At 28.5% G+C, this 60,108-nt stretch overlaps 3 protein-coding genes and 1 non-coding gene across 4 annotated transcripts; 1 reads left to right on the forward strand and 3 right to left on the reverse strand.

Annotated features, from left to right (window-relative positions):
• Positions 1–323: 323 nt before the first annotated feature.
• Positions 324–22,323, reverse strand: LOC113384712 (ornithine decarboxylase 1-like). The gene is made up of 11 exons (XM_026622473.1): positions 22,225–22,323; positions 21,981–22,083; positions 13,801–14,167; positions 11,559–11,650; positions 9,716–9,873; positions 6,898–7,021; positions 6,140–6,313; positions 4,984–5,115; positions 1,283–1,402; positions 949–1,160; positions 324–538 (listed from the first exon to the last, which is right to left on the reverse strand). The coding sequence occupies exons 3-11, from the start codon at positions 14,000–14,002 to the stop codon at positions 373–375; spliced, it is 1,380 nt and encodes a 459-aa protein (XP_026478258.1). The 5' UTR covers positions 14,003–14,167; positions 21,981–22,083; positions 22,225–22,323; the 3' UTR covers positions 324–372.
• A 9,002-nt stretch (positions 22,324–31,325) lies between these two features.
• LOC113384941 (negative elongation factor D) lies at positions 31,326–35,937 on the reverse strand. Its single transcript, XM_026622720.1, has 13 exons — positions 35,763–35,937; positions 35,585–35,700; positions 35,397–35,506; positions 35,209–35,318; positions 35,039–35,146; positions 34,817–34,966; positions 34,618–34,748; positions 34,188–34,375; positions 33,543–33,783; positions 32,934–33,144; positions 32,358–32,498; positions 31,518–31,647; positions 31,326–31,441 (listed from the first exon to the last, which is right to left on the reverse strand). Exons 1-13 carry the CDS (start codon positions 35,817–35,819, stop codon positions 31,410–31,412), a joined length of 1,725 nt encoding a protein of 574 aa, XP_026478505.1. The 5' UTR covers positions 35,820–35,937; the 3' UTR covers positions 31,326–31,409.
• Positions 35,938–36,984: 1,047 nt separating this feature from the next.
• On the reverse strand, positions 36,985–41,872 carry LOC113385662. The gene is made up of 6 exons (XM_026623509.1): positions 41,783–41,872; positions 41,470–41,709; positions 38,084–38,294; positions 37,711–37,871; positions 37,313–37,501; positions 36,985–37,083 (listed from the first exon to the last, which is right to left on the reverse strand). The coding sequence occupies exons 1-6, from the start codon at positions 41,870–41,872 to the stop codon at positions 36,985–36,987; spliced, it is 990 nt and encodes a 329-aa protein (XP_026479294.1).
• On the forward strand, positions 40,945–41,017 carry Trnak-cuu. Its single transcript has one exon. It is a non-coding gene; the product is annotated as a tRNA-Lys (tRNA).
• Positions 41,873–60,108: the final 18,236 nt, after the last annotated feature.

A 60,108-nucleotide genomic window follows, 5' to 3' on the forward strand; every position in this document is an offset into this window, starting at 1 on the left:
GTCGAAACATTTAAGTTCAATTATCATCACACTCGCAAAAAATAAATCACAGCAAATACTAATACATTGATGCATAGATAAATAAACATACATCAAAGTGTATCAGCGATATAACAAATATAACTAGTGACGCATGGCATAGTGCCTTAAATTTCGACATCAACTCTGTAGATTAAATATCCTGCTATGATTTTGTTTGTTTTGAAAAATGTGAAGATTAATAATACCTCAGCCAAACGCCAAGATAAAAATAAATTAACTCCCCGAAATGCTTCTGATACATAAAGAATTGTATAATTCGTACCAATTGAAAAACTATATTACCATCAATGCTTTTATTAAACTTTTTAAAAATTATTAATAGTTCAGTGATCAAACTTGCACTTGAATGTTAAGTGCAATGTCTCTTGTGATAGTATCCAAAGACCTTGGTTGAGAGACCATAGCTGGCTTAGCTTCATAAGCATTCATCGAATGGAGTACTGTGCCATGTTGAAAATGATCTTCAGTCATAGGTAGTAAATCTTTTAACAATTTCCTGAAACATACAGATAATATTATTATATAATTCTTCAGATGATTATTGAAATTGGATTACAGATGAGTTAATGCACAGTTCCCTGTTCTATTTGACACATCTTTACCATTTTCTAGATGAATCTCAGTATTTTTCATATATTTATAACATTATAAAACTGTTGTGCTACATAAAAAAATCAATATCTCTGGCATTATTAACTTTATATGACTGCTGCCATATTAAAATATTAAAAAATTAAAAGAAAGTATTTATACATTATTGGCATATCTGATAATGCAGAAAAAGATCAGTTTTGACAGTGTCCGTATGCATAATATTATTGATCAATTAGTTATTTAAAAAATACTTCAAATAATATTATAGAAGAGATATTTTAGCAAAGTATCACTAATACAAACTAGAAGTACCAGGTTTCGTGGCTGGCGACTATATAAACTTTTGGAATGGGAAAACCATTAAAAGGACTAGCCACTGGTAAGGTGTAAGCCCCCATGTCCCCGAAACCGACCCAATCTCCGATATTCAGATCAGGCAAAAGGATGTCATCCGCAATTTGGTCTAAACCGTCGCATGTTGGTCCCCAGAGAGATGAAGGTAGTAACTTGTCTGAATAATTCTCCTAATAAAACACAATCTTATTAAACAAGATGATTAAAGAATTATATATAATCAGGTGCTAAAGATATAAAGTATGTTCTTGAGATAAAGGGAGTGTGAGTTTATTAGCTCTTTAAATATTACCTTGAATGGTATAGCAGTAACATGTTGGTGGTCATACAGTAGGCAGTTGAAGGAACCGTAGATACCATCATTCAAATAATACATTGTATGTTTCAATGATCCGTCTTTTGGGTCAAAAATCTGAAAGTAAAAATAAAACTGGTTAATTTTGAGTGAAATTTATTTGCTGCAATTTGACTCAAATAAATCGAACCCCTAAAAAATTCTTAATCGTAACCAATTCTTGGTGAATATTGATTAGGAATAGTGTTCCCAAGTTTTACGATTTATCAAGAAATTGTTTTGCATTATCATTAACATCCCGTAGGGTAAGTTATAGTAATGGGCCAAAAATCGAAAATAAAATTTTTTGCATATCTTCACGTTTTAGAGGTTTCTGAACATTTTGGCATACCTCAGAAAAAATGGATGTGTGTGTGCGTGTGTGTATGTGTGGATACAATTTTTCGTCCACGTTTTCTGGAGTACCGCTCAACCGACTTGAATGATTGAAAAACTAATCGATTCCTACTGATGGGGATTAGTGCTGATTAGTTTTTGGGAAAGGTCGATCCAGCCGTTTCCGAGATAAGAAACAAAGTGTGTACAAAATGGAAACTCGGTTTTTGCGAAAATAGGGCATCCGATTGGAATGATTCTAAGAGCATTTCATTCGTAATGATAGGGTGAGAATGCTGAAAAATTTAAAATGATTTTAAAATAAATACTATTTAAGAATGCATGCATAACTATTTAAATCAGAATTACTGACTAAGAACTTCATTATTTGATTAAATGTTGTATTTTATACATATAATTTTGGATCTATGTTTTTTCAGATTTCAAACTTATTATAAAATTTTGTTTAATTTCCTTCATAGTTATTTAAAAATAATTAGCACTTATGTATTCCAAGTACTTAAAAAGTAATTTTCATAATTTTTGTTAATTTTCGTAAAATTTAAAATAAAAGTTCAAAATTATGAATTTGAGAGGCTACTTTAACCCGTCATTTTCATATGAGCATACTGGTTGTACATAACATTTTCAGATATTTGATAGGTAGTTGTAATTTTATTATCAAATAAGAGCGAAAATTCAATGTCACCTATACTTTTCGAAAACCCGGGACAATGCGGGACAAAAATCCAAATCCGAGACAAATATTGCTTATAGAATAACCCGGGACACAAAGTGGAAATCCGGGACTGTCCTGGTCAAACCGGAACGTATAGTCACGTTAATAAAAACCACACCTAAAAGTTGCCACAGTTCGAGCATGAGAATGTTCAATGTCTATCTCAATTCCGCAATATCATGAATGGTCAGGAAAAACAATAATCAAATTAATAAATAGTGAATTCATTTTTAATGTTCAAAAAGTAAAAATGCTAACATTAAAATGTTCCATGTATATGGGAATAATTGCTTGGATGTCGGGGTTAAACTGTGTTGATAAATGTGGTTCTAATCAAATGGCTCTATTAAAATTATCTAATTGAAGAAATTAATTTATTTATTCACGAGTTTTTTATTTCATTTATTTTCATTGCATATCATTGCTAATTTTAATGAGATGCTAAAACTGATCATTGCATTCGTTTTCATCTTATCTAAGTAATCATATTTATGTACATAGTGTACATTAAAAGCATCAAAGTATCAAATTTATCTTGTTACCAAGAGACAAATTTGTATGGAAGGCAGGCGAATAAGTTACAATAACCTTTCGCTATCTCTAGTGACGCATCTAATTTTACACAAAAAGCTTGACGGGTCAAAAACTGATACGACCAGATACGTCTAATTTATTATTTAAAGAATTGAACACACATGCCATTTAACTGCAATATGTGATAAATAAACATGTGTCCATTTATATGATTTTGACACCACACAGATTTTTTTCAACTTTCCGAAGAAGAGGTTTGTTTTGTCGTTTTCTTAACATTTCAAGTCATTCTGAAACGTTTGGCATCAGAATAGGAAAAAGTGTGTATTTATGTGTGTAAAATTTGACCTTTCGTCGACGATTTCTCAAAAAGAGATGTACCCATTTCAAAAATTCAAAACCCATTTGAAAAAGCTTAATAAGGGCTCGCGTTGATTAGCATCGAATAAGCAAGTTCACAAAAATTTTTGTCAACATTTTCGTAAAGAATCCTGATTGTAAAGATCCCATCGTAAAGAAACCCATTTGAAAAAGCTTAATAAGGGCTCGCGTTGATTAGCATCGAATAAGCAAGTTCACAAAAATTTTCGTCAACATTTTCGTAAAGAATCCTGATTGAATGAATTACCGATTTTGAAAGTTTAAAAAGCATTTGAAAGGTATCAGTTGTGAATCTAAGTAATTAATTTTTGGGAAAATCGGCCAATGATAAAGTTCATGATATTTAATTATAAAAATTAATTAAATATTGGAATAATGACCACATATACAACGCGTATGTGATAAGCACGTGTTTGTGAATAGCTACATAATAGTGATACATATTAAAAGTGGTTGAAAAATTTGCAAAAATTGATAGATTGCACAATTTAAAAAAAAAATTGACATAAAAAAACATAACGCAGCAAGTTTTTTTTACATCATAATGGAAATATCGTCTTTAAAAGTTAGCTTTTATTATTAGAATAAAATATTTCATTATTAACGTTTGTATGAAATCTTAAAATAGTAATAATTTGTTCTTAATAAAGATATACTATTCTTCACTAATATTTATAAAAATTCATTCAACATCATTCTCAATTCTAGTTAAACTAGTAGGTCGCATGGCATCGTGCCTCAAGGCAAATTGCTGGAACTTCCCGTACCGTAATTAAAAATCTTGGAATGGAACCCAAAAAAAATATACAAAATGTGTACACATTATTAAAATCTCTATAAAATATCTGATAATTTGAGGTACATATGTCCAAAAAACATTTTTGAGCGCCAAATGGCATTTTATTAACTTATTTTTATTGAGAGTCCCTAAACGCTGAACCTACCTTCCTAAAAATTTAATCAAATGTTCATCTTGTCAATACAAGTAAAATGTTTTTTGAACTATTAAAATCGGACGCTCCGTTCTCTTGAAAACGGAGTTACCGTTTTTGGCACTTTTTGCTCCGTATATTAGGAACGGCTAGACTTGCCTTCGCCAAAAATCAATCGGTGTTTTATTTATCTATTTATTTATTCATAATATAATTCCCAAAATCGTCGACGAAAATTTGTATCCGCAGACACACACACACACAAACACATTTTTCATATATCAATTTTTTCTAAGGTATGCCAAAATGTAAAATGTTCAAAAATCTTTGAAACGTAAAGATATATACAAATTTCCATTTTCGAATTTTTTTGCGATTACTATAACTTACCCTACGGGAAGTTAAAAAAAATTAATTTTTAAAATCAGTTCATATAAGTTGAAATTGTTTCCGAAATCAACGTATTTGACTCTCGGTAAACATAATCAATTTAAGATCTTTATTACGAAATTTTTTTTTTTCTTTATCAGTTACAAAGACAAATGAACGACAATCGATCATATCTTGAGAGATTCTTCTATACAAGCAACTAACCCCTAAACTAATCATCCAATAATGAGAAATGTAACGACAGTTCAACAAAAATTCAAAATAGTTCATAATAAGCATAGAATATTATTGGAAAATATTCTTTTATTGGACTAAATTTATCTAAAATTGCAGCCATAAATACTTACTTCGCGCTTGGAATGTACATTGCATGTGAGCGTATATGCCGATGCAACAAAATAACGGCCTGGTTCAGCAATTATGGTGACATCAGGATCAGGAAAAAAGTCATTCAGGGCGCAGTTAACGACCTCTGCAATCTGAAAATTAAAAATACTTTAATAGTTGTTCAGCAATGTTGCAAACTAAACTGCTGATTAATATTTATTAATTTGGCTGAAAATAAATCTAATAATTAGAAGTCACTTAGAATTATTTTATCATAAGAAATTATCATGAGATGGTCGAATTTTTTTTTTTATTGCACGATTGGTTTGATGATTCAGAAATTTATTTGAATTTTTGTAAATGCTATCTTATCATAAATGGATTAACGTCATTCTGAAATATTGGGGTCAGTGTTTGGCTAATGATAAGGAAATGTAAATGCTCCATTATCAATAAGTAAAGAAGAGTGGAGTGATACTTTTCGGACATTGTTATAAAGACAACATAAAAACAATAAATTATTGAAATCGTTATAGATTAAAACATTTAATTATAAAGACTAAACAGTATTCAATGCATTGTATGAAAAGGCAAAGTTCAGAATGAATCAAATTTATATTTGATTAATCTATCATAATGAAGCAATAAAATTTTAACACATTCATTAAAATACGTTAGATGATAATCCGTTTACATAACAAACGGAAAACAAAATTAAACATAAACTTCTCCTTCGGGAAGTTAATAAAAAAATAATATCGAATTGAATCAAATTTTTGCTATTATATATCTTATATTATTTCAATATTTCAATTTTTTTATTATTTAGTAATTCTAACACCTGTCCTAAAACGGGCAGTAAAATTGTAGGATTAAACAGAATGACTTTCTAAATACTAAATCTTCTGACCATTGTACTTTTCAATATCTATGATATTTTAATAATGAATTATAATTAAAAAATAAAGTTTATGTGATTTATTAATTCTATTTCCATTTAAATAAAATATCATTTTTGTATTTTAAAATTGTACCATTTGCAATAGTTTTGCAACATGCAACCGAATGTAACGATGGAGACTCAAAATAGTTTTATTTTTCCAAAAATTATTTAAATCATTGACTTATTTTCTCCCGTTTGAATAAGTTATAATAATAAATGTTACTAAAACTTACGGCATTGATAGAAGTGCCTGAGTTACCAGGGTAACCACCACCAATGTCCAGCAGATCGAAATGATATCCCAAATTTTTTGCATAATCAAAAAGGGTTCTTGCTGCTGAAATAGCACGCCTAAACACAGGAGGCTCTCCACAGCCTGAACCTACGTGGAAACTTACGCCGATAACCTGAGAAAAATAAATTATGATCTATGAAAAATTATGAACTATGATACAATGTTTTACTGAAAAAATATAAGAAGCCTTTCATATTCAGCCTCCTGGTCCTGGGCAAAACACTCATTATTAATATAATATCATTATGTTTCTATATAAGACTATAAAGTTACTTTACCAATAAAGGAGCAAAAATTATTTTACCACTCTATAAATTATACATAATATATATTTATTGAGTCATATTAAAAACGATTTCTAAACGTGTATACAAATACTTTTTGTAAATAATCTTATTTACTTAATAATTTCAATACAGCTACCTACACCTGCGCAAATAAATAGTACTGTAATAACGGTCATAGAAATAATTTTATTTTAGCAGATGATGCAAATCAAAATAAACTACTAATATCGTTCAAAAAATAAATGTATTTTTTTTAATAATCATTTATTGAAAAGGGACGGAGGGGCAGATGGAGACTACATTCACACCCTTAATATAATATCACTAACGGAAATTTTAATGTAAATTGATTAATTAGATTGGAACTATAAATTTAAGAAAATTTCTGGAAATGTGAATATAATCTTACCTCCAAACCAAGTTCTTTAGCACAGGCTATAAGCCGCGGGGCTTCATTGAATGCATCGCAGCCAAATTTCATTCCGAGCTGGCATTGGGCAATTTCAGAATCACAACGAATGCGAATAATCAATCTAAAAAAATAACAAAACACACATTAAAAATATTAAGATACCAAAATGTCTTTCCTTTGTAAAAAAACATTGGCTTCAACATTCGCCAATGTGAATATATCGGCAACATTCAACCAAGTTTCATTTCAACAGAATCAGTCTTCATATGTATGTACTAGTAATAGTAAACAACATCTATCATTTCATTCAATAAGTCCGTAGGATAACTAACAAGAAGAACCCAATTTTCTGGCAAAATTATTTTTTTTATTCAATATAGTTTTATTCGAAGATGATATACCAATTGTAGCAAACTTCGAACTTTTCGAAACCATTTTTGTGGTCCAATTTGTACTTTGCCACAAAAGACGGCTATCATCTCATCATTTGGCAAAAATTTCTTCAGAGTAAGCGTCTTTTTGAAATCTGAGAACAGGATATGGTCGCTGGGAAACAGATCTAGAGAATATAGTGAGTGGGGAAGCAAATCTGAGCCCAAATCATGTTTTTTTGCCACTATTGTGACGGATTTGTGACTTGGTGCGTTGTCCTGGTGAAGCAGCACAGTTTTCTTTTTCAAAAGGAGCCGTTTTTTCGATTTTTATTTTCAAATGTTCCAATAACATTATACAATAATGTCACTGTTGATGGTCTGGCCTTTCTCAAGATAGTTGATGAAGATTATTACTTGCGAATCCTAAAAAACTGACGCCATAATCTTGCCACCTGTTTGTTTGCATTTTTTGTCGTCATTGTGTCTAGTCCACTCGGCTAACTGTCTATTTGACTCCGGAGTGTAGTGGTGAAGCCAGGTCATATCATGGTGACATATTGATGCAAAAACTCAGTTTTATTTCGAATAAATAACTCTAAATACTCTCACGAACCATCACCTCATTATGCTTTTGGTCAAATGTGAGTTCGCGCAGCACTCATTTAGCACAGAGATTTGTCTTATTCAAATATTCATGAACGATATGTCCAACACATTCTATTGATATCTTTAGCGTGTCAACTATCTCAGGCAATTTTACATTTCGGTTTTCCAAAACGTTTTGGTAGACTTTTTTTATATTTTTCAGTGTAACCATCTCAATTTGCCTTCGAGAGCGTTCAGCATCGTCAGTGCCTGCATGGCCATGATTAAAATCAGAAAACCACATCTCCACAGTCGAGATAACACTTACTTTGGCAGCAATGGTATTTTTACCCATCAAAAAGCAATAATAAAACAATGCACCGAATTGCCTTGAATTCATGGTTTCGACAAACTCAAAAGTAGCGTCACTTGAACCTCTATAACTTGTAAACTGATCGTCGGATTGTCATGAAATTTTGATAGATATCTTCTTAAAAATGTTGCTTCCTACAAATCATATGGATGATTACATAGCGACATCATCTACGTGCTATACTTAAAGACTTATTGAGTGAAGTAATATAATATACACGAATACATCAATATTATATCAATATATTTTCGGTTATAATTTTTAAAGAATGTACAATTAGATTTTTAGTGAGTATATAACTAAACTAGTGGGGTGTATGGCATCGTGCCTTAAGGCAAATTGCTGGAACTTTCCGTACCGTAACGAAATGTTCGAGAAATACTGAATGTTTTCAAATAGATTATTATTAACATTGTAACATTGTCTAATATCTATAAGAATTATATAAACTAAATTGCAAAGTTGAAATTATTTGTTTAAAGTATATTAGAACTATAGTCAGAATTAAAAATAAAATCTGAATTATTTTTAATATAAAAAAAAATTTTTTGAAAAAAAAAATTTAAAAAAAAGTTGAATTTTTTTTTCCAAAATCAATTATTTTGTTGAGACAAGCAAAAAGTTCTTTGAATTATTTAAATCGGACGCTTAGTTCTCTCAAAAACTGCCATTTTTTGCACATTTAGCTCCGTATCTTCGAAATGACTGGGCCTGCCTACTAATTGAATGTTTTTTAGATCATTCAAATCGTATACTCCGTTCTCTCAAAAACTCGATTTCTATTTTCTGCACTCTTTGCTCCGTATCTCCGTAACGACTAGACCTGCCTTTTCCAAAAACTAATCAGCTCTTTTCCCTATTAATATGAACCGAATGTTTTTGGAACCATTCAAATCGGTTGATCCGTGCGTCCGAAAGCGTGACTGGAAATTTGTATCCATACATACATACACACATAAACATCCATTTTTTCTGAGGTATGCCAAAATGTTCAGAAACCTTCAAAACGTCGAGAAATGCAAAAATTTTCAATTTCGATTTTCGGCCCATTACAATAACTTACCCTACGAGAAGTTAAAAATAATAGAATTTTGTATTTTCCATAAAATATAAATATAACAATAAAATTGTGAGTCCATGAAGTGCAGTCATTTCTTAACCGATCCGGCTTCGGAGATTTTATATCAAAGTCCAGTCATTTAAGCCTAATTTAGGTAAGAATCTCGGAATTCGAGATACATGTCTCAAAACCTACATATGGTATTGACACCCTACAATATGAAGGGTTTTGGGACAACTTTGGGTTGTCAATTTATTTATTTACAGACTTACAGCTGGATATCTCGAATTCCGAGGTGAACGTATTTTCGTCCTTCAAGAATTTATTTTTTACTTATATGATTTTATAATTGAAAATTTCTTCCCGAAAATAGAGACAGTCGGATTATCTTATAATATAGATTATTATCATTACTGTCCTCACCTGGCATTTGGGTAAAATCTCTTGATCTTATGAAGTTCGTATTCGTTGTCAAAGGTCATCTTCGCCACCCCCGTCGAGGCAGCATGCCTGATGTGACTCGCCGGCTTGGAAGGGTTTGCAAACACGATGTCCTCTGGTTTGACACCCATTGGCAGCACCTGGGATCGCCCGATTCGAATTAGAAGTAGTTCTCGATAGATTTAGATCGTCAGCATCTGACATGGGATTTTGACAAGTGATACGCAATGTATGATGATACCGCGAACTATACGAGCGCGTGCTCCTGCAAACTTGCCTTCTTTCAGTAATGATGTGATGATGAGATGAAAAAGTCTACATTGATGTGAGGTTTCGGAAAGTATCTTATATAATCGCTTTTTTTAAATGATATACTAACATTGTGTAGCAGATACAAAAGAAATCTATAACGAATTGTCTAATATTTTCAATAATTCGGTCATTTGAGAATGCAACATATTACAGTACAAAATGTGACTACGTTTAGCAGGCATTATTTTATAAACCAATACACAATGCATGAATGAGGAACCATATTATATAAACAACAATGGATATTACAATTTTATAATCTTCACAGTGAATTATCGACATAAGCTAATAACGAAATTCAACAACATAAAATAATCTACAGATAAATAGTAATAAAATAAAATTATTAATCCAAGCCGTTTGGCAGTTTCAATTCTATTCTTTATATCAATTATTATTCAAGGCATAATATTAAAAAGAAACAAATCTAACAGCGCGTTCATCAATAGTTGAAAAATTCTTAAATAAGTCAATGAAATAAATTATGGACGACTTTTAATGAGTAGTTTCTTTGAGAAATATTTTTTGCAGCCCAATCGTAGAATTAAAAAAGATTAAATAGATTTTTTTTATTCCATTAAACGTTTCGACACTTGATGCTTGTCATCATTCAATAATCGAACCAGAAAAAACAGAAAAATTTCTAACGTTAAAATATTTTTTGCAGCCCAATAATCGTCGAATTAAAAAAGATTAAATAGAATTTTTTTTATTCCATTAAACGTTTCGACACTTGATATGTGTTATCATCATTCAATAATCGAACCAGGAAAAACAGAAAAATTAGTTATGAAAAATTTATTGAACACTAAAATTGTGTAAAAGAATATTATGCTAATATATTAATAAACGAGGAATTAAAGGAGCGCATATTGCCCTCCTATACTGTATGTGTTCAATCGCATTATGGAAACTCAGAGTTTATTATATTCTTTTACACAATTTTAGTGTTCAATAAATTTTATTTAACTAATTTTTTCTGTTGTTTTTTCCAGGTTTGATTACTGAATGATGACACACAGCAAGCGTCGAAACTTTTAATGGAATAAAAAAAAATCTATTTAATATTATTTAATTTTTTAATAAATATTTCAAATATGTATCAACGTGGACAAAACTATCATCATATATACATATATAAATATATATATATATATATATATATTATATATATATATATATATATATGCATATAGTTATTAAAATTATCTCTAATCTATACAACTAAAAGTAATTAATTTAATTAGCTGATAAGACAATTGCACAAAAAATAGTATGTAGGAAAATGCATCTAAATATTTTATTCTTTCCTATATTGGTTATATCCTTATTAGCACAAAATGACTTTTCTTGGCTAAAACAATAAAGCCAACCAAGAATTTTACACACCATGGTTACGAGATTTTACTTTAATGTTTGTAAAATGATCGTCTATTAGCGAAATGTATGAACAAAACTATGAAAAAAAATTAACGTTCGAATATTAATTATATTAAGTATTTCTAATTATTACCTTATTAATTTCAACCTTGGACGCACAATCGAACCCGGTTCCGAGTGCGGCCAGTACGTCCAATACAATCGGACTGTCATTGCATTTCACGGCTGAAAATGTTATTTGTATTAGTTATATCACAATAAGAAAAATGTATTGACATGAAGAGGCAATTAAACAATGTGCATACATTATATAATAAAACTACAAGTTGATTTATTATATAATAAACTTGCATTATATCTTTTCAATACCAATAAAATACTAGTGAGCTAATTCTTGGATACACTCTTTTCGATCGAATTGTTATTATTAGTGTAATACATAGCTGTTCCTGGTGACATGTTTTACCCCATATGTCACTAAAGACAAAATATTAGGTTCCTCAAAATCAAAGGTATTAAAGCATTTAAAATGGTTGCGAATAAAATATATGTAAAGTCAAACTAATATTCCTTTGACATTTGTGCTATTTGGAGTTTAGTTTTCAGTCGTTGACTGCATCAAAAATTTAGAACTAGCATATTATTAAGTTTCTAGTAAGTTATAATAATCGCAAAAAAGCTCGAAAATGAACATTTTTGCATATCTTCACGTTTCAAAGGTTTCTGAACATTTTGGCATATCTTAGAAAAAATGGATGTATGTGTCACACATACATCCATTTTTTCTAAGATCCATGCGCCCGAAATCGTAGACGAAAAATTCCAAACAACCCATACACACACACATAATGTGTGTGTATGGGCTGTTTGGAATTTTTCGTCCACGATTTCGGGCGCATGGATCAATCGATTTGAAAGATTTAAACAATATTTTACTTGTATTGACAAAATGAAAATTTGAATAAATTATTAAGAAGGCAGGTCTAATGATTTTGGAGATACAGAGGAAAATGCAAAAAATAAGATATTTGACGGTCTAAAATGATCATTAGACATATGAACATTAAAGATATTTTATGGAGATTTAAAACATGAGTATTAATTTTGTTATAATTTTTTTGGATCCGTTACAAGATTTTTAATTTTTAAAGTTTAGGCTAGACCTGCCTTCGCCAAAAACTAATCAGCACGTCTCCTAATCAATACGAATCGAATGTTTTTTGAATTATTCAAATCGGTTGATCGGTGTTCCCGAAATTGTCGACAAAAATCTATATCCGCACAAACAAAAACAAACACAAACACAAACACACATACATACACATACACATAGAGAAAGGGCGAATGGGACTTCGCCCATTTAAAAGATGAGTATAAAATCAAGTTAAGAATTATAACATTCTAGATCCTCCCCCCACGAAGTAATGCCTAACGGCGGTTTCCGTGGAGACCAGAGCCAAAGGGCAAAGCGGAGGTTTTATTCGGTATTATACTAGGGCGGTATTGAGTCCGACATACCCATACAAAACACCAGTCTGGGATGCATAAAGGCATTTCCTTCGCTATACAAAAAAAAACGCACAATACATCCGTTTTTTCTAAGGTATGCCAAAATATTCAGAAACCTTTGAAACGTAAAGATATATAAAAATTTTCATTTTCGATTTTTTTGCGATGACTATAACTTGCCCTACGAGAAGTTATAATTGCCTCTTTGAAAATATTTAAAACAATTGTTATTAATCATTGATCAATATTTACCTATTGATTATTAATTTTTTTTGCTCGAACATTTAATTGCCGTACGGGAAGATTCAGTAATTTGTCTTAAGGGGCGTCTATTAATCACGTGTGGTTTTTAGGGGGAGGGGGGTTTGACAAAAAATCACGAAATATCACGTGGGGGAGGGAGGGGTATAGTAAGATATCACGTGTATTTATTTTTTAACTGATTTCTTTAAAAAAAAATCAAACATTTAAAAGAAAAAGAAAAAAATGTACAGTTTAACTAAAAATACGCGTAATGTTTGGTGGGGAAGGCGGGGTGATTTTTAATATCATCATGTATCACCAAGGGGGAGGGGGGTGGTCCAAAAATCCTTTAAAACTCGCTCACGTGATTAATGGACGCCTCCTTAAAGCCCGATGCCATGCACCACTAGTTTTGATATAATTTTGACAGTTTAGTGACTACAAACACATTGAAACCAGCACAAAAAACCTTATTTATAAAAAGAAAATAAATATCGAGATTATCTAATCTTTAACATAGAAATCAATACGCACTGGCAAATCAATTATAACATACATAGTATCATTAAAATCCTTTCAATTCTTGTGAGAGGATAAACTTATCTCTAGAATTCGAAACTCACCATAAAATGGTCGCACTCTCGGCATATGCTCCTTCCACAATTGATACTTCTTAACGATATCCCCGATATCACACACATAAAATGCATCTTCTTCATCAGCTACCGTGCTAGCTGCCGCAATCTCTCTGGCCACGCTCCAGGTGTCCACCGACGCCTGGTTCAGGACGTGGACGCGGTCAGTTTTCTCTTCAATTAGCTTCATGGCGCCCGAAACTTAGCGCCGATTTTCTCTTTTCTCAATGTTCAACAAATTTCGCGATGTTACTATGAGTAGTAACTCTCTTCCTTATATGGGAGCGTGAGTTGGTTCTCTTCTTCAATAAGAATCTCGCAGTTTTGGATGGACAGTGATAAATTTTGGAATACCCTGAAAGAGGAAAACGATACAGATTAGTTATATCAGATGGAAATTGTTTATATAATACTTGAAAATGATAATTTATAAATTAAGTCGATTATTTTTCTTTGTGTCAAGGAATCCACAAACTAATTACCGTTACATAAATCCATGCACTGAAAGATGCAAAACAAATACTAGAAAAACTTTTGCAAATGAAAGTATTAGGCCACTTAATATCTTAATCAATATAAATATGAAGTTAAGATAAGCCAATTCAAAATTCATCATTTTTAGACCTTTATAATTTAGCAACTTACAATATATCTTATATCAAATTCTATTTTTTTAATTTCATTTTTATTCTGCAATCTATAAAAATAATTACATTTAGCAGAGAATGCTGGCAAGTTGTTTACAATTAATTGTCTAGAAATTAGTAGATACCCCCTGTGGCGTACCTACTAGAGCTAATATAAAAAAAACTAAAGACAAATGGGGAGAAAAAAAACTATAAATGAACTATATTAAATCCGGAACTATAATAAATGAACTATATTAAAATTAGGTATTTTTCTTTTGGTCCTGGTCGGCTGGCCTTCCTGGTATAAATGACTTGCAAGTTGGTTAGAATGAACGTCAATTCTGTTCTTATTATTAATAGCAACCAATGATATATGTTCTTGAATTGTAGGTATGCCCGTGTTGGGGATCCATGTTGGCGTGTAGTGAGAAGCGTTTAATATTTGCCACAGGAATTTGTTTTGTGCAGTGTGCTCGTTGTATTATGTTAAAATTGCTCTTTTTAGCAGTACCCCAAAGTTGTATTCCGTAGGTACACACGGGTATAATCACCGCCTTATACATATAAGTAATTTGTTGTAAGTTGATAATTCCGTTAAGGAGCCAATAATAATTTTTGAAGATTAGATCTATTTGTTGTCTTTTATTCTTTATGTGTATTTATACCATATGCTAACTTTATATATAAAATTCTATTATTTTCCAATCTATTCCATGATTTTCAAATATATTAACTTGTATACATTTCTATTAGCATTTTAATATTTTATTCTTAAGTATTACTATTACTTTGTGTAAACAGTACAGTACGTCTATTCTAGTACCTTATTCATGCGATTTTACCATTCGCCCAAAATGCCGCCAAAATTCTCAATATAGATTAAATTTAGAAATGAACTATACACTACAACATTACAAAGAACAATCATAAATTGAACTATTTTCTTTTGAATTTAAATTCATTTGTCAACATTAGAAACTTAGCCTAAATTGTTTAGAAAGTAGCATACTTTTTCAAGAAGTAATACAAATACAAATATGTTAACGAAACAATATGAAAATAATGAATGACAGAAAAATTCTGAGTTTCTAATAAAATGATTGAAAAAACTAATCATTGATGCTAATATGTAATTCAACAATAATTAACTGCGCAGATATGGTACCGTATCTGAAGTGTAATTTTTGCTTTTGGTCATGTTTTGCAAAATTATAATAAAACATAATAAAGCATTACGAAATATAAAAATCAGATTTATATTGAATCAAATCAAAATGAATGAACATATTACTCGAAAATGAATCATTTTCATTCATTACAATTCATTTGTATCCGTGCCAGAAAAATAATAAATGACGCGCAACCATTCTAGAGTTGAATAATTTGCAAGTCATTTTCGTGACGAGATAAATATTCCACACATGCAAAAATGCGACATTTTTTTCCGCAAAAATCCACAAAAGTAAGAAGTATCGAACATTTGAAATTAAATTAAAACCACTGCCCTTTCATTATATAGATAATTCTTATGTTGCTAAAAGTTCACATAAAGAAATAAGTAATACTAGTTGGTATTGGTATTTAGCCTTGAGGCAAGTTACACGAACTTCCCGATATGTGTAAATAATCGACTTGATCAATAATAAACAAATTAATTTATGAGTGATTAGAAGTATTCCGAGTGGATTTATTATACATAATTGAAAACGAACGAACACGTTAACTCGGAGTATTTTCTAAAAGCAAATTTTCACAAATCAATAATTTTTATAATTGAATCATTTTCCGTAGGACTTTAACGGTTTAGTATGTTCGACTAAGTAATCTTTCGTTATACCAAGTAAATCATCTAATTTTAATTTTAACAAACGTCAACAAAACTACTCATTTTCTCAAACTTTGATGAATTTTTAAAACTAAACTACTTATCGTAAGGCCGTAATATTTTAGTAAGTTCTATAAGACCATGATATACTACGCCAAAGAAAGTTTCATAAAAATCGGCTTAATTTTTTTTAATTAACAGTTAATTACAAGAAAACGGCTCGGTAGATTTTCACCTAAAACTAATCAGTATTATTCCCAACTAATATCTTTCGAACAGTTTTTGATTTTTTTAAATTAATTCGGTAGAATGAGCTTAAATGTGGACGAAAACCGTTATTTGTGTCTTAAAATCATCATTATGAAGTTCTGAAATATCTTTTAAGGCGTGTTTTAAACTAAAAATGGATTTTTTACCGGCGAGAGAAATACCACATGTGTCATGAAAGTGTGTATGTATTAGAATTTTTTTATCGCTGACTAAATAACCTTGCTAGGTGAACTTAATACAATAAAACATAATTTGTTCTATTGACAGAAGCAAAAAATATAAATAGAACGAATTACCATAAAATTCATTGATTTTGTTCCATATATTTCGACGTCAAGACACTCAATACTGTGCATTGTTCTGTCGAAATATGTAACGTTATTAAAAGCTGGATTCTTCAATACCACATCGGCCTTCATTAGGGTATTGAAGTCAATGTCGCAGTCTTGACGCGTACGTCAATAAAATTTCATAATACGTAAGTAAAATTTGTAATAAAATTTATTGGTTTTATATTGCCAACTAATGGGAAATTAGCAACAATTGGAAAGAATGAAAAAAGAATAGTAAGATAACGGTCAAAATCTAGTCTTTAAAATACATATGATTTTGTATATAAATATATTTAGGAAAAATACAAAAATTCAAAATATGTGGCTCTAGAAAATGTTGACAAAATACTACACTGTAAAACTCTATTAATCAGGCCCTAACATTGAACAGTAGGTATGCACAGTTTTGTGTCGTCCGAATCGAGCCCATGACGATTATATTCGTCAATCACAGTGTTAGTTACACTTGTAAGATATCGGATGAAAAATATTTGGTAATTGAAAATTTTATTACTAAATTTTACTCCATTGGTTAATATAAGTATATATTGCAGACGTACTAAACTAAATTCAATCCTGAATAAAATATAAGTATTTTATTATCTTCCCGTAGGGTAAGTTATAGTATTTGGCCAAAAATCTAAAATGAAAATTTTTGCATATTTTTACGTTTCAGAGTTTTCTGAACATTTTGGCATGCCTCAGAAACAATGAATGTGTATGTGTGGAGACAATTTTTCGTCGACGATTTCAGATGTATGGATGAACCGATTTGAAAAATTCAAAAAACAATCGATTCCTACTGATAGGGAGATGTGCTGATTAGTTTTTGGCAAAGGCAGGTTCAGCCGTTACGGAGATACGGAGCAAAGAGTGCAGAAAATAGAAACCGAGTTTTGAGAGAACGGAGTATCCGATTTGAGTGATCTAAATAACATTCTACTTGTGTTGGCAAAACAATTGTTTTTGGATTATTTTTTTGCATTTTTTTATATATCGAAAATAATTTACATTTCAATTTTAATTCTGGATGAAATTCTAAAGCTCACTTATATACTTTAAACAAATAATTTTAACGTTGTAATTCAGTTTATATAATTCTCATAAATATTAGAAAATGTTGCAGTATTTATAATAATCTTAATTATATTTGAAAACATTTAATATTCCTCGATCATATCGTTACGGTACGGGAAGTTCCAGCAATTTGCCTTAAGGCACAATGCCATACACCACTAGTTTAAAGCATTAATTAGAACAAAATGTGTTAAATAATGTACAAATATGTACTATATGTACTAAATGTACTGAAAGATTCTTTAAAATTTTAATATAGTTCAATTGGAAATAGTATCTCAATTCTTATTAAAGAAGTATAACAGGAAGTATTTTAAAATGTTGTATTTAAATCATACGATTGTTCAAAATTTAATTCTTTATTCATTTATTTTTTATATTATTTCAACATTTTTGGTTTATTTTCGAAAATAAGTAAAGTAAGCCCCTACGAGAGGGAGCTCGACCCATGAAAACGGGGGCCTTAGAGTGTATGTTTTGAGAATCATTTATTTAGAATAGAAGAAAAAATGTATTTAAATCGTTATCTCGCAATGCTCAAATTAAAAATACAAATTTTGAACGATTTGTAACTGTTGAAATTAAAGTGATTTTGGGGGAAAAAAGTTACATTCGCCGAACTGCTCTTTGATGGTAAGCTGTCATATGTCTCGATTAAATTTATGTCCAGATATACTAGATATTTTATTGACAAAATGCGAATGACAGGAATATAATCATATTTTTGTTATTATAAAACATCTAAACAAGTAGCTAACGGTTTATCAAAATGATAACAATCATTATCGACTATCAATGTAGTCAGATTAAATATTTATTTCACTGATTAATTAAGCCACGCGCTGGAGCAATTTTATCGTATCTAATAGAACATTGATAATAATAAATCGAACATATATAATTAATCAGGAAAATTCATATTGCGTTATACAGAAATAATTGACAGTTACAAATATAATTCTTGATGTAAATAATTAACATGTAGAAATGTAGAAATATAAAAATGCAAATAGAGGTCATGGAAAATAAAATGTATAAGTCATTCACCCAAAATTACGCACGAGTATTATGAAAAATAATTACATTAAATATAATTTTTTTAATATTCTGTAATCATTATCAGGAATATTGTTATTTAATAAAAATTGTTTGTAACAGAAAAACCTGATAGTGGATAGTATCGAGTTAGTAATAGGAACTAACTGTTTTTTATTGTTTTTCTCTCTTTATTAGTTATTATTAGTTATGATGTTCTTTTGCACAAGCTTACAACGTTGTTCGTGTTTATTAATTTTTTTTTTGTTTTTGGTTTGATTACTGAATGATGACACACATGAAGTGTAGAAGCGTTTAATAGAATAAAGAATTTCTCTATTTTAACATTTTTTTTGTTCGACGATTGGGCTATAAAATAAAATATGTATGAACGCCGACAAAACTATTAACACACACACACACACATATATATATATATATATATATATATATACATATATATATATATATGTGTGTGTGTGTGTGTGTTTATTAATAAACACATAAGAAATTATCAAGGAATCAAGACGATTTTTACAATTAGATAAAAATTATCATAATTGATAAAATCTAATCATAGCCTAGTTACCAAACGAGGAAGTGCCAAAAAAACCATAAATTGTATTATCAGTCCAATGTCTAGAATTTGGTGTACAATCAGAAAATTATTTGCTTTGACGAGATAAATGGAGTTACCAAGAACATGATTTATTATCAATGAGAATAATTTGTCGTTAGTCACACGATATATGATATACGTAATTTATCGCAACAACTAATTTGAAGTATATTTGCTATAGAAGTACATTTATTAAATAAGTAAATAAACATGACGTAATATTGATAATGTAATATTTTCTATGATAAATGGTAAAATGTATTACTAGTCGCTGGAGAATAGACATTGCAGGTACTCTACACTTTAAACAAATATTCTATAATAATATAATATTTTGTATGCTAATTTATGTAAGACTGATTGCAATTCCCCATTGGACTTTAACATTTTCAATATCTGCTTAGTTAGTTGATAAACTAGTGGGTTGCATGGCATCGTGCCTTAAGGCAAATTGCTGGAACTTCTCGTACCGTAATTATAAATCTAGGTACAGAACCCAAAAATAATTACACATTATGATAATCTCTATAAAATATCTGATAATTTGATGATCCAAATGATATTTTTTTTAACTTATTTTTATTGGTAGACCATAACCGCTGAACCTGCCTTCCCAAAAATTTAATCAGTTCTTCATCTTGTCAATACAAGTAAAATGTTTTTTGAATGATTAAAATCGGACGCTCCGTTCTCTTAAAAACTGAGTTACCGTTTTTGGCACTTTTTGCCCCATATTTTCAGAACGGTTGGACCTGCCTTTGCCAAAAACTAATCAGAACGTCTCCTTATCAATACGAATCGAATGTTTTTTGAATTATTCAAATCGGTTGATCCGTGTTCCCGAAATGGTCGACAAAAATTTGTATCCGCACACACACACACATACATCCATTTTTTCTAAGGTATGCCAAAATGTTCAGAACTCTTTCAAACGTAAAGATATATAAAAAATTTCATTTTCGATTTTTTTGCGATTGCTATAACTTGCCCTATGGGAAGTTAAAAAGTATTAGAGTTGGACAACCCTTGATATAAATCATTTGTTTTTTGTAGTTCAATTGGGGCATTAATATAAGCTCAAGAAAATCTTAATGGAAATTTGATGAGAAACATTTAATGACTGAAATAGGGATAAAAAATTATTTAATCACCAAAATGACTATTTCGAAATAGGAGTTTGTGGTGGAAAAGTGAAAATTTAGAGCTGTATGTGCCTTTTATGCACAAATTTAAAAATTTAATATAAATGTATTGTTTAATATTTAGTTCTAATAGTTGTAAGTTTAATATCTAGTTATAATAATCGATATAGAAAATTTTATTAATAATTTATAATAATTTTTATATATTATATTTTCATTAATGGTTTGAAGCTTGAAGAATATGCACAAATGTTGTAATTAGAAAGAATCTTATTAGCCTTTAAAATGAATTTTATAAATATTTTTAAGTGCTTATATAATGGTTATGCATTTCTAGATATTTTATGTGCAATTTTTTATTTTATTCACCTCTTAAAAAGAAGCTCATATTAAATATTATTCTGTTATTATTATATCTATTTATTATACTTTTATTAAAAATTGTGTTATTAATATTTATTTTTTATTATCTTATTGTAATTAATAATCATATTATATAACCGGCAAGATTTTTATTTAGCTTCAAGTCTAATTTTCCACAATTCTAGATTCTTAAAAAAAAAAACAAAAATGTTTTTTGGTTTCATGGAGTTTTTTTTCAAATTACTCAATGTTATTAAATATTATTATCTTATTGGAATCAATAATCATATTATATATCCGGTCAGTTTTTCTTTTTTAAATTCAGTTTCCAGTAAGTCTAATTTCTCACTATTATAAATTTATAAAAAAAAAGCTAATGTTTTTTAGTTATGGATTTTTTATTACTCATTTTTTCAGTATTTAAATTATAAGTGGAGAGTAATATGTGGGTGTTGAACATGATACATAAAGATAATGATCATATTACAGATATAAATTCTAATTATTAAAAAAAAACAAAATATATATATATATATATATATATATATATATATATAAAAGTGTTAAAATCGGAGGAAGTAGAATAAGATACTAATAACTATAACTATTAAGGTAATTACCTTTGCAAAAAATTAAAATATAACAATCAAATTCCAAAAGCAAAATAAATGTGTTAAAGGCGTTTATAAAATTTGCAATTTGTGTTAATTCTAAAATAAATGACTACTTTTGAAAAAAATTCATTAGGAAAGTTTTTTTTACTACTTTACGCAAGAGGAACCATCGAGAGGCAGTGTCTGCGATGTGGGCATTTTATATAAGGATCTCAAAATCTTAATATTATTTTGGATAAAAATAATAATTAAAATTAAATACCTGTATTAGTGGGATTCTTGCAGAATTATGTGACCCGGCATAAAACCACAAATAACTAAATGAGACAACTCACGGCTCACTCATTGTAGGAATGAGTATCCACCTAAACAAAAAACAAATTTAAATCTTAAAAACACGTTAAAAAGGTAATTGATGAAAAAAATTAAAGCACTTCATTTTAAACGAAAAAGGTTTTAATTTAAAATTTATTATTATAATTTCATGTTACAATAAAATTACGCACTCAAATTTAAGCGACTGTATCCAGGCACATCCAATAGAGAAATGAACTCGAAACGAGGAACGTGCGAGTCACATTGCCAGCAGCTGACTGGTAGGGCGAACATCAGATTCGTTAATAACGGGCACTTGAAGATCTGAAAATGGAAAATTATTAGTTTTATTATTAATTATTATTTTATTATATTATTAATTATAGTTTATTCAATTCTAATAAGTGATTTATAAATAATTAATTTACCATTCTAAATTTATTTTTAATGTTAGTTCACCTACATTTTCAAGATTATTCTTGTTAATTTATTAGTTATTAGTAATTTTTAGATAAATTATATTAATTAATTAGCTCATTCAACTTTAATAAGTTAATTTTATATTTTTATTTTAACATTCTGAAATTTTTATTTTTACTATTTTATTAATGTTTATTGATTAATTAATATTTATATTAATTAATTAGTTTTCATTCAAATGCAATAAGTGAGTTATATATATTTAACACAATATTCATAAATTCTTGTTTTTATTTTTATTATTAGTTAACATTGTTAGTTTATTCATTTCCAATTATTGAGATTTATTTTTATTTTAACTTTCTAAATTTTTTATTTTTGTTGTTTATCCAATTGTAAAAATTTTCATTTTTAGTTAATCTGCAATTTCAAGATTATTTCTATAAATCAATTGCAATAAGTGAGTTATATATTAGCTCAATATTCACAAATTTTTATTTTTATTATTAGTTAACATTGTTAGTTCATTCAATTCCTATTATTGAGATATATTTTTAATTTAATGCTCTAACATTTTTATTTTCATTGTTAGTTCATCTGCAATTTCAAGATTAGTTCGATTAATTAATTCATTCATCCAATTCCAATAAGTGAGTTATAAATTTTTAATGCAACATTCTAAATTTTTTATTTTCACTGTTAGTTCACCTGCAATTTCAAGATTATTTATATAAATTAATTATTAGTTTATCTAATTATAATAGGTGAATTAAACATTATTGATTTAACATTTTCAAACTTTATTTTTATTGTTGGTTTCAACTGGAACACTTTCAAATAAAAATAATTAAGTACATTAAAATTAAACTAGTTGTGTATGGTATCGTGCCTTATGGCAAATTGCTGAAACTTCCCGTACCGTGACAAAATTTTTCAGGAATATTAAATATTTTTATATAAATTATTATAAATACTGTAACATTGTCTAACATTTATAAGAGTATAAACTGAATTACAAAGTTAAAATTATTTATTTAAAGTATGTAAGTGAGCTTTAGAACTTTAGCCAGGATTAAAATTAAAACCTGAATTATTTTCGATATGCAAAAAAGCAATTATTTTGTCAAAACAAGCAGAAAGTTTTTTGAATCATTCAAATTAGATGCTTAGTTCTTAGTTTGTACATTTAGCTCGGTATCTGCGAAACGGCTGGACCTGCTTTTGCCAAAAACTAATCACCACTTCTCCCCGTCATTACAAATTGAATGCTTTTTGGACCATTCAAATCGGATGCTCCGTTCTCTCAAAAACTCGATTTGTATTTTCTGCAATCTTTGTTTCTTATCTCTGTAACGGCTGGACCTGCCTTTGCCAAAAACTAATCAGCACATCTCTCTATTAATATGAATCGAATGTTTTTTGAACCATTCAAATCGGTTGACCCGTGAGCCCTAGAATTGCGGACACACAAAACACACACACACATCAATTTTTTCTGAGGTATGCCAAAATGTTCAGAAACCTTCAAAACGTAGAGAAATGCAGAAATTTTCATTTTCAATTTTCGACCCTACGGGAAGTTAATTAATTAAATAGATTAAAATTAAAAAAAACAAATTTATGAATAAAAATAAGATAACCATTAAATCGAGGAAAGAAAACCTAACTTATCACTAATCTTACCATAATGTGAAAATTCAAGTATGATCCGTATAGGTACTCTTCATTCTACTTGACATAGTTAGTAGACCCAGAAATTGTTATTCACAACATTAGAATTGAAAGAAAAGATGCTAATCCGCTTAAATGTATGTGCGTATACAATTTTGAAAATAAAAATTTTACAAATTTTCGTCGACGATTTCGAGAACACGGATCAACTAATTTGATTGATTCAAAAAACATTCGATTCCTATTGATATCCAGCCGTTCCAAAGATACGGGGCAAAAAGAGCCAAAAATGATAATGAGAGAACGGAGCATCTGATTTGAATGATTTTAATTAAAATTTTAATTATTTTATAATAAATAATAAATTTCCAAAGGATCAATTTTTTTTTAATTTGAAATTTTGAAATTCTTCTAAAAGATTCTTGTTTAAAGTTCTAATAAAATTTGAATCTTTTTCAAAAATTTTAATTTTTAGTACGGGAAGTTCCAGCAATTTGCCTTAAGACATGATGCCATGCACCACTGTTTTATTTCACACGAGACGGCGACCCGTTAGAATTGTGTACAGTATTTTTACGTCACGCCAGATTAGAGGTTGACTGTCTAATAACCAATGGTATCCCAGACTAAATAGTTCAAAAGTTAATATTTTGACAATGATGCTAAAAGTTTCGCGATACATGAATACAAAAAAGCCATGACCCAAAACCGATATCACCGAGATCATTTGGAACATTTTTATTTTAAATAATAATCCGAGCAATTATAACAATACGATTAAAACAAGGTATAATTTTCCATCAGCACTTTTATACATTTTAAGATAAAATGCTAATTCATGTTTGCCATTAAGATAACGTTTGTAATAAATATAAATGATATATAGGATAATTATTTAAAGCAAAAATTTTAAATTTAAGATATTTAAGTTTTATTGCAGTGGAAAGTAATTTCGTAATTTAAATTATAATGATAATGAAATAAGTTTAGTCGAATTTATAAAATCACCTAATTAACATTGAATAACATTGACTTGATCACACATTTCTCTGTGTGAAATAAATGCAAGTCAACAAACAATTAGCGTTTTTATATTAATTGATTTATAATAAATATTATATACATTTTGTATGATGATACAGCATTATCAATGAGTGCTGAGTATTTTATATCAAAAGACTTGAAAAAAAATCACGATTTTTTTTTCTTGATGTTGTATAATAGTGTCGCAATCCGTATATTTTTTTTAAATTTTATTAGCCTCGCTTACTCGAGCATTTAGCCATCTACATTATTCTACAATCCGTATATTAAAATATCACTTTTCATTACCAATTGAATACAAAAAAATCAAACCAAAAATTAATACTAAAAAAAAATAATATTAATACATCTTACCATCGTAAATTAATATAATTTTATGTTCTATACGTAATAGTAAAATAGGATATAATCATACCCTGACGCCCACTTAATGAATTGGCATCCAATTTAGATATTCTCAGAACTACCTGGTACAAATATATAAAAAGCAAAAAAAATTATGTCCTAACTTGGAGTTTGATTCTGACAAATACATATCGCAAAAATGTTCTTCGATTAATATTGAGCTTGATTGTCCAACTCTGGAAATAATAAAAATCAAATGTACCAATTGATTGAAACTGCAGATAAAAATGCAAAAAAAAATGACTAGGCTCTCTAGGCGTGCTATTTCAATTACCTTAAACTATACTCATAAAAATCATCAATAGAACAAACAAAAACTAAATACCTTTGTAATATGGACGGATTGTAATTATAAAAAAATTATAAACTATTTAGATTGTTTAACTGATGTAACTAATTATAAAATATAAAACATATCTCGAAATCAAATTGTTTTTATATAAATACTGCTTATAGATGCACAATTTCAAACCGCCGCCAATTGCGAGTATATAGTAGTAGATAGAAAATGAATTTGTACAAAATTTGTGCAAAAACATTTTTATTCATACTATTTAACTGATTATTTAAATTAGAAGATGTACAGATAAAGGCGTAGATATTTCTGGAATAATAATATTCTAGAATATGAAAGTATACACGTAACTTGATATAAGCACTAGTCGTATCATATTTGCAGTTAAAAATAAATGAAAAATTATTTTGAATAGAATTTTTAACTTCCCGTATGGTAAGTTATAGTAATCTAAAAAAATCGAAAATGAAGATTTTTATAAATTTTTACGTTTCAGAGATTTCTGAATATTTTGGCATACCTTAGAAAAAATGCATGTATGTGTGTGTATGTGCGCGGATACAAATTTTCTTCGACGATTTTTCGAACGCGGATCAACTGATTTGAATAATGAAAGAAACATTCGATTCCTACTCATAAGGAGACGTGCTGATTAGTTTTTGGCAAAGGCAAGTCCAGCCGTTTCGGAGACAAACCGTGCCAAAAATGGTACTACAGTTTTAGAGATAACAGAGCGTCCGATTTAAATAATTCAAAAAACTTATTGAAAGAACGTATTGAAGAAATGAACAACTGGCAAAATTTTTAAAAAGGCAGGTCCAGCGTGTATTGAGATCCAAAACAAAGTAAAAAATAATGCTATTTCGTCAAAAATGAATATTAGATATATGTATATCAATATGCAAATTTTGTGTACATTTATATGAGTTCCGTACCAATGTTTACACGTTAGACAAATACGCGGCGCTTACGCGCTTTGATATTTCGACTACAAATCAGCTACGCAGCGCGATTGCTTACAATTTAAAAAAAATCAAAATACGAAAAAAAACAAAATATATAAAAAATCAAACTTTTCAAAAATTTTAAAATTTCTCAAAAATCTAATTTTTTCAAAGTTTTGCTAATTTATTTTTTGGTACGGGAAGTTCCAGCAACTTGCCTAAAGGCAGGATGGCATGCGCCACTAGTTTTTCTATTGTATAAAAAATACAAGAATATATCCTACGATTATATCACACGATACATTTTTTTATTGTAATAATTTAAATTCCGTCTTTTTATAAAAAAATGATCATTTTTTCTTTACATCTGCATTTTGACAATCACAATAATTTTATATTCCTATTTATTTTGCGCACGACCCTTATAATGGTACTAACTCGATAACAGGTAAGCGTGGACTCGTAGGACCTCCTGCTCGAAACCGAGAGATTCGAGGAAACGCGACCTTTTTTCTTTTTCATTTTTGACTTCGTGCAAGTCAATTGGATTTTGAATTTATTACCTTTGACAAAACCAGTTTCAAACCGGTTTAAAGTGGTTGTCAAATTAAGGGTTAATAATTAAATCGCAAAGATAATTTTAATGCGTGAAGTTATGATGTATTTATATTTTATTCTTACTTTTGTGTGATTTTTTACTTATTATATTTCTTTGTAATTTGTTTAAACGTGGAAAATGTTTTCATACTTAACAAATCTTATATTTTCAAAATACATTTGAAGTGCAAGTCTTTAACCACCTTCAATAATTGTGGCATTTAGATAAGAGTTCGCAAAAAGTTGTAATTCCGTCGGTAACCGTTAGTATAAAAAGAATTTTATCATCAAGTGCAATAAAAATTTTCAGAGTTTTTTACATCTTCCAGTTCCAAGTTTGATTCCATCAATACCCTCATCAAATAGTTTAGTACGAACAAGTAGTAATATCGGTTTTCACTTCAAAATATTGATCTGAAATAAGTTTAGTTCAAAATTGAAAATATATCATCAAAAATTTGCTGCATATCTCATCAATATTGGGTTAAAAAATATACTACGGAATTGCTTTCTAATAAACAACAAGCTCGAACAACCCATCTCACTCACATCAAAACAGCTTATAGAATATGTTCAAAAGAAAAAAAAGAGCAAACAAAAGTATGACCTTCATTCTTTGACCAACTGAAGTTAATGTTAACCATATAAAAGCCATATTTCACTTGAAATTGATCCCTTGAAAAGGATCGTCACATAACTATTCGTGAATTTATAGACAACTGAAAATGTCTTAAAGATGTTAAGAACGCGAACGGACTCTTATTTGAAACCAATATCAAATTTTCTCTTATTAATAATGTTCAACTAACACAAAACATCAACTGCATCGCATCACAAAAAAGATTGTTAAAAAGGTGATGGGCATTTCAAGCTGTTTTCCAGAAACTGAATACGATGAATTCAGATGTGTATTGTAAGAAATAAAAAAATCGCACTAGAATTGGTACTTGGAATAGAAATTGTATTCTGCCATGATAATCATTAATGACTTGTAGGTTGTAGGAAGTTATTGATGTTTAGCTGGGAAGTGATGTTGCAGAGCCATGGCCTGGCGCATGTTGGCAAAGGACAACCGACCAACATGAAAAATATATAAAATAAATAAATTTTATTTTTTGAAAAAATTAAGTATAATTTCACGCGACTGCAATACTTTTTTGTAAACAAATACTTTGTGTCATAATTCTAGAAACAGTAATAGAATATAACTCTGATTTTGTTGATCAACAAAATCGCAAAATTCTCAAACTAGATGACATGTTCAAAACATTTATCGAAAAGATCATAGGGTCAACAATGCTAAATTAACATTTTCATGGAAACATGTGTATTGCTTTCGATACTTTTAGTCGAATTGATATCTTTCGGTATACAGTAATTTGGCCTACTTTCTATTCAATAACGAATTTCAGCAAATATTTATTAAAACTACGACTTTTTTTAACACAATATATACACAAACATATACCTACATATGCATAAACATGATACCGTTGATGCATGTTTCGTCATTAATACGTCATTCTATAAAGTTGTTATTACGATGTTTATATACATATACTATACATCCAAATATTATATGGACATAATGTCCATATATAAATAATAATATATAATATAAATAATAAAGTCCTCACCTTCATTTAGTGGAAAAGTACTACAACCAGTTAATATTGAGTAAAGAAACAATTATGATCTAAACATAAAGCAACTAATCAAATACTATAGTTAGTATAACATGGTTCTAATCAAAATAAAACCAAGTGTCATAAATAAACCTATAAAAAAATAAGCAAAAAATATCTAAATATAAATAAGCAAAATATTCCAAATAATCGAAAATAACGAACATTTTTCTAAAGATTCGCGGACCATCTATACTGCGACTTTTTCAGAAATATTAGAAATCTATAAATATATAAAAGACTTTTGAAAAATTAGATATTCGTTTGTTAATTACAGATTTTTTGAGCAATTTGTACATATAACTCATCAAATGTTGCAACTGGTATTTTATCAATAATTTTATAATTTTCTACCATAGGATAGATTTCGACTGACTAATATTCAAAATTCGAAAACCGTTTTATAAAAATAATAATAATAATAAATAGTGAAAAGATTTCACTGACTTAAGCAATTTTACTAACAAATATATTGTAATAAAAAAACTCTAAGAAAAAATTCATATGATTATTAGATGGTACACGGTCATCTTGTTCAGTAGTCTTAAAAATGCTATTTTGTATTTGATCAAAGTTCCTTGAAGTTTCGAGTACTATGAAGCTAAATAGAATTTATTTGAATTTATATTAATAGTAACTTCTTCATTATGGTTTATTAATGTTAAATGACAGCAAGCAGAATAAGTACATAAAAATTTTATTACTAGAAGCTTGAAATAAGTTGGTGATATCTTTTCATAACCAGTTTTGAATTTTGTTCTTGATTAACAAATAATTAATTGGTTCATAGAAGTACAAATCAAAGATAACTTTGTGCCAATTACGGAAGAAAGCAAAACATGTTTATATTTATGTTTATTAGTAAAAAAAAAAAAAATGCTTCCCGATACTAGTAGATATCGCAAAATATTAATCCATTACATGTTGTTGACCATTTACGGTTTTAGCCGGTCTTAATAAAGAAACAAAACTGAAAAATAGATTAACCAGGAGTAAATTGCATTCTGAATTTTGAGATATGTCTAAATAATCGGTACAAATTGTGATTTAGCAACTTTTAAAATTGTGACGATAAAACTTTCAAGTTTTTGAAACGTAACTGCACGGAACACAATTCCAAGCTTTGATTAAAAATTAAACCACAAATCCGTAATATTTTTGTATGTTCAATAAAATCATGAACTAATAATATCATCATAATTTTCTTTTTATCAAAATCACCAAAAAATATCAACAATTAATTAAAAAGTACGACGTTCCGATCTTTACTACAAACTATAATATCAGCAGTAAGCACAATTCTAAGTGATGTCCATCGAACTGATTTTAAATTTTAATATTGGCTGAGGATTTTTTGGGTGGACGAAAGATTTACATTTCTGCACATTCTAGAAAAAGGGCTCATCCGATCGTGCCGCAAAATAATCAACGAGAGTCCCTATCGTGTTACCAAAGGTTCAAAATAGGGACGACGATTAGATATTTATTTATAAATATGAACAACAAACACTTTTTGCACTAATTAATTAAATAATATTGATTTTACAAACGTTTCGAGACCAGGTTTGTCCCATCATCAGTGTATTATATTAATACATTGATATTATATTAATACACTGATGATGAGACAAACCTAGTCTCGAAACGTTTGCAAAATCAATATTATTTTATAAATTAGTGCAAAATAGAGTGCTTTTGTTCATATTACTAAATTAATATATATATATATATATATATATATATATATATATATTTACATACATAAATGATAGAACAAAAACTATTGAAATATTTATAAAAAAAATTGTTATTACCTGACAATATTTGGCCTTTCGTTGACACTTTTACTTTAGTCCACACTGCAAAATATGGGTTGATTTTCAATTTAGTAAAATACCTTTGCTCAAATTTGCTTTGCTTGCATAAGATGCATAAGATGAGACATATCTTCCAAGTGCAAGGCCATGCTTCTTTAACAAATTATGTGCAAAAATCTGAATACTATAACCTGCCACAACATTAACCAGACGTCATTTGAAAATGCTGCGCAATCGCCTGGTCGACCAAAAAAATAATATTGAAAGATATAAAATAATATAAAAAAAGTAAATTGAAAAATATAAAATTGCTTAAAATATGATATATTAAAATATTATATTTTACATGTTTTATACATCAGATGCTAAATATTATATTCATATTTAAAAAGGACTCATCATAGATCTTCCAACAGCAGTTCATATAAACATACCAACAAATGGTATCGATTTCAATATTTGAAAAATATGACTATTTTTCGTATTAATTTATATCTATCACACAACCATAAATTTTGCTTTGCAATGAACTGTAACAAATAATATTGTCATCAATATAGTTACTTGTACAATATAATGGTAATAAATAATTCTTGATAATTTTACCTATGAATTCTGATACTGGATCATTTTCACCATCTCCCCTCATAGATCCCGTAATATCATCACATTCAACCATTGGTAAAAATAATTGTACAAATTCTGGAGTATAAGGTGGAGCTATTGTTTCTAGAACCTAGTTAAAGATTATTTTGTGATTAAAACGGTGATGTTTCTAATAATAATAATAATTATAAAACTTTCATATTGTTTGTGTTAAAATTACTCTGCTTGATAAATTGTTAGAATTTATTAGAAATGAAGGAACAAGTTTTAAATTAGTGGTCCAGGAATCGGTGGTTCTACAGAAGAATCCGAAAAAAACTTATATTGCCATGTGAACAATTTTACGACAGACTCCCTTAGTGCTTCATAAATTGTTAACCGATCTTACAAACTAAATAAATTCTTAGATAACTAAGATATATGTATTTAAATTCATGGAAACTCACTCTTTCTGTACATATAACATTGTAATCTTGTGTTACAAAAAAAAATCTATTAACTAATGAAATCTTTTTAAAATCTTAATGAATGTAATTTTTTTGCTATTGTTAATTGGGGTTTGATTAATATTTTATTGAAAGTATTACACATAACATGTAATTTACTATTTCTTTAAGTAAATAATAAGTACATTGATTACTGATATTGAAATGTAACATTGTATTTTTTATTTATATTTTTTATAGCTTTTCTGAAAACATTCTCTTTTAGTTGCAAATATGCAGAGTGAATAAGGATAAGATTATAATTTGAGTAGAACAACCTTAACAATTGAAACAAAAAAGTGCTTAACAAAAGCAAAAATAATAATTTACATAAATTTATTTATCACTGACTTACCTCCATAACAAAATATCTTATCAAAGATATATCTGTATCACCTTTCTGCCAACACTGTTTTACATATTTCACCACAGAAACTACACAGCCTCGGGATAAGAGATTAACCATACGATCTAATAACATTTTACGCATTTCCAGCTAAAAATGGGTTTTGATGAAAAATATTGAATGACAAAATATACTGTTAGTACTAATAATAAAATAAAGGACATAACCTTTATTGATTATTAATATTTAGACAAAACTTGATAAAAACATTATACTAGACTGATTTTACTGAAAGTTAAATTGTGCTAAATAATGTAAATAAAAAGTAAAATCATAGAGTTGATGTAAAATCATAGAGTTTTAAGGTTTTGAAATCTCTTACAATAGAATGCATTGTTTAAACTAATCATTAATTCATTGTACTTAATGAAACAAATTTTTTGCAAACAACATAAAATTCACTGTATTTGAAAATTTATTTATAAAAATTAAAAAAATTAAATTAAATGTTTAATCATTAAATTAAAAAAAAAATGGCTCACATTTTTATGTAAAAAAAATTTAATGAACAAATGTAAATCATACCTGGACTAAAATTTCCAATTCATCTTGTTTCGATTCAAAAAGTCTAATCAGTAAATTCAATACTATTGGGTGAAGTAAAGGATGACAATTTACAACCTCGTCGAGAAGTGCTAAATGCAAAGGACAGTGTTCCGTACTTAATTTGAAATAACTGGGTTCTGTAACAGTGCATTCTACCCATCTAACTATACCAACTGAAACAACTGGAAAACTGCAATAAAAAATACAAAATATATTAAATACATATTTTTAAATCTTAATGTGTTAAATATGAATAAAATTGAGAGTTGTAACAATTTGTAGGAAATGACAGTAATAATGTTTACATTGTTGTTCTAAAATTCTATAATAAAATTTTAAAATGTTTCAGATAAATTCATATCACTGATACTTATAATATTATTCAAATTACTAAAACTTTTTGAACACTCTGACTTAATTTACAAAAATATTATACACAAAATACCCACTACAAAATAAAATTTCAGCACTAATGTTGAAAAGTTAATAAACTGAAACAGCTGACATGGGAATGAATAAAAAATATAATTAGATTAAACTAAACAAAATTTAACACAAAATTCTATTAATCATTTATTTCATACTTACCAAATACATTGGTACAATGTTCCCAGATCAGCGACTAATTCTGTTGATCCTTTACTGACATTACAAATAGCGTGAACCTTTTCAATCGCTTGTGATGTTGGCTTTAAATCATCACGGTTAACAGATTTAGTACGAGGGTTTTCAACTACACTTGCAGCATACGCAAGTAAATATATATACTTAGATTTGTGCTCTGGATTTAATTTTACTCCTGATTTAAATAATGAATCTACTAATAATTCTGTAAACCAAAAATATAATTGAATTAGCTTCCTTACAAATTATTACATTAATAATTCACATTTTATCTAATGAGAATCCTGCATATTTTTGTTATAAGATAAAATAAATACATTTTTATGCAAATTGAATTTTAAAATAAATCTTACACAAAGTACATTGACAATTGATATCAATGTGTGATTTTTTTTCACAAATTATAATAGAATTATATTAAGATTGATTAATTACATAGGATTTATTCCAATTTATTCATATTGCTTTTTTTAATTATTTTTATTGAAACAGCAATTTATTTATTTTATTTGACATAATTTATATATACTGTATCTCGGTCAGACAAATATGATGGTATGAGTAAATAAGTATATTTGAAAATATGTAATTAAGTGTCAATAAGCTTACCTAAAAATTGAGGATTTCGTATCAAGTCAATTGGTGGTGGTTCATGTGATGAGTAATTTCTATACAATACTGATATATCAGCAGGATTTAATGCATTTCGAGAAAGCATGGATGAGAGCGCTTGACACGCATGTGGATGGCTAGCTGCACCATTGAGAGCCATTGATATTGGTGTTACATCATGGCGACTGAAAACAAAATATTTAATTTGGTGAAATATCTAAATATAACAACTTACTCCAAGTGCAATTCAAATTCATGCAAACGAAACAAAGAGGCATGTTTCTAGAAAAATCACTTGTCACCATTTGTAATATAATATATGTATAAACAATCTTGAATTTGATGATTAAATTTAACCAATAATTTTACCAGATCATCAACTTAACATATGATTAAATAATCTATTTAAAATAAAAAGTATACATACTTTTGTTGAGCCCTTTTAGTGATCTCCTGGGATAGTCTCTTCATACAGGCTCCTCCTTTTTGTTCCCTTGCTAACACATGTATTAAAACTTGACTGTATACATAAGTATGTTGTCCATGACAAACCATTTTCTATAATTTTTACACTTAATTAACTCTTAATAAAAACTAAAGTCATCTATATAAAATAAAGAACTCACAGCACACTCCTCAACACTATTTTGCCAATCTTCAGTATTTGTAAGGAAACCTGATATTGCTGTTTTCAATACCCGTGAGAATACTTCTATTTGTTGTGCGGCAGTGCTAATACTGGTTATTTCACCTTGAAATCCAGCATCAGAAATAAGCTACAGAAGAAAAAATTATTATAATTGTTTTGGCTAAGATATATAAATTTTATTATTATAAGTGAAACTTGCTTTGATTGTAAAATTAAGCATCAAACAATCAGGATATTCTTCTGCTAAACGATAAATTAAAGAACGCCATACAGGATGTTCTATCATTTCTGTTAACCAGGCAGGTGTCTGAAAATAATAGGGTACTAAATTAATAAAGACATGTTAACATATATAAATAAAAGACATACCTCTCCCTCCTCTGTAAATATAGTATCAGCTCTCTTGGGATCAAATGTTTTCAATATCATATCCTTCAAATGATTTTCAACCATGCCTTGTACATCTGTTACTTTTACACCTGAAGTTATTATATTTTATTAGATTATTCATGAATAGAAAAAATAACTAAGATGTTAATGGTATATAAGCTTCAAACCTCCTAAAATTAGCCACTCGGCCAAAAGATTTGCAGTTTGACCTACAGCAATGTAATTTTGTGAAAGCTGTTGAATAACTTGTTCAGGATTCCCGCCTGCTTGAAAATATCTAAATAACAATAAAAGAAAGAAAGGTTTGATGAAAATAATATTTCCTTTTCATTATTCATTCATCTCTAATTGGTACCTTTTTAGTTGTGCAAATATGCCAGGTTCCATAATGTAATCTGATGTAGTGAATTTTTCTACACATTCTTTCAAAACCTCAATAGGATTTTCGAGCGGCTCCTCAGTCGAATCCATCTAGAATACAATATTATTCTTGTAACATATTCATAAATTACCTAATGATATTTTTACAATACCTGATCTTCGTCCATTCTATTTTCATTTCCCCAGCCTTTGTCATATACTTCTTCCATTTTGAAATTTTATTTACTACTTTTAACTATCCAATAATAATATATTCAGTTAAATAAAAACATTATCTGTTTTGTTTTCTTTATATTTGACATGTTTCAAACTTTTCAGGTTAGTTTCGGAAAAAATGCCTCTTTAAACCATAGACATACAAAAACAAGCGCAAAGAGTGGAATAGATAAATGAGCATAGATTATATAGAGAACTTCACGCCATGACAGCTGACAGTTGAACGACGCCAATATAAATGACACAACACACAACAACGCAAGTGAAGTTCGCAAATAACGGTTGCAAACCTGCAGTTCCACTAGAATGTCGAATCTTGCAACCCTTGCGCTAAGGGATGAAATTTGCACAAGATAAAATCCCTAGATAATATAATAATAAAATCATATTCTTCAATCAATATAATACTCTTCTTTTATCTATGAGTAAAATATTAAAATCTCTCTCTTCTGCTTCCGCCTTGATCGAAGAAACTTAATCAAGAAATTTGCTCTATTAAAAATTAAATATTATATTAATACTTTGTACATTTTTAGAGATATTAATAAACTCATAGTATTATAGTGTTATTACTATTTCATTGTGAATTATAATGGTTGCATAGACTTAACCACAGGGCCAGCCTAAAATATCGACAAAAAAAACCTGTAGAGCACGCATCATATTTCTTAAAACTTTATTTTTAATATAGAAACACTTATTATAAACCTATAAAATCTTAAGGGGTTTTTTTAACTATCAATTTTATAGCCAAAATAAATAAATTAAAAAAATAATGCAATAAAAATTAAATTACATATCAATCATACATATCATAATAAATTAATTAAGATAAATTTTAAGTAAATGAATTAATTACATATATCAAATGCAGACGATGCCTTATTGTAAATATCTCTTATTTTTATTTAAATTTTATCCCATTAATATGATAATGCAATTATTTTACTGGCAATGATTATATATAATTCATTTATGAATTCATATATGAATTCAATATAAACCTTGCATAGTAAAAGTCTATAAATGATTTAAAAAATATAAACAATTTCTTATTATATTTAAAATAACATCAAATTTTTGTAAGCATTTGATTATTCCATACTTATAATTATATGAACTAAATGCAGTCAAGATATTATATAAAGATACCAATTCCTAATTATCTTTGATAAGAAACAGCAACTTCATTAATTTTGCATTAGGTTTTATTCCATTTAACATTCTGGGCAATGATTCGAAGTCGGCTCGTTCTATCTACAATAAATAAATAATTAAGCAAACAAATTAATATTTTTTACAACTAAGTATGAGATAAAAATCAATAAAATCGAATCTCATATTGATATGTTGATTTCTGAGAAAAGATGCGACTTTAGCTTGATACGTGTACAGGATTAATATTTCTTTATAGGTAGGTAGGCCATTTTATCTAATCATTTTAGCCATTCATGTTTACTTCTGGAATTTGGTTTAAATATTATACCTCATCTCTTGGATCTACATCTTCATTATCCAATATTCCAATAATTCTTTCACATACTGCGCAAACACCAGCCCATAATCTGAACGTAATTATATCTTCATACTTCCAATCTAATAATTCTTTAACAAAACTTGATTTTTCTTCATCATAAACAGAACCTAAAGCGACTGCTATTGCTTCTGGCATGTCCTAAAAATGAAGTAAGAAGAAATATTAAAATTGCAAGCTGAAAATATTTTTTTAAACTTTATAATAGCAATGATCTTAAGTTTATTTTCATATTGGAAATTTATTGGGTTGCCACTGTATAATGATAAATAGAATGGACATACAATTATTACAAATAAAACAATTATTTAATTTAAATCCAAAAAGGTTTAACACCATGTTTTATTAACTTTTCCTAGCATCAGTCTTGGTTTAATGATAACACCATTCTGCTCTGCTGTTTCGAAAGTTTGCTCTTGTTTATTATATAAAACAAACACTTTGTTATACATCTGCAGTCGGCTTTCACATACTACAACAAATTTCGATAAATATTCCATTGGTGTCATCTCTGAAATCAAAATAATAAAGTAATTTTAATTAAAATAAATTAAAATTATTTCTCGCAAAAAATAAATTCAATGTTGTACTATCTTTGGGCAGATGCTGCACAAAGTAGAACTAAAATAGAACTATTTATTAAAATTTCTAGAGCAATAATAACATATTTTAATATTATTACTAATAATAACATATTTTAAATTATTATTATTACTCAACTGCCTAGTAATCTGCGGTCCATTGGCAATTCAAATCTCGATACTGCTCGCGAATATGTTCGGGGCAGGGTTAACCAACCTGTTGATTCTTCTTGAGGTCGTTGATTCATTCCTAATTCCAGTTGGGTACATAAAATAGCCTTTGATCTTAAAACTGAAGAATCTTTTCTTAGAGAATGTACAGCCTTTAATGTCTCTTCTAGTGCGTTGCGACGCTTGAAGTAATTAAAGTATAATATATGAAGTAAAATATTATTAATAATTACTGAGAAATAGTAAATGGAAATTTTGCCTGAAGGCAGGCTAATAATAGTAGTACATATTTAAGTAATAGGATATTATACAAAATTTGCAAAACATACTATATATTTTTAGCTTTCCGTAGGGTAATTTATAGTAATGGGCCGAAAATCGGAAGTGAAAATTTTTACATATCTTCATTTTTTAGATTTTTCCAAACATTTTGGCATTCCTTGGAAAAAATGCGTGCGTGTGTGTGCGCGCGCTTGTGTGTGTATGGGTGTTTATAGTATGTATGAATGCATGGATGCAATTTTTTGTCGACGTTCTCGGGAGCACCAGTCAACCGATTTGAATTATTTAAAAACCTTTGCTTTATTGACGAAACGATTAATGTTGGGGAAAGCAACAAAAAAATTAACTCGTACATTTCAGGATAGGATTGAAAATTACTATATAATTAAAAAAAAAAACTATAAAATAATGTAAAGTTATATCCCACTTAACGTGTACGCTTTCGTAAACACTCGGTTATTCAATTGCACGAATGAACGAACACACGCTTATGACATACAAGGTGTATGTAAAGGTAAAAACTTGTTAAATCTAAATTCTTATTGATTAAATTGACTATTCACACACATTGAGAAGTTCATGTCACTTGCCCTAAGACAATTTGTTAACACCCCGTAAGTTAAAACAATCGCAAATAAATCGAAAATGATTTTTTTTATATATTTTTACCTTTCTGAGGTATCTGAACCTTAGAGAAAATGGATGTATGTGTGTGCGTATACAAATTTTCGTCGACGATTTCGGAGACATGGTTCAACCGATTTCAATTATTCAAAAAACATTCGATTCCTATTGATAAGGAGACGTGCTGATTAGTTTTTGGCACAGTCAGGTCTAGCCACTTCGAAGATACGGGTAATACCTATATTCTTATCTACGGGTAATACCATGGGGCGCAAACTTCTTCAATACCCGTTTCCTTATCTATGGGTAATACAAGCCAAAAACGGTAAATCAGTTTTTAAGAAAACGGAGCGTCCGATTTAATAATTCAAAAAACATTTCACTTGTATTGACAAGATGAAGAACTGATTAAATTTTTGGGAAGGCAGGTCCAGCGGTTATGGACTCTCAATAAAATAAAAATTAAAAAAAATGACATTTGGCGGTTAAAAATGATTGTTAGACATATGCACATCAAATTATCAGATATTTTATGGAGATTTTATTAACGTGTATCAATTTTGTTTACATTTCTATGGGTTCCGTGACATCGTTAGTCCGTTAGACGGCGACGCGGCGCTTACACGCTTCGACATTGCGTCTCTATGCAGCTAAAGCAGTGCGATTGTTTTGAAAACTAGCTGTAAGTGGAATTCTGTCTTAAGGCAATTAAGGCATCGTGCCTTAAGGCAAATTGCTGGAACTTCCCGTACCAAAAATTATTATTTTTTTAAAAACGATTAACATTTTTGAAAAAAATTTACTATAAATTGGACAAAAAATTACTTTTTTTTTTAATTTTTTTTTTTTTTAATTTTTTTTTTTTGAAAAAAAATTTATTTTCTTTATTTTGACATATTGTGGAAGATCTGAACTATTTTTCAAAGCAATCGTACTGCTTTAACTGCATAGGGACAAAATATAAAGCGCGTAAGCGCCGCGTCGCTGTCTAACGCATAAGCATTGGTACGGAACCCATAGGAATGTTAACAAAATGTATACTTATTGTTAAAATCTCTATAAAATATCTGATAATTTGATGTGCATATGTCTAATGATCATTTTTGACCGCCAAATGGCTCGTTTTTTTACTTTTTCCTCCATATCTCCGAAACCGCTAGACCTATCTTCATGAAAATTTTATCGATTCTTCATCTTGTCAATACAAGTAAAATGTTTTTTGAATTATTAAAATCGGACGCTCCGTTCTCTTAAAAACTGAGTTACCGTTTTCGGAACTTTTTGCCCCGTATCTTCGGAACGGCTAGACCTGCCTTCGCCAAAAACTAATCAGCACGTCTCCTTATCAATACAAATCGAATGTTTTTTGAATTATTCAAATCGGTTGATCCGTGTTCCCGAAATCGTCGACGAAAATTTGTATCCGCACATACATACACACACGTACATACATACATACATACATACATACATACATACATACATACATACACACACACACACACACACACATACATCCATTATTTCTAAGGTATGCCAAAATGTTCAGAAACCTCTGAAACGTAAAGATATATAAAAATTTTCATTTTCGATTTTTTTGCGATTACTATAACTTGCCCTACGGGAAGTTAAAAAGTTCAAAATTTCAAAAATATTTCAAAATAAGAAAAGACATTTTTTTCCAAATACGACATTTTTTTCAAAAATTTAAAATTTCTCAAAAATCTAATTTTTTCAAAGTGTAAAAAAAAATAATCTTTAAAAAAAAATATTTTTTGGTACGGGAAGTTCCAGTAATTTGCCTTAAGGCACGATGATAAAAACAAGTAAGTACCGTACATATAATCATTACGATACACATGTAAATTACAAAACACAATGTCTTGAAGCTGCTTGATATACACCTTTAAAGCAAATCACTCGCAAGCCCGGCTAGCTCAGTCGGTAGAGCATGAGACTCTTAATCTCAGGGTCGTGGGTTCGAGCCCCACGTTGGGCGCAATATTTTTATACAATTTTATTGATTTATTTTATATAATAGAATCTTTCTTTTTATTTTTAAGCTATTAAAAAAATAGCAATGAAAATCGCCACAAAGTAATTACTTATTATAAGGTGTAAAAACATTTTTCTTTGGCAATTTGCAAAAACTTGCGATATGTGTAATAATTAATTAGTTAAGACAGTTAATTAATTAGTTAATTAGTTAGACAATAGTTATTAAGAATTGAGATATAGGGGAATTCAAAAATAAAACTATTCAACATGGATCCTTATTGAGTTATTCCGTACTGCTTTTAAATGGTTTGCATACATATGGATTTTCAGCAATGAATTTTTTCTTTTATAGGAAGTTAATATTATGAAAATTGTAATGAAATTCAATGATATTGCAAACTAACTAAACTAGACTACTAATACTAATTAATTCATAATATTTAGTTATCTTACATAATCACAAAACTCAGCTTCGACAGTTTCTCTATCCAGTTGTCTGGCTAATCTGGATAATTGGCTTCCATCTAGATTACACCAAGAAGGCCAAACATCATTATAGACACCGGCTGCCGATGCTCCTACATAGGATTCGCACCTGGATAAACCAGGTGCTGAAATCTCGCCGCTTTTTGGAGCAGGAGGAGTGTTTTCACCGCTACTTGGAATTCGCGAATCTGAACCCATAGCAGCCACCTACGGTAATAGAATAGTTATTTTGATATTTGTTTTGTATTTTTATAGATTGTCGTTAAAATTTATATGTAACCTGTGTTTCAGGTTCTTGTGATTCTTGATAAACGGCAGTAGTAATGCGTTTCTTTTTCTTTCCACGTCTTCGATATACTTCTATGTCCATATCTTCTTCCTGTACAGGGGTAAGTGTATCCTGGTGCGTTAGAATCGGAACTGGTGCTGGAGGCGGTGTTACTGGTGGCTAGAGGATAAAATAATTGTAAACTTGATTATGTAATAATATAATTGAATTTATATTCAATTTATTATATTTATTTTACTTATTTTATTTATTATACAGAACATCTTTTTGCTTTTGAGAAATGCTCGTAAAGACGAGGTTCCAAGTAGAACTGAATAATTTATTTGACAACCATCAATTTAAATCGAAGTTGGAAGTTGAGCAATCTATACTTTGTATCAATTTTATTTTTATTTTAAATTATTATAATTATTATTATTTACACATTTACTTGCTTCTTTTATAAAATACTTTTCTTCCCTGTGTTTTGATTTTCAATACTCACTTTTAACCTATAGATTGTATTTGTAACCTGATAAACTGTGATTATTAATATAATAATAAAAAATAATAATAATTTTAAAATATGTTGGTATCGAATAAATTTACCGGTGCTTTATTTTCGATCGATTTTTGTGAAGTCTTTGCTGCTGTTTGCTTCGATTTAGACGTACAAGATTTTGTACTATCAAGGGTTTCTGAATGATCTGCTTCTGATACATTAGGTATTGGCGTCCAATATATAGATTCCTGCAAAAGAAAAAACTCGATTAAAAAAATACTAATTTTTAGTTAAAAATATTCTTGATCATTGCAATAGTTTATAAATAAATCGCTGAGACGAGCAAAAGGCTGCAAATATTATTTATTTTTTGAGAAAGCTCTTAAAAAATTGGGTAAGATACAATAATTATAAATGAAACATTATATTAAAAAGATGAATAAGGATTATTTATATAACCAATGGCAATTTGATGAGTACATAATTTTGTATACGACTTATCTAGTTTCAGAAAATCAACGAGCGAATTGAGCAATTTATTTATTAGTTAAATTTATTAATTAAATTTTGTGGCATATTTATATTTACTGCTAACCTGACTATGGCTTTTCCTAAGATCCACAACAAGTTTTGGTTTAGTATGAGGTGATGGATCAGGTGTGACACACCTTCTAGGTATTCTTGAAGCATTTGTTCTAATAGAAGTAGCTACAGTTGCTGCAGGTGTCGTTACACCAGAATCAATCCTAGGATCTCTGTATGGTAAATTGGAATAAAATATTGGCATAATTAAATTTACCGATATTTTTATGAGATGAAGTATTACTAGATGTAATACTAAGTTTTAAAAATACTTCATTTAATGCTAATATTGAAAATCAAGATTTAGAAACTTCATTATAATGTATTATTATTATATGTTATAAAACAAATTTTATCCTAAAATTTAAAGCGTGATTCAGTATAACATATACTGAAAATTAATTCCAGGAGAAAATATTTAAATTAACAAACCAAAATATAACTAAAGGTTTCTCATTGTTTTGGTAGTTGATCAAGCCCAAAAACGTGATCTATTTATTAATAATATCTATTTATTAATAATATCTATTTATTAATAATAATCACTTTTATTAGGAATAAATATATATAGAATCGCTAAAATCGATTCATGATTTCGAAACTTATTTTTAATTTCAATTTAATCAATAAAATCGAAGAAATTATTCGGACATTATTATATGTACAATATTAGTTAATTTAACACAAATGAAAATTGAGATAATTAAGATATTCTTTTAAATTCTTAAGTTATTAATATTTTTTTATGAATTATGGAGAAGTTGCTTCACCAATATTTAATCAACACCATTTTCTGTCTAAACAAATGACATTGTCCCAGTATTTTTTTTAAATCATACTTGTTATGAGCAAACATATTGAATCTAAAGCTGTAAATTTAAGAAAAACGGGTTGACAAATTTTAACGCCAAGCCAGTGAATGTTATTAATAATTAAAGTATTTTTAAATTATTCACAAATGTAGATAATTGAACAGTTATTGACAAAAAAAACTATCTAACCGCTGATTACTTATCAATACGTTTTCCAATTGATACCACCTTCAAAACGACAGTTAAGTTTTCAAAATACTTAGTATAAATTAGTTTATCTTAAAAAAAAAGATCAATCAAATTTATGTATATTATAGCCAGTGGTGTTGTGCTAATATTTTTTTTGCCGGAACGCTAAAACTTAAAATCCGGTTCAAAAAATTTGATAAATTTCGATAAGAACTCACAAATATAATATATTGACTTATTATATAATTAACTCTATTATATACAGCTAGTCTATACATTAAATTGTACAAGTATGAGGGAATCATTGAGTACATAATTTATATTCTTCAATGACATTAATTATATTTATTCTGGTATTATTTGTATTCATTAGTACCTACATGTATTTATTATGATATAAACGTACTCAAGATTTATTACAATACTTTATAAGACTTATCCTAATAATATGATAGATAACCTATTACCTATCATACTATATTATATTATTGTATATCATAGATAGATATCTATTATCTATCATAACGTGAGATACCTATACCGTCATTAACTTATTATATACCCTACATACCTTTTACTTCTTATAAATACTACTGTCTAATTTATATATTCACCTATATTATATAGGTTTACCTTACGCCCTATGTATTATCTCTACCTATTATATATATTATCTATTGTCTATACCGGGAATTGAACCCGGGACCTCCGCGTGGAATTCGCGCACCTTAGCCACTACCCTATCGGGTACCCCCATTAATAATATAATATGGGACGCACTGTTGTTTCCGCGGGTCATTTTCTAATTAATTAGATAATTAATACTGAGGTGGCGCGACGACACGCGAAAAAAGACGGTTGATTGTAGCGTTACGGTGGTGTAGTGGTTAGGGTCGTCGCGTTCCACGCGGCGGACCCGGGTTCGATTCTCGGTAGGGTTAATGTAGCGTGTAAAAAAAATATAGGTAATAGGATATATAGTAGATATAGGTTAGGTGTATTCGGTATACAATGTAGGGATTTGAGAGTATGTGATGAAATATAGCGCATGGTATAGATGTAAGGCATGTAGTATAGATGCAACGTATAGGCATACGTAAGGCTATAGAAATACACGAATAGAAACCTATGATGTAGGTGTTAGCGTATAAAAAATGCGAATTTATATAAGATTTAATTTATAAATATTATTTTTTCTATAAGAAATTTTATCTCGGTATTAAATATCTAAAATATCCGTTAAGGCGTCGATTACACCTTACTGCTGCCTTTGCCGTTATCACTTCATAAAAAATTAATTACTGCACTTTTAAACGATTGTGTGCACTATGCGACAATAGAGACATAGAACTATAAATTTTATTAAATGTTTGAGTAACTTGTGCGAGCTGAATTTCTTAAGGGGGTATTCTACTGTAGAATTTTGAAAAAATCGAAAAAATTTTTTTTTCATATTTTCAAAGTTTAGTTATTCAGAAATATGTCATTAAAAGTATTTTTCAAAATCACTATTATTTCCTGAGTTATATCCGTTTAAGTGACGTGGCCTCGGTTTGGGTCCGACCGAGTCTCACAACTTTGAACGCGTTTTTCTCGGAACTACTTTTTTCGAGCTGGCGGTAAGGATATCTCGAGTTCTAATGAACCGATTTACTTCAAATTTGGAGAGGATCTTCTTTATACATCGCTTTATCGCATGGACCTTTCCCAAAACTATAATTTTTCATTTAGTATTTTTAGAAAATTCGGAATTGTTAAAAAAAAACATGAAAAAAAATTTTTTTTTTCAAACTGTCGCCATTCAAACAAAAAATCCAGATTCATACGATAGCGGCATCTATAATAATCCATCTATTTTTTATGTTTCGGATCACCAGGAGGGTTGGAACCATGCACCCCAGGACGCCCTCTTTTTTTTTGAGCCCCCACTTTGACTGCTCATAACTTTGTGAATTCTATTTTTTTTAATAATTTTTTTATGTAATAATAAAATATCAATAAACAAATCATAAAAAATCGATAGTAAAAATATTATTTGTTTCCTTTATACAGCGCTTCAAAAACCGGCCAAAATTCATGCTTCTACAGTAGAATACCCCCTTAAGGTGTTCTTAGTCTCGCAACTTACTGAATTCTAAAAATTCTAAATTTAAAAATATAATATAAAAATTATTATACCGCTGTTTGGGAAGTATGGCAATTTATAAATATACAGACTAATATATACAGAATTTGGAATTTTTCTATAATCCGTAATATTGAGAAAGTTTGCATTAGAACTAAAAAGGGATGCTTATTTACCTAAGCTATGGAAATATATATGGAAAAATTATATGATTTGCACATGCATCCTGTGCTTACTTAAACTAAACAATGATCATAATATGTTTAACAAATTTTTAACAGTATTTACAAATTATATTCAAATCACCCAAAGCAAGTGGGCTAAAGTCGTGTAATTTTTTAATTTGCCTCACCCCTCTGAATTTAAAAATGGATTTTTCTGTGGGGCGTGCGCCCCACGTTGGGAATTACTAGTCTAGGAGTACAATTTTTTAATCTACTACCAGGTTAAAATAATCGAGTGATCATCAATTCCACAGAACCTTCATCAGATTTTCAAAAGATCAAAGTTTCTATGAATATGCATACAAATCTCAAATTGTAGGCCGAAATTGAGACGATAAGTCTATTGAAATATCAGGGTAACTCTTTTGCTATAAATTGTCAACTAATTTACCACTAAATGTCAATAAAGTTACAAATAAATGTCAATAAAACATTGGTTATATGTCAATAAAACAATGATTAAAAAAAATTACCAATAGATCTGGGATTGTAAAAATTTACAAGCGATCGAACGGCTTATATTTTTGCCTTAGATGGCAAAAAATTCATCGAATTATTAAAATATTTTTTTTTTTAATTTAATTAAAAGCAAAAGAGTTCTTATGCTTTTGTATTTATAGAATTGCTTTTTTCGCTACAATCAATTTCCATTATATGAATGTCTTAAATTATTTATTTTATTCGACTAACGCCCGCTATGTCCGAAACAAGTCCAACTTATATCCGCAATATTAGGGTGTCAGACACCTTTCGGTCTTAAAGTAACATATGTGAAATTTGAAATACACTACTGCATTGTAATTGATATTTTAGTTCATACACCTCAATTTGTTACTAAATTAAAAACGACTTTGATAAAACCAGTGGTGTTGTGCTAATATTTTTTGCCGAAACGCTAAAATTTAAAAACCGGTTCTAAAACAAGTTTTCATGTTTTTTCCGGTTCCGTTCGAAAAGGAAAGAAACAAAAATTATTACAAAACCCATTTTGTGTACATGTATGTATGTTTATTACAATAATAACATTTAATAAAAATTAGTTGAATAATAACGTATAAAATTTACTTTTTAAATCATTTTCTGTATGTAGCGATTTTTTTATATTTTTTCTTGCCGGAACGCGTTCCGCCCCAAAAATGATTTGCTGGAACGACGTTTATTACAATAATAAGAACATTTAATAAAAATTAATATTAAATTAAATTAATAAAATATACTTATTAAATCATTTTCTGTATATAGCGATTTTTTTATATCTTTTTTTGCCGGAACGCGTTCCGCCCCAAAAATGATTTGTCGAAACGACGTTCCGTCGCGTTCCGGCTCGACAACACCACTGATTATAGCTTTAATCTAATAAAAAACTAATAAGGTCAAAACATAATTTTATCAATTTAATATTTTATTTAAAATTTTTAAGCAGTTCTGTATCAAATGATTAAAAAAATTAAATTAGTTAAAGAAAAATTTGATTATAAAATATTGAATACTTGAAAATATAGTTGTTACTCGTCTTAAGTAGGTAAATAATATTTTCTCAACTTATACTAGTAAATTGAAAATGCAAATTGAATTATTCCATTGAAAATTATTTTCTACCTTATTGTTACGCCTTCTGGTGATTCTTCAGCGAAGTTCTGTGCACCACCACCATTCTTGGGATATGTGTTATATTGATCCAGAGGAATTTCGCAACTTATTCCTTTTCCTTCTATGAACTAATAATAATAATAATAATAATAATAGATATACAAGAATTTTAATAAAATTTTAAAATGATGTTTTTCAAAGAGTTGATCATTTATTGTGAAAAAACTTAATTGTTTTTGAACCGACTCTGTCCGCCTCAATAAAAAGAAAGCATTGCATAATATAATGTAGAGTGCTTCTATAGCAGTGTTGTATTTATAAAACAGCTATATTTGATTTCAAGGATTCAAAAATAGACACAGCCCTAGAAGCTCACTTTCTCCTCCTTATCCATATACAAATACGTATCTATAATTAGTTCCCAGTTTAAATATATAATAGTGCGATTGTTTACCTACCCATCCAGTTTTCACATTTTTAAGTATATTTTTGACAGAGTCATTGGCAGGATGATTACAGAAAACTGAACATCCATATGAAAAAGGATTAAAAATATTGGAATACGGACGTAGATTAAAAGTTGCTGGTGTAGCAATAGCAGTTAGCTCCAGTTTTTCCTAAAATATAAAAAAAATATTATTAGTAAAGAAATATTTATGATTTGTTAATATGTTTAAAAAAGTGTTACAAAAATTTTGTATGGAATTTAGTAATACAAATTATTAATATTCAAACAGTGTAATTTATATAAAAAAGTAACAAAAATAAAGTATGGTAGCAAAAATTTTATATGAAATTTAGTAATATAAATTATTATAACATTCAAACAGTAATTTAAGAATGGCATTTTCAATTCCAGAAAAATTTACATAAATTAAACCGATCTAAAACAGGATAAAAAATACCTTTGCATACAAATAATTATGATGATAGCAAAACAGTCCAATTATATTAATATTATAAATTTATACTAATTATTTATGTAGTATATTTAATTATTTAAACCATTACTTTATTTATGTTTTTAATATTAGTATGAGAAATTAGTAAGAATTTTTACTTACTTTTAATTCTAAACTATTATTGCATATAGTATTCTATTTTGTTTTAAGTTCCAATAAAAAATAGAGAGATCTAACAATAAGACTATTTCCAAAACGTATAGATCTTCTAATGCATTTTAAAAGAAATTCATGTTTCTTTGTCACGCCCTATTATTGAACATATGCGAATGAAATGCACTTGCAAAAATTGGTTTAATTTTTTAGGCTTTTATTTTTTTATTATAAATCATCTATCAAGTATTTTACCATTTCACAGTACAGATCTTCTCCTGATCCGCACACATGGAACTAATAAATAGATCGCATTTGATATTTTTTAAAAGAGGTTTTTTTTCAAAGTCTGAATTTTGAAAAATTTAAAATCATAGTCTAAAAAATAACTTAACTAGTCTCAATTTTAGAAAAACAATTGTGTCATCATTTTCTTAGAAATTGTCGGTTACGGTTTCAAAAATAAAATGAACAAAAATAATAAAAATTAATAATAATGACCAAAAAAGAGCACAATTTGACCAAAGCTTTAGGCGGTACTGAAAAGCTCGTATTTTTCGGATTGACGTTGAGTTCTGGGACACCCCGATTTATATATCCCATATATATACATATGTGTCTCAGTATACATATGTATATTAATAAATTGCCCTTTTAAACAATATCTCAATAATAAGTCACGTTGCTCATAAAAACACTTCTAAAATGGCAATTGCTTGCATACCTGTCTATTTCTATAGCGATGTGTTGTTCTTTTTGAATTTGCTAATAGTCCTGTGCTGCTTATTGCCATTTTTACCCTAATAAATATTAAAAAAATATTAAACAAAAGCACAAAGTTAAAGTTACATTAGTATAGGGTTACCAAGTAATTCAATACAAACAACGCTTAACACTGGGTTGGCATAGAAACTGTTACATGAATAAGCATAATTATTAGTCTAAATATTTTGTAAGACGATATGGCTTGACATATTTTCATTAAAATTGAGATTAAATGTTTTGTTTATTTTGTAACTAAATTCAATCGATTCTAGATAAGAGGGCTGAAAAAATATAAGGATTTGCGGAACATCTAGGAACTTGCAATAAATTTTCAATGTGTGTGGTGAAAAATTTACCCATAAGATCCCTTTTCTTAGAATTTACCCATAAGATTCCGCAAAATGAAGCAAATTTGACTATTTGAGTCAAATAGTCAAGCACGCGATTACAATCTTAATATCATATATACTATTAAAATTTCTGAACTTGGTGAATAACAAATACTTTAGAAAATTACAAAAATAATTTAAATACCTGTACCACAGTGACTTTCTTTCCAAGGACCTAGAAAAGCTGATTTTAACGAATCTATCATTCTGTATATTTGCCTTGACGAATACACATCTCACAAATAAATTTTTCAATCAATTTTAACAGTCTGATATAGTCTACTAGCAATAAAGTATATCTGATCCTTCGAGGTAATTACTGTCTTTGTTTAGTGTAATTACTAACTTTTTTAATGAACACTGCGCCGGTACTCTGCAATACCCAACCTAGAAAAATCTTCATGAATTATTTTCTTATAAGCCAATTAGCTTGATTTCTTCCACATTGGAAGAAACTACTACTCCAAGCACTTTCAGTAGAAATCGATGAATAAAAATGTAGTAATGAAACAAAAAATATGAAAATCTTCTCTGGAACGTCATAGAGAAGTATTTTTTGCCATCTCAGTTCAACTTGAGGTCTAACTTTTTGACCAATAATAAAATATTATTTTACAAGCGACTACTGCTAAGGTGACCATACGTCCCGGTTTGGCCGGGACAACCCCGGATTTCCTTGTGTCCCGGTTTTTTTTTAAAACCATTATTTGTACCGGATTTAAATCTTTTGTCCAAGTTCTTTGAAAATTAACAGGTAAATTAACAAAAATTATGAAAACAAACGAACAAGTGCTAGTTTTTTCAAATTATTTAAAATCGAATAGAATATAATACAAGGCTCAAAAAAGCGACAAACATATAGATCGATATAAGATATAATATCAGATAAAAAAGTATTACATATAATCGAATAATTAATTTCTTACTAAAAGTCCGCAATTCATATAAAAAAAGATTTATATAAAAAAAACTGTTATGATATACCCCCTGTTATCCTGGATTAGCATAACTAAAAATTGCCGTCCCGGTTTGGCACGTAACGCGCGGTCTATTTTTTGCAATTTTAATTAATTTTTATAATAAAACACTTCTCATAGGCCTATAATATTGTACAAGGTCCGATTTGACTATCAACTCTATCACCAAGCAAAGTTTCATCAAATCCCAGAAGAGTAAACCTGAGGGTTTCTTTGTTAGAAAAATATGGTCACCTTACTACTGCAGTCATAGATACTTTGGACATATAAAGATTAGAAAGTTCAATATCCAGATTATTCTGCATACATAAAATAAAATCCTAAGTAAATTATTATTTTAAGACATAATTCATTTTTATCAATTAAATTCGATTCCCGTTACCTTTGACTATCTTATATCAAGCAGCAGCAACAACCATTTAACCATCTTGGAAAACAAGATCGAAATTATATTTCCAATTGATAATAGCTCTTCTTTCTGGAATGCCTGCACCTAATGAAATGATATATTATTAGTATTAGGTTAATTCTAATAATAAATTAGAATGTACAGGTAGATTATACAAATTAGGTGGAGAAAATATATACTTACATCAAATGTATAATCCACAGTATTACTGCTAACAGCTAATAGAATAAATGAGTAACAATATTACATTAAAATATTTAACATCTTTATGTCTGAAAATGGAATTTAAATGATACATCGTTAATCAATTAAAACTCTTGTTTTAAGCATGATATCTTTTAATAAACTTTCTACAATATTTCCACATATTAATAAAACATATTGTGATGATAGTAAATGAGAACAAAAAGTATATCTAATCTCATTAACACATATAATATAATGAAAATATCATCTTTAGTCTGTCAAGTGCTGGTGTTTTATGAAAATAAATAAATTGCTTAACAATCTTGGGTAAATCTGGCCATATTTGATTAATTGTATTTATTAAATATCTTATATGTACACATATTAAGAAAATAACCAATGTTTTTCTTTATTATTAGTTCATATAAACTTGTTTGCTATTAGTAAAACATTGATGTACTGTATATAATTGTAACATATTAAAAATTGGTTAACTAAAATAATTTATTTCTATGCGTACGCTAATTATCTGTGGAACTTTTTATATATATTTATATAAATACAAATACTGATTCACACCGAGAAACTACAGACAGTTAAACTTACAAGTAGAAATCAAATACTGACGAATACAGAAAAATCACTTCAGCGTCTTTCAAATTGCACTTACACACTCCCTAAAGACAACGTTTTAATATCAACAACCTTAACATTATTTTTATTTGCTGTTCTATGCTATATTGTCTCATTTAATTTGCTGGTAAACCCACACATACACAATTTAAATATTGATTTTTCTTCTAAAATTTGGTGCTTAATATGTATAATTTATTTAATTTAATTTATTATATTTAGAGTAAATGTTCCATACTTCATTGCCACATAGTACGTTCAAAAAGCCCTTATACGATTCGTATACACACAACTTTAAATGTTCGCTATATATTTATATTCCAGTAATGGTTTTAATAAAATTATGCCGATCTACATTTTCTAAACATCGGCAAAATTAAATCACATTATAATGTTAACCTTTCAAAAAAAATACTGTCCAAAAAGTATCACACTTTGATCTACAAATGCAAAATGGTTGAAATCAAGTGAAGCAATGTCATTTATACATCAAAAGCCAATTTAGAGTCACTTGTGTTCACCCACTTTGTTTATAACATCGTCAATCAAGGCGGATAACAACAGTGTTTATTGTAAATAAATTATTTCTAATAAATTGACAAACCATCGGGTAACAAAACAAAAAAGTTAATACTACTTTTCAGCTTTGTGATGGTTAATGGTTATGCTCGAATAAAGCATTGACTGTGCCATCAAGAAAGTATACTTGTTTCCATTAGTATTTCGATTTATTCCAATTCCAATCATATTATCACAAATATTGAATAAATGGTACCATTGAACCATATCAAATTAATTTGGAGCAGCATATAGTACATTGTAAGAAAGTTATTTATATCTTATGTTATATTTATATACATCAAGCTGATTCTAAAGGCGTACATATCACACTGTGCTATCACACCTATTACAATAAAATAGGAAGAGACATTGGAATATGGAGATGAGTATTCATAATTACAAAATTTGATGTACATTCAACATTTAGCTTAAGAATATTATTTAGAATTATTATTGATTGCCTTCATATGAAATGATACCTTAAAGTATATCAATTTAATGATAATGACTGATCTGCCATAGGGTAAATCTGTGAGCTGAAAAAGTTGGAAAATCATGATTTCGATAAGCTTTATCGCAAATATCAGGACCAACTGGATCAAATTATATTTAGAAGTTTAGTAAAGTTTGGTTATTAAATTATAAATTGCTCTTATTTCATGAGCCCCACGTATTGCATTTTCAATTAATTTGCAAAATTTTAGATATAATTAAATTTTGTTATTACATGTTGATACATGTTTTTAGTAACAGTTTTCTATTATCTCATTAAGATTCTTTTGCATATCAGTATTTTAGCAAAATTTGGAGAAAGCACTTGTGAATGTGTTTAATGATTTGGAAACCTGTACACAAACTTTATATAAAAACAGATTTTTTTGAAGAGCAGGAATATTCAAGAAATGATTGAAATGAACACTTGTCAAATATATCTGTTGTCCCACAAAAATTTTTATTTTCCGGCATGAAAAGTAACATGCAATAAAATACATAATTGAATTAATTGATTGTTCTAAGAGTACTTTTTCTTAGATCAAAATAGATATGATCAAATTTTAGATCAAATAGAATGATAGATCAAAATTCCTTTATAAATAAAGTCTCGCTAATCTCTAGTTTACTAGTATTCAAATAAATCACAAATTGTTTGCATAATATTTTGGTAATCGAAATTTTGAAATCATATCTTATCAAGAACACCCTATGTGACACAATCGATGCATTTATTACTTCCATGATATATATATATATATATATATATATATATATATATATATACTTATATTGAAAAACGAATATAGATAGTTTTCAATTATACACACAACAATTTTTATACATATTATCATTATTATATAGCATGTTTAAATACGAGGCAAGTTATTTTCGGCACTGGTAATGGAACCATTTACGATAATAAAAAATAAAGTACATAATTACAGACACACATATAATATTACAGACATATACACAGAAAAATACAAATGATATATTTTATTATCGTCACCTAATAATAATGGCACTATTCCACACAACTGCTCAAATAGAAGACTTATTGCCAGACTTGAACAACCTTTCAAGATTTTGCACTTATCTCGACTTTCATATGGCAAAGGAATATATGTATAGCAGTTTGGAAATTAGCATTGTTAGAGGAAAAATTGAGCATTTAGAAAGAAATAAATGATTAAATTTTCGTTAGCGAATTGCACGTTTCATAATTATAAAAGGACCATGGCGAAGTGGTTCTTCTCCAATTTTTTATATAATCTAAATACTACGGATATAGTTAACTATTTATTATAACATTATTAGTACTGCTTAATTATTATGATATACACATTGTAATAATTATTTACAATAAGTCCACATATATATTTGCACATTCTAGTTTCATAATTAGTGTCAGACTATATATTATAAAAAAGCTGACATTTTTTTCATGAAATTTTATTAACAGAAAAGTTTGAAAATTTATTATCTTTTCTACTCTAACCATGCTCAAACTGCTAATAATAATTCAAATTTATTGCCTTCACAAAATTAGAGACTCGCATTGATTGCTTTCACGTTTATTCCTTAACAACAAATTGTTGTTCGTAACCTTTGTATACTACTATTATCTATACAGAGAGCACCAGAGCAAAATAAATATACATAATTATATAAAATAAAAACACATATTTAATTAAAAACTACAGTAAACAAAACAACAGAGATGAACCATACAGAAGGATCAGAGGGATAAAGCATCTACGAATTCTTTAACAAAATTTCGCCTAAAATATTCTTTGGAAACAAAATCGTAATTAATATCTACGTTAGTCTAAATTGTATACAAAAAATTGTAAAGCGTTTTGAGAACTAGTTGAAATATATACATAATATACATACATGATATATGTTGTAACAGTTAAGATTTCGAATTGCTGATACAGCAAACTTATTTACTATGAAATTGTTTGAACAGTGAAAGTCGCGTTTCCATATACTATCTATTAATAAAAAAATCATTTTGATTTGTGAAAGATAGAAATTTAATTCGAAATAAAATCTCACACTTTTCGCCTTATTAATAAAATCATTTCCTTTTGCGATATGGGAAAATTATTAGGACATAACAAAAACGTTCTGCACTCATTACATATGCATAGTCGAAGAAAAGAAGACACAGGGTGTCCCAAAATTCAACGTCAAGTCGAAACGGGATGATAGTATTAATATAGTAACTATCACTAAAATCACTGAAATAAAATATTCCATGTAGTTTGAAAATTAGAAGCCTTTAACCAAGAGTGCAACTCGGAGTTTTGGTTATTATTATTGTGGTTAATTAGATTGTTTTTCATAGTCAATTGCTTATTGAAGCAATTACTACAATTTGTTTTTTTCCCTTATTTTTTATTCATTTATTTTTCTTTATATTTAATTCATTTTTATTTATTTATTTTTATGATTAAATCAATTATTTTTATTATTATTATTATTTTTATTTCTTTCTGTGATTATTATTATTTTTTTTATTATTATTATGTGTAAATTAGCCATAAAATTCATAGGGTCTGTAAATAACTCTGATTGTTATATAATATGAATGAATAAAAAACAAATTGTGGTTAATTATATTAATTATGTTTTTTTAAACTTTGGATCTGTAACAGTAAATAACATCTTTAGGATCACAGCAAAAATAATGAAACAATTACCGCAACTTTTATATTTTGTTAAACTAATCCATATCACAAATCTATAAATTTTCAATTTAGGTCGCACTTAAAAACTCCTAATTTTCAAACTACATGGAGTAATTTTTTTTCTAATTTTTAGGATAGTTAGGATAGTTAGGATAGTTAGAATCGCTACTATCATCCCGTTTCAGCTTAACGTTGATTTCTGGGACACCATATTACATTTAAATTGATTTGCTTGAAAGATCAACTAAACACGGTACGAAAAAAATGTCTATTTCAATTCTAATGCCTCAGAAAACTTTAAATTATTTTGTTTGGTTTCCGTAGATGCTCAACCTTTATCCTAACAATTACAAATATCAACGATTAAATAGATAAAATTAGCTAATATTTTTTCTATAATAATACTTCGAAGTTGTTCTTTAATATTGATTATTCACATCCAAATAAACCAGGTATTTTACGGACATAAAGGAATGTTGGATTGTATGAAATAATAAAAACTCGAGCGTACTTTCTATTGTGATTGTTTTTTTTATCATCGCACCGCATTTTATGGAAATTTTATTAATTATGTTAATTCAGTGATTCTGAAAGATTGTTTGCGAAATAATTAACAGTTCTGAAATTTATTATTGAAATAAAATTAGGGGACACTGAGTACGGTAGTGAAAGTCGTCATAACAGATTTTGAGATAGGATTCAAAGACAGAAAGGTGAAGTATGTTTGCTTAAACAAGTTTCCATTATTGCATTGAGTCAGCCCTATATTAACATGATTGGTAGTTAACTACCAACAATTAGTTTTTACGTAGATAATTTAGCTCGATCATAATGATGATTTGTCTCCAAAAGTGTGCGTGCCAAGTATTCCTGGTCTTTTTCGAGTGAAGATTAAACAGATGAAAAAATAACTTAATTGAACAAAATGCAAAAGAGAAAAGGTAAGAAAAATTCAGTATAAGAAAAAACAATTTACAAAGTTTTCTTATTCCCTGGTGTGTCACCACCGTCCCTGGTAGTGTGGACGGTTGTGACACTCGCCCATTTATTGTATGACTTGATTGTATCACGAATCCATCGTATTTAAGGAAAGTAGTTCAGAATTTCAATGTAGACAAATGTTCAAATTACCATTTAATTTACTTTTCTCCCAGCTAAGTGGTGAATTGATAAAATTATTGCTTGTCAAAAAAGTGGCACAACCGTACCCAGTCTCCTCCCCCTACATAAAAATAGAAACTACTCAATTTGAAGCGGCGATAACTTTAACTGATACTAAAACAAAAGAAATTTACTCAAATAAAAATGTTTATGTTTAACGTTACTCATGAAATATATCAAGAAAAATCTAGCAAAATAATTTATATTAATAAATTAACATAATCAATCCATGATCGATTATATCCGTAATTTTGTTGCTGAATAGCGTTATCGTTTGATTTAATTAACAAAAAATCTCAGAGAAATGTTTTAAACTGTTAATTGAACATAACTTTTAATCGTATAAAACAGTCCTGAAATTCTCTACAAACTATAAATAATAATGTTCTTGAATCAAAATAACAAACACTTCACAAAAAAACAATAATAAATAATATTAAACTGAAAGAAAAAATTAATAATAAATGTACAAAAAGAAAAAAATATCCGGCAACATATGATGTAATAAAATAATATTTAGAATAATTTTTATTGCATAAAATTGCGAAAATCTACTGTACAATTAAAGCTACTTGCATATATATATATTTTTTTTATATAAGTTCATGTAATATGCAATGCTATCTTAGGGCGAACGTGTATGATATATAAACCTAATTTTATATTTATCACAATACATCAAAAAATTCTTATCTTTCAGACATTGATATGAAAACGAATAGTACAAATACGATGACACTTTTGTAAATGAATCCAAAGCACTTTTTAGAAAATTCTAGATTTTGTAAGTTATTAGAAATTTGCGATTTCTAATGATTATGTCGAAACTATTCAACTTTATTCAATATTAGGAACGTATAAAAAATTCAACTACAAAAGTATCGCCGTTACTTTTGAAGAAAAACAGTTCAACAATTTACATTGTTTGGTAGTCATTAACAATAGCACTAAGAGAAAATGTGTATGTTTTTTAATGCGATTCTGTAAGTTTTTACTATTTACATCTAGTAATGTTTATATAAATAATTTAAAAAGTGTCGGGCACATTGCAACATGCGGAAGATTTGCTGACAATATATAAAATTGCTAAATCCGTGCCAACGTTAGCCAATTGTGCAAAAGATATTATATCTACGCTCATTTCAACAGCATACTAAAATGATATTTATTGAAACACAAATGTGAAAAGGTTGATAAGAAATACCTTTGCACATTTTATATGCGAGGACATCATGTTAAGCTTTAGAGAATTTTGAAATAAATTAATACAGGGCATACTAATTTAAACTAATCTAAACATATCTACCTCGAAGTAGTGCCTATAATAATTCTATAATAAATGGAATTATAAAGTTTTCTCTTGTTATTATATGCTATAATAAATACACATTCAAAATGGTCAGTGCTTTGAGAAAGTATCAGTGCATTGCAGTAACAAACACTTGGAAGCAACGGTTATAATTGTCCATTTTATGAATTAATAATACATACAATAAGATGGGATAGCGGGTGCCTTATATAATACACTTATTCCTCTCACGTCGTTTATACAAAATATATATCATAAAAACACAAAAATAAATAAAATGTTGATCTTATCTATGTAATTGAGATAACGCATCAAATCTTTTCATAATTTCACACATACTCTTTTTTAATGAACCGATATTTTTGCAATATATATTTATAGATTATTTTCATAATAATGGTTTTTACGCTATAAAGCGTAATCAACACACAAATTTTTGTTCATTTATATATATATATATATATATATATATATATCCATTCACCAAAACTACATGCCCATTCACTTCTAAAACATTCACTCCAAATCATAATAATTAGTTAAGTAAATATTCAACATGTTGGTGATTTACCTCACTTGCACTGAATGAATATTCCAGATATTCTACTCTAATATTATTCGAAGTTTTCTGTCCAGGATAAATTGACCATGCCCCATGAATGCGGCTAGTTAGACGACAACGATTAGTTGACCATCAGAGTATGAGATTCCATAGGAGCGGCCGAGTCGTACAAAGTGTCTGTGTCCTGAGTGGGTTCACCTTGCAACTGGCACTGATTGGTTAATGTTCCCGCACCGCAATCACAGAAAAACCTTCGAAATAAATATAAAATTATGTTGCAATTAAATACTAATACTAATGCTGAGTGCCATTGTGCCTTAAAACAAATGGCTGCTGCTTTCCGTTTTTTATAACAAACTAGCAAATCCAAGGAACTCCGTTTCGCCACCAGATGGTTTCGTGAGAAAGATGAAGAAATTTTTTGTTTGTTTTATATTTGAAAAGGAAAAATTTGATTTTATTATACAATAGTAATGAATTTATTTCGATTACAAAAATGAAGTGTTTTTTAGTTGAACTTCTCTAAGTAAATGAAAGTGAATCCGCAAATTATCCGTTTCATTGAAGTGCTCATTGGTAAATCACATTTTTTGTTTTTGGTCTGATGTTAACACAAACAAAGCTCGTGAACAGGCAACGTATAACTGCCCATGTGAAAAACAATGATTTTCTGAATAATCTATTTGAAATTTATCCCGCAAACACTAAGCGATTGGATTGCGACTTGTTATTGCGAACGCAAGGCGAACTGGAAATTGCAATCGTTTGAAGTCAAACGGAAGACCAGTCAGAATCAGAATCATTGGTATGTCACCAAATCGCCAGCAATTTTTGATTGAATGGTGAAATTCAGTGCGTGTACATCATATTTCTTGGCGGCAAGAATTGCTCGTTAACTTAACCAATCATAATTCTGATAATTCCCACTAATGTCATTACTCGAATTTTTAATTACGGTGCGTGAAGTTCCAGCAATTTGCATTTAGGGTACGATGCCATGCACCACTAATTTGGGTACGATGCAATGCACCACTAGCTATAAACCATGCGGAGCCCGAGACCTTTCCAACGAATGCAAAATTGTCGAAATTGGTTCGTGCGTTCTGGAGTTATTTC

This window comes from Ctenocephalides felis, unplaced genomic scaffold (genome assembly GCF_003426905.1).
Source record: "Ctenocephalides felis isolate EL2017-DRISC unplaced genomic scaffold, ASM342690v1 CF-g0.4_SCAFFOLD_03571, whole genome shotgun sequence".
NCBI lineage: Eukaryota > Metazoa > Arthropoda > Insecta > Siphonaptera > Pulicidae > Ctenocephalides > Ctenocephalides felis.

Coding starts and splice junctions, on each gene's coding strand:
- LOC113385662 (XM_026623509.1), bottom strand. CDS start 41,872: ATGGACATAGAAGTATATCGAAGACGTGGAAAGAAAAAGAAACGCATT. Junction 37,502..37,710: donor CAAGACTGATGCTAGGAAAA/GTTAATAAAACA, acceptor CTTCATTTTTAG/GACATGCCAGAAGCAATAGC. Junction 37,084..37,312: donor ATGTAGATCCAAGAGATGAG/GTATAATATTTA, acceptor TATTTATTGTAG/ATAGAACGAGCCGACTTCGA.
- LOC113384712 (XM_026622473.1), bottom strand. CDS start 14,002: ATGAAGCTAATTGAAGAGAAAACTGACCGCGTCCACGTCCTGAACCAG. Junction 9,874..11,558: donor CCAAGGTTGAAATTAATAAG/GTAATAATTAGA, acceptor GGGCGATCCCAG/GTGCTGCCAATGGGTGTCAA. Junction 5,116..6,139: donor CAGGCACTTCTATCAATGCC/GTAAGTTTTAGT, acceptor TTTAATTTTCAG/ATTGCAGAGGTCGTTAACTG.
- LOC113384941 (XM_026622720.1), bottom strand. CDS start 35,819: ATGGAAGAAGTATATGACAAAGGCTGGGGAAATGAAAATAGAATGGAC. Junction 33,145..33,542: donor ACATTGTACCAATGTATTTG/GTAAGTATGAAA, acceptor TTTTTATTGCAG/TTTTCCAGTTGTTTCAGTTG. Junction 31,442..31,517: donor TCCAGTATCAGAATTCATAG/GTAAAATTATCA, acceptor TATTTGTTACAG/TTCATTGCAAAGCAAAATTT.